Source organism: Eutrigla gurnardus (genome assembly GCF_963514095.1).
Source record: "Eutrigla gurnardus genome assembly, chromosome: 6".
In the NCBI taxonomy this organism is placed as follows: domain Eukaryota; kingdom Metazoa; phylum Chordata; class Actinopteri; order Perciformes; family Triglidae; genus Eutrigla; species Eutrigla gurnardus.
The window spans coordinates 12,402,333-12,473,000 of NC_139920.1; the positions used below are offsets into that span (position 1 = coordinate 12,402,333).

A 70,668-nucleotide genomic window follows, 5' to 3' on the forward strand; every position below is an offset into this window, starting at 1 on the left:
CGAATCAAGAGTCTGTCAGTCTAGTTCAGGTATTCTGGCTGCATCTATGCCATCTTTGTCACATCTTTCTGCTATGATCGATTACGTGATAGATACTCTCATTCCTTTCTCTTTTTATTTCAAGATCAAGTACTGACATTTGCATACAAACCATCAGCAACACATCCAATGCAATTCTTGTTATTTTGTCCATGATATCCATAAAAATAACATGTCTAACACAAGGAAGCACCAGGCTTCAGAAGTAATGGTTCCACCTTTGGGGTCAGGGACCCCCATGTGGACGCAAGATAAATCTGAGGGAGCGCTCTAAACTGTTGAAATGAACCAATCTGAAGTAGAGAGCACCACTGTTTGGTTGAGATGCTCACAGCTGAGAGACCTGTATGCATGGCCTGACCGTAAAGGGTCACAAGCCAAACAAGGCTGATGTTCCAACCACTAAAGTAAACTCATTAAATCATTTGTACTCTCTCAAATCAGAACGAAAATACTTTTTGCGTCTCTCTCCTCCCATTTCATTTCCATTGAAAAAAGCATCACATACTCGACATAACTAACATGTTGGATGATGGGGAAAAACTAGAACTACTGAAATGCTCCAGTAGGCTGGTGGCAGACCACTTGCAAAATGCTAGTCAGGAATAATAGCACTATCATTAACAAGACCACACAGGTCTTTGAGCAGGGAAACAATGGGTTAACAGTGTCACAGTGGCTGTCACTTTGAACATTGTTCACTCTAATTAGGTTCTGTTTAATAAGTAACATAGGTGGAGTTTTCAGAATTTCTGGTAACGGTTGAAAATGTGTTAGCTTTTCAGTGAGGGACATGGTACCAAGGTTTGTGGGAAATGTGGCCCTCATCTGAAGAATCTCTGAAGCTATACTGTTAGTAAACCAAACCGCAATCCTTCCTTGGTAAGTGACTGTTTGGGAAGTCCCTTCAGTTACCGTTGTCATGCTTCCATTTTTGCAAGGGACACATGCAGTTTACAATAAAACCCTCAAAATTCTGAGTAATTACAAAAAAAAAAGGTGTTTACCTTCTTTTCATGTTTTAAAACTGACAAACCACAATTATGGGAGCAGCAGAAGGTTTATGTAGGTTTGGCACTACGAATGACCCCTTTCATGTTGTCATTTGACAGGTTATCAAATCAGAATAATGAACGAGCAAACATTGTCAACCACGATTAACTAATTAATTAATTTTTAGGCCATGTGAAACAACACAGCCATTTAAAAAACTCATTGGACTAAAGATGTTGTGAATACTGAAGTAGTTTTGCATTCTCTGAACTTTCTCACGTCCCTGATGAAAGTACCATCCAGTCAAGCATGCGATATCAAGGGTGTTGTCCGCTGAAAAAACTCCCTGACCTTGCACGTGCATCTACTGCAGTTCTAGTGTGGAAAGTTTGATTAAAAACCCACTTCAGCATGTCTTTACCACAAACCCGATGATGTTTGTTTCCCTGAGGGAACCCTGAAGCACATCTAAACATATACCATAACATGTTTATGGTACATATAGAAACGTCCTGACTTCCCCTCTACTTTAATGCTACATGCACTGTCCTCACCTTAGTCAAAGCATGTTTGACTGATTTCTCTGTAAACCTGGTCAAAGCCCTGACCTCTGCAGACTTCTGCAAACTCATTTGAAACTAATTCATAATATGTCAACAGGCACATGTAATCCACGACAAAATGTGTTTCCCTCAAAACGTAATGCACAATGTAGTTTTGTTACGTGTTCTTGTTATTTCTAGACAACCAGGCTAACCTACATTCACGCCATGTTTTAGAGCCCCTGTCCATTTCCCCTGTCTATACAGTGTCTCTACACAAACCAGCAATCACACACTGGAATTTTACAGCTGTGAGTCAGTGTCAACAGTAAATGAAGAGGCTGCAGCCGCCTGTATGCTTATCCAAATGGCATTTAGATTCGTGTGCCAGCAAGCCCTCAGCGTCATTGGTACAACACCTTCCCTGCCAGGTTAAGGGGGGAGTGAAGGGAATGGTATCATACTGGTTAGAAACACCCCAACAGACTACTGTGACTCCTTACAGGACATCAACAGGGATGTTAAAATGCCCAAATTTTTACTTTCAAAGATTCGGTTCTATGAGATTAAGGATCTAATGCAAAATGCCAAGCAGCCCGGAAGGTAAGACAGACTAATGATGTTGCGTAATGGATTGAGTAAGGGGGACAGACTTTTTCTTTTTTTACATTAACTAACATACAGTTTAACTTCATTTGTTTTGCAGAATTGATATTGTTCTTAATCGAAGGCGGCATAAGAAGGACATCGAATGCATCATGGTCAAAAAAATAAATAATGACACATATCCTTCAAAACTCAGGTAGTGTGCGTGGCACTATTATAGCCCAGTGTTTTGGCTGTACATTTAGATGAAAATGAAATACTCAAATCTATTTTTATTATAGTTGGCAGACTGAAGATAAATCCCAACCATCCCTGGAAAAAATGCTAAAGAATAAAAGTAAGAGATGTTACTTAAAAAACAATAAAATACCACAAAATAGATACACATTAATATCTGTATTAAATCATTTTAAATGTGTATGTATGCACAGAATTTACCCTCATCATCGAATAATTTAAATATTTCCCTCTTTGCAGAATATTTAGCAGCGTTCCGCGGCTTCCTGCAGTCTGAGTTCAGTGAAGAAAACATTGAGTTCTGGCTCGCATGTGAAGATTTTAGGTCAACCACTTCACTTGATGACCGCCAGCGGAAAGCGGATGGGATCTACCAGGAGTTCATTCAGCCCACAGCCTCAAGAGAGGTCAGTTTGTCAATTTCACCTTTCGCATGTTAAAATATATGACGGTTTATTCAGGGCCACTGTAGGAAAAAGCGGAGCCAAGAGAGATATGCAATATTCAGGGCAAAAAGGCGCAAATTTGCTACTTTAAAACTAGCAAATATGCAACTTTATAAAGTCATTTAGTACTTCATTATGATGCTAACAACTGGCATTTATGCTAACTAAAATCCCATGAATGTCACATTTACTTTTCTAATTAATACATCACAATGTGTGACAACGCTTTGCTAAGGTCCTAAGGGTGATGGCTGTTGATGGTTATTGTTAGTTGATTTTAAATGGGCCAAATTGCCATCTTATGTGTGTTTATTGATCACGCTAAGATAGCGTAGCTTTCACTTGTTGTCATAGCAAATGAAGGTTTAAAGTAGCAAATTTGTCACTTTTTTATACAATAAAGAATCTTGACCCCCTCTCTCGTCTCTGTTTTCTTTTGGTATATATTCACAGATACATATAGCCGATATAAACAAGTTGCTTGGACCCGCTAACACCGAATGTTTGCCCTTCCTATGACAACAAGTGAAAGCTACTGCTAGCATTTACCCCATCTGCCCGATCAATAAACACCCATTAGATAACAATTTGGCCCACTTAAAATGAACCAACAATAAACATCAGCACCTATCACCGTGAGGACCTTAGCAAAGCATTGCCACACATTGTAATGTATTAATTAGAAAAATAAATGCCGGTTTTTAGCATCGTAATAAAGCCGCACATTTACGACTTTCAAAACTTTTTTTCTCTGAATATTGCTCACCTCTCTTGGCTCCGTTTTTACCCCCCTACAGTGGCCCTAATAAGTCGTCACAAAACTATGTTAAATGTAAAAAAAAAAGAAGCATACACTAGATTCACCCACATTGATATTACAAAACGGGGAAGTATTATTACATCAGTCCTAGACATGTCAGCTCATATCGGCAAGAAGAAAGATTGAAGTTACAAAGTGGATGAAGCAATACAGATGATTACTAAATGTTTTAACTTCCACTGCTGGTGGTGCTCTATGCTAAAGTTATTCCAGTGTTGGTGCGTCCTCTGACTCTGGGGTGGGGTCTGGCGAGTCCTTCAATCTATCACCATTTATGTTCCACTGACTTTGAGCATTTAAGGTCTAATGTTTGATAATATTGTTACATTATGGAGATGTGCAACTGTCCCCACTGTGTCCCTCAAAAACCGCGAGTCCAATGTGACTTTGTTATGAGATGTGTGTCCCCACATAACCGGTAAAACACACACACACACACAAACACACACACACACACACACACACACACACACACACACACTGTGTGTTAAATGGCACAGTCATTGCCTGTTTATGGTTTGATCACATTGAACACATCAATTATGTTGCCATATAGCATTTTTACATTTTTAATTTCCTGTTGGTATTGTTGCAATATAAAATGTCATCTTCATAATTTTTTTTATGTGTAGGGTTATCCTCTAACCGAAAGAGTATGCTAATCAGATAAGTGCTACAGTAGCTTTCATACTGCATCACAACTTTAATTTATTTTCTTTGGTGTTGATTATGATGGAAGAGGCTTCTTCCATCATTCTTCACCACCAAAAATGTTTTTATTAGACAGGTTTTACAATGTCTCTGACAGGAAATTCCAATTTCAGTTCTTGTCACATTAGAAACAGTATGAAGGACTTTTGCCTTAATAGCTCACTTAGCCTACTACATGTTGCCACATAAGTTAACTTTCTACAAACACAATAGATGTCCATAAACTCTTAATCTCTGATTATTGTTGACATACATACAGTAGGGAAGCAAAGTCAAATTTGGCAAACAATAAAACAAAACACACACATTGAGTGTCAAAGCTAGAAAGTGAAATAAAGGAATTTAAGAAAAGAAACAACTTAAAAGAAAGCATTCTTATCAGATGCCAAAACGTGTCCCCTTACAATTAATTCACATTTTTAGAAGCACAGAATTTTTTTTTTTCGGGGGATGTCACATTTTTCAACCCAATTCTCACAGTGTTTTCTTTTTTGTAGATCAATATTGACTATCATGTTAAAGAGAAGATCAAGAAGTGTTTGGAGAAGCCGAGCATCTCCTGCTTCGATGAGGCCCAGAAACAAATTTATCTGCTGATGGAAAGAGACTCTTGCCCCAGATTCCTGCACTCAGATGCCTACTTGAGTCTCAAGCACAAATCCAGGACTCTTTGGTACATTTAGCAAAAAAGACAGCGTCAAAACAGCGTTTGTATTCATTCTTGTTATATTTTTATATTTGACTGAAAGAAAAAGTTATTTCACACTAGAAGCTTGGATCAAAATGGTCCTTTTAATAGAAACCTCGTAAATGGTGGTAAGATGATGTGTTGATGAAATGTTGTGGAAAAAAACAGGAAAAGAGAAAAGTATTGCCAGTGGGAAAAAATGCAGAGAAAGAATGCTGTTGGTATGTGTCAGTACTTTAGAAGATTGTGCAGAGTTTGGAGTTGTTGAAAAAATGTAATGTGTATTTTACGAAAAGTCTTAGGAAGGTGCAGAGTGCAGTATGACGAATGATAACTAAAAGGAAGTGACGTAGAATAAAATGAACCAGTTTTCCATGAATGTGCATTAAATCTGGAGTTTTACTAAACCATGACTCCTTGACCATCTTTGGATATACTTAGCGAGAAGAGCAGTTCTCGCTCAATGTCTATAATTATTCTCACTGTGACTATGTTCCATATAGCCAACATTTTGAGACGAGAATATATTTATCTGACGGACAGTCTAATGACTCAAAAAAAAAAAAAAGAGAATAGTTTCCACAGCTCACCCCGCAAGGATATTCTGTCTTTGGTCACATGGCTGGTATATCCTCTAATTAGGTGCAGAGGAGACTCCACACACCAGTCGTAGGGTTTACCAAACTGGAAAAAAGTAACCCGGCGGTAACCCTTGATCTCACTCCGTTCTGTAAATGGCCTTATTCCTAAAACTTGTGCCTTAAAAAGGAGTACTGAGGCAGCTAATAATAACTCGGGGGTGCTTAAACGACAACACTGGAGTCATCAGACAACCTGATGCGTAACAGATCGGGATGAATGCGCTGCCTTGTTAGGGGAATAATCGCATCACCCACAGTCAATGATGGCAGAGATACACAAGTGCTTTATTTTGAGGAATAAGAAGTGTGCTTTGGGAAAGAGATCATATATCAAATAAAACTATTAAAAGTGGGGAAAAAGCGTTTTATATTTCACGTCAAGATTTATGTCTGGTGGGAGAAGCGTGTTTTGTTTCCTCCGAGCAGTCTGTCCAAATTTAATAAATGGCATAGGGCAACAAAAAAAGAAAAGAAATATGAAGTGAGATTAAATAGTTAAATAGTTATAATAGTTAAATAGTTATAATAGTCACTTATTTTGTGAAAAAGACTTACTGCACCACTCCAGACTTTGATGAAATAGGCATGCAGTGATATTTTAGGCATAAGTATGAATTATTATTAAAAAAGGTTATTTGAACCTGGAAGAGGAATAACTGTGTTACTACCATTCAATATCTTTTTGCTCTATACCATTACCATCTCGTCTGTGTTAACTTCAAACTAGAGCCCAAAGAATGTGCTGTATCTTATGACAATACTCTATATGCATTTAAGAATTTCATGAAGGATCCTGATTTTAATTTTCAAAAATTTGTGTGAAGTCCGAGGTCCACTTAATAGCTTTTCATCCATCAGCAATGGTTTTCATGAGTGAGTTAGTGTTGTATATGTATGATGTGAAAGACGATTGTAAGCATTTTTCCAGTTCAAGGATGGTCTTTGCTGTTTATGAAGCACGGACTATGCTTAAATCTGATCTATTATTTCCCCCTTATGTCGATGAAAAACATAATCCGGACATATATAGATTTGTTGTCCTATATTAGTGGCATTTTATTTTATCAGAACAAAATATTTTTGGATATCACATTAAACAGCAACATAACATGAGTTATTTCAATGTGAAGCGTCAGTAATTCGGAGTACACTGGGATGTCGGGGGTTGTTCCTGATAAATGACAAAGGTCTCACATCTCCTTCATCACATGGTGCACTATCCTTCACAAATATGTCACTGTCTTCTCATAGCCCAGCACTGTTACCATGGTAGCGAAAAGGAAGTGAGAACTGCCGATGGCACGGTGTTAGTCAAGACTGTCACACTTGGGGAACTTCACTAGCAGATCTGGCTGCTACGGGCCAACAATGTATTGCGTGGTGCTTTCTATACTCCCGTGTTCCTCCTTTTCAGTCACTGTAGACACAAACAATATGAAGGGTGAGCTTTCAGTTTTCACAGTGTTTGGTGATTGTTTGTAACGCCTCAGTACTTAGAACCATGTTTGGGCAAAAGCAGCATCAATGAGGCCAAGCCAAAGGGCAGATTTTAATAGAAAGGCCCGGGGCATGAGATGGCGAGGAGGAGCGACTGGCAGTAGGCTAAAACAGACACGTTCAGTCAGGTTTCTGATAGCACCAAACTCCTGTGAGGTATTTTTAATTACCGTCTGAATCCCATTTCTTTTATTTTCCTTTTAGAATCTTTCTTCTATTATAACTTGTACTGGCAGGGATGTTTGAAGGAATGTCATGGCACTCCTAGTAGAAAGAAACACAAAAAAGCTAAAAACACAGCTCTGGATTCTCGGGCATCAAGCGATCAGGCCAACAAAACTATAGAGATTTCCAGGGCCAGCATTTTTTACACAAGCTTTTGGACTATAATGGCTGACTTGCTGATCATCAGTAAAATGAATGATCAATCAATCGATTAATCCAAACAACATAAAACATACAATTTTGGGTGTACCAAGCAATACCACATTGTGTTTCCACAGCGGCACATTGTTTATTCTGACAGCACAACATAGCCTATGAAACATCCGGATGTGGAGGCCTGGGGCACTGGGTAGCTCTCCTGGTACAGCAGGTTTAACCATGTATTAAAAGGTGAGTTTTCACCACAGCGGTCTTGGTTCAAATCCAACCTTTGCTACGTGTCAAACTCTTTCGCCATCTCTCTCGCCCTTTCGCAATCATGCACCAATGAAAGAAAAGAAAAAAAACAGATAAAAAGGAACAGATCAGCAGGCCTAGACATATTATACACATTGAATATCGTGCCCATAATCTCTGTGTGTAGTGGTCATAGATGTGGTGGGCGCACTAGATGGGGGGATGGGTAGATTACCATGGAGGAAGTGGCTGTACTCCTAATGCATTCCAATGGCTTTTAGGCTGAAAGGAGAGTATACTATGAGACTCCTAAAAAGAGGTCAACTACAGCAGTTTAAGGAGTCAGTAAGCGGCAATGCAAGTCACAATTGGAGATACTAGGTCATACAACTTAGACAACAATTTGACATTCACACCCACTTAATGAAGCGATTGGCAAGCTGTGCAGAGGTGTTAAAGTATTTTTTGTTTTTTTTACTTTTTGTGTATAAAACCGAATTCAACGCAATAACGCCTTTGGGGAGAAACAGAAAGTGCGTGCTATAATAAAAATGTAGTCGATTATCACGTCTGGCTGCTCTACATGAGAGCTACGTATCAGAAATGCTACGTAGACACGGCTGGACGACACTTAGTACAAACTAGTTTGGTTCAAGCATGCCCTACCATTTAACATAAGACAGAAATACACATACACAGCTCGTTCTCCGGTTCCAATCATCTGCAGCAGCTTCTACTTCCAATGCCAGACAAAATTTGTAAAAAGAGCAGCACTGATTTGAGGGAGACATTAAATGTCAAGGGTCAGTGCTGTAACGATAATTTCAGCTAACATTGCGCACTCGCCAATAAACTGTCCACTTCACTACAAGTTCTCACACCACGACTCAATTTCTAGGAAAGGCCAGTTATTTGGGTTCCCAGTATCTTGAACGACTTGCAGACTCTGATGTAAAAGGCTGCGGTCCGTCAAGCGCTTGTGAGTCAGTGTTGATGTTGGCATTGGGATTCATATACCATATTGCCGTAGTCGACTTCATTGGTCGTCCCTCACTTAGGCCTATGTCACAACACAATTTCACAATTTCTTCAATTTCAGGTGGATTAGCCCGACAACCCTCACATCCCCATGGAAGATTTGAGGGTTGTCCTCCCTTTAGAGGGTTTCAAAGCCTTACCATACTTGAGTATTATTTATATATTACCAATCTATTATGAGAATAAAAATACAACACAGATACATGCATGATCTGCTCTCCCTGTGACGATTTCAGTCTACAGAAGTTTTCAACAGTAAAGTGACAGAACAAGAGAGTGGTCACGATGTGGATGTTCTGACAAATGTTCAGACTTCCTGTCGTCTTGTCGAGCCTCTCTGTTGCAACAAATGTGCAGTTTCCTCTTTCTCCCATACGCCTGTGTCCTCGTGTAGCACGAATTTACGTCACATTTTTTAGAAATTAACATTTTTTGTGGGATCAATGAATGTTAGGCTTGGATGGAAAGACAGGAATCCAAAAAATTCACAAGAAAGGCGATCCTTCCCCTTTGTCGTCAGCGGGCTACCAAAACACCATGTGTGGAGGTCACGATTTGCCTATCAAAAGTACACCGTTACTGTCATTTGCATCTGTGATGCCAGACTAAAAATAATGTGAACACAGCATGCTTTCAGCTCGGTCCAGTCGGGAGGAGGGAGGGATTTAGCAGCGGCAGAAGGAGAGGAAGCAGAGAGACATAATAGGGAGAGCGGCATCAAAACGGGGGAGGCATGTTCGGCAGCGTGATCATGTGTTGTTTCTAACAGTGAGGTAGGAGGAGAGGAGGAACAGGAGGAGGAGGAAGGGGTGCTTCCTCTTCAGTCTGGGCTGAGCTGCTGATGTATCCCAGCAGCCCCGGTCCGTAGCAACAGGAATCCTTGGTATAAAAGGCCGCATCGAAGGGGGAACCCTCCTAAGTGTCTCTCAGCCGCAGCATGACCAGGACCGAGAGCCAGAGACTGTGGACTTAACAAGACAATGCCCAGCCTAACTGTCGAACCACGCAACACACAATACTTCATCATGGACAGAGATGACAGGAAGAGAAACAAGAACATGTGAGTGAAAACGTTTACTCTAAATGCTGAGGTGGGGGGTTTCCAGTAGATATGCCGACTTTGTCCTCTGATGAAAACATAATTTATGTATCTATTGAATTATTGATGTATTTGCAAAAGTTGTCTCAAGCTGATACTTTGGGACACAGGAAATAGTATGGATGTTTCATGGTATCTCCTGAAAATAGCTTAAGTTAATAATGTCATCTAACTTTACTGCACCACATGCTCTCTTTTCTAATGACCAACATGCCCAACATGCTTTGACGCAGTCGCTGGAAACTAATTTGACTGCGGTTAAATCCAACAGGGATGTATTGATGTATTTCTTATCTCCACACAGCGGAAAGAACTTTATGTGCCGACTCCAGTGCATGTTCTCACACTCATCAAGCTCTGAGAGGTAAGGGGACTTATGTGGTGTTTTGCATACATTTCAGTTTGAAAATAGCCAGCCTGCCTGCTATCATTTCCATCTATGGCATCATGAAAAGGATTCAAATTAACTAGAGACAACGTGTTTGATTTGGCACGGCAAGCGCGCACGCCGACATATCCCATGGTTTGACATTTTTGGGATGAATATGATAAGCACATCTGCTATGCTTTCTTGATTAGTCTGCCTCCCGTGCCCCTTATAGCCCTCACAGTTCACTTCATTTCTTCATTCTACACAAACTTGATTCTGGTCTAGTGATCGTACTTTTCTTCTCTCCCAGCAGGCTAAGTTTAGAAGATACCCAACAATGGTCACAGTCACTGGAAAGGCTCCTCGAGTCTAAATGTAGGTTGCTTTCCCCTGGAGGACAAGAATACTGCTAGAACAGCCAATTATGTTTGTAAAAGTTGAAAGAAAGAGTTGGTTTGGTTTAAAAATATATAGAAAATAAGAGATGCTGAACAGGGTTTTTATCTGTGCTGCATGCTTGATGTGTTTCCTGGGTTCCCCTCAGATGGACTGGCCACTTTTCGCAACTTTCTCAAATCCGAATACAGCGATGAGAATATGGAGTTCTGGCTGATCTGTGAGGACTACAAGAAGATCAAGTCTTCATTCAGGATGTCTTCAAGAGCCAAGAAGATTTATGAGCAGTTCATCAAAGCGGAGTCTCCTAAAGAGGTAAACCCAAAATACTCTCACTTTATAAGCGCGTTTATATCAGATTGAAAAATTAAGACGCACATTGAGAGCGGACAGATTATCAAAAGAGAAAAGTGGCTGCAAGCAGTGCTAGCTGAAAATATCTAGTCCTTGGCTCATATCCCCTTTCCCCACTTATCTGCCTCATTCCAGATCAACATCGACTATCACACCAGAGAGCAGATAAAACGGAACGTGAAGACTCCCACCATGCACTGCTTTGACGACGCTCAGAAGATAGTTTACGGGCTGGTGGAAAGAGACTCGTACCCGCGGTTCCTCCGCTCAGACATTTATAGAACCCTCCTGGAGAACCTCGCCGCCGATGGCACTAAGGGATGAAAGCGCCGCCAAGGGGGGAGAGAGAAAGGACACGAAACCCATAACTGGAATGTTTGAGCTCCTTCAGGAGGAAGCGCCAACAGCAAAGAAGGAAAGAGGGTCGACCCACGCGCCACCCAACAATGCCACCCCCCCTACGCATCGGCGGCGTCACTAGACTCAGACGCAACACCCCGCCTCAGTCCCATCATGGGAGGATCGAAACACTGAGCGAGTCACACCCGAGGACTGTGTAACGAAGAAGAAGAATAAACAAGACCAGCCTTAAACGACAATGACCCTGTAGCGCGTGTTTGCACTGGATGGTTATCTGTGTACGCAGGCAAATTGACCACATTTGACAATGAATGAATCAGTGAGGCGGCCGACGCCCGCGCCAGCTGTGGAGCCGCGTAAGCAAACCATGAAACGGACTTCCTTTGGCCTTCTTTGAAGAGGTGTTTCCTGTGCAGATTAAGATAGAGGATGTAAGATGCAACGGTCACACTCGATTTGTTCATTTGTGTGTGTGTGTCTGAGAGAGTGAAAGTGAGTATTTAGATGTAGACACTGACATAGAATAAGCTGTCGCAAAACGAGTTAGCCAATTATCTAATGACAGCATGAGGGAAGACAACAAATCCATAGTGGACAGAGGACCCGATAGTGATGTCATCCCTATTGAAAGCGTTGCAGAAGTCCACTTAGCTCTGCAAGAGGCATTCTGGGACACCTTGAAAGGCGATTTTTCTTCTTTTTTATTTCATTTTTTTTAAGATTGGACTGATATGCAATTTCAAAAACTGATACTGATTTTTCTTTCTTTTTGATATTTTGTGTCAACATTCAATATCTTTATCATTTAAAAGAAAACGTATGGTGTTATTTCAGAATACATATATTTATTTTAATATCAGTACATAATCATGCACTTTTCTGCGTGTGGAATCTGAACCAAATTCCGCATTACAGCAAGAAGTTCCCTTTTTTTTTTTTTTTTTTTTTTTTTACAGCCGGTGGTGTGTAATTTAATCCCTCAGCACACCACACAACCACTGGCCGTTACCTTAGTCTAAGCAAAAATTCTTACAGCACCACAGTGTCAAGTGTTATGTTATAAACTACTTGAGTGGAATTGATATAGAGATAGGATATTTCACCTTGCATGATAGGATGTTAAAGCTCCTTGTATACCCTGAGATTATGCCTTATTCTTGCTTCCCAGCATGATGTTAAATAGTTAAGTTAACTTTAAACTTAAACAGTGTATTATTTATTGTTAATTATCACAATTTGAGTACAAAGTGTATTGCAGTGTTGGAGTGATTGTCAAAATGTTACTTTTTTGAGCGACATTAAATTATTTAAATTGCCTTCGTGGAACAAAGTGACATTTTTTTAAATAACACACTCACACACACTCACACTTCTCTTGCTCATTTTTCACATTGCAGCGTTTGATGCACTAAAATGTAATCTTGTGGTCTGTTTAAAGAAGACAGCAACACTCTCCCAGTGAAATAGATCTTCAAACATTGCATAAGAAAATTAATGGCATGTTTGCATAATGATTGTCTGTTATATGTTTAAAGCAATACTCCACCGCATAAGCATGGAAACATAAAGGCTGTGCCAAGTTCTGGTGGCCGAAGATTTATTTTCACTGTTGTAGAGCAGCAACTACACTACAGACTTCAAACTCCATCTCAGTGATAATGCATATGTCCACGTATACTGTATCTAAAGTGCTCCGTGGTTTCTGAAATTCAAACATTTTCAGCATTTTACTTTAGAGTAGCACTTTTAAAAAAGGAGAAAGCGAGTACAGATATAGGGTAAACAATTGTAATAATAATATTTAAAAGAAAATTCAGCATTAGCTCGCTTTGAATTTCAATGATTTATTTATTTTTATATTTTCATGGGACATTACATGTAAGTAAAAGTGATTATTGATATCCAACAAAGAAATAAGGTGCTTAGTTTGCTTTTTATTATCACTGAAAAGCATCATAAGTTTTACTGCATGAGTGATATGAAGCCGTTTTGGAAACAGGAAGGCCAGGACATCCAGTTTTCTTTTTTCACGTTTTTTCTGAAATGTGGACACTCATATTGTGAAACACTGTACTATTTAACATGAGTCAAGAAAACCCAGACCAAAAACTCTGGAAGACATTGAAATTGTACTTGTGTGCACGTGGCTACAAATTCAGGGTCTCAATCTACTCGGCATGACGAAAGCCCTGTTCCCACGGACAAAGAACCCACTAACAACCGGCCTTTGTCTTTAGGAAACATTACAACTAATATTTGGCATGAATGACTCTGTATTTATCGTATCCAGCTACAAGCAGCAGTGATGGTCACCAAGATGGACATGCTTATTAAAAGACACAAAATAAAACTCATCAAAACCATCTTTGTTTGTCTTGCCACTGCTCCATGAATCACTAACCCTGGTTTAGAGTTTAAAGTAACCCTGCTTCTGGCTCGTAAGTGTAAATGTAAAATATAAAATGTGTTATCCTCAACCACCAATTTTTAAAAAAGAAATTCTCTGTTGATTTTTCTTACAAATTTAAAGTGCAGGCTACCACCTGTTCAGAAACTGCTACTGAAAGGTTGCACAATTTATACATTTCACTTATCCCCAAAATGAGGAAGGTGAAGAGAAAACACACACATTAAGCTAGCAGCAAGTGAAGTTAGCATTGCATTTATCACAAACTGGCTCAGGGAAAAGTGACAAGTGAGTGCATGCAAGGTTACACTTCAACCACAAGAAATTTGTCTAAACTAAGGGTAACACAAACAAACAATGGAATGTGTAGACAGCCCATGTCAGCAATGACAACAGGACACGCATGTGTGGTTACTGTGCTACAGTATTACAGTACAGCAAAAGGAAGTACTGCAGCGTGGAGGCCAGCTACAGGAAGGCAGGCGCGGCAGGCGCGGAGTGAACACATGGGCCAGCTTTTATAGCCTAGCAGACCAGGTGAGCTCAATCAGCTGATGAACAGATTGCCTGCAGAGGTCAAATTCAAACAGCAATGCATTAATAAGCTGACACATATTGCGCTGCCATGACGTCATGTCTGTATGTGGGGGATGTAATGTTTTAAAATGTTTATTTAGTTACGTTGTGTGTTAAGTACAACGGCGTATTAGGGGCCACTGTAGGGGAAAAAAGGATGGGCAATATTCAGAGAAAAAATATTATATATATTAAATATTATAAGTAGCAAATTTGTCACTTTTTGTGATGTATTAATTAGAAAAATAAATGCGACATTCATGTTTTAGCTAGCATAAATGCCAGTTGTTAGCATCGTTATAAAGTAGCAAATTTGCGACTTTAAAACTAGCAAATTTGTTACTTTATAAAGTCGCAAATTAGTAAAATTTTTTCTCTGAATATTGCCCACCTCTCTCGGCTCCGTTTTTTTTTTTTTTTTCTTCTTCAGTGGCCCTACTACGCCGTCGTTAAGTGAGCCAGTTTGTGTTGGTAAAAAATTATGAGGCACGCTTTTTAGTGAAACATGTTATTCCAGACCATATCTAACCCTTTGAAACACCATTTTGAATACATGAATAAACCCATCAAGGCAGCGGTACTCTAATAACTCCCATAAAGCAAGGTCAAATTGCAGTAGTTGCCAGGAATTATGTTTCAGAAGTTATGGAGCTAAAATGCGCTACTAAATGTTTCTAATTCAAAAATATGTTTATGTTCTAACTATGTAGCTATCTTCCTTTTCAGTTCATTACATGAGATGTTTACTGTATACGGGCAAGATCTTTTTGTTTTAATCACCCACATGGGTGGGGAACTTTTACTTTGAGCTAATTTTCACTTGTACTCATTTTATTACTGAAGTATGTCTACTCGTTCTTGAGTTAGAATTCAACAAAAACAGTACATATACATACAGTACTATGTTGTCTGGGCTCTGGCGGCAAAGTTAGACGTAATAGGGACAACCAACATGTTCTCATCTTGTCACATACAGATGCTTGGTTGGAATACTTTGAAAACACTCCTGGTTGACAGTCCTGTGTTTGTTTGACCCTCCCACCATGTGTGTTTTTTGTTCTTATACCACACTGCCAGCGCATTCTCTTTTCTCAAGTTAAAGCCCTTTTGCATCAAAATCAGATGCCTCGTTATTTGACAGCCTGAAATGGGAACAGGCTGGGACAACATCTCAAAAAAATCTTGCAAAAGCATCTGTGTTATGTCCCATATTCGTATAATTGCTGGGTTTGTATTTGTGAGTGTACATTACAGATGGGGTGCAGCCTTCATCTACAGAACAGATCAACCTGCCTTTTACAGGTTTTGAATTCTTCAATGGCAGCTCCTGTTAAAAGTAGGTTCCTCAGTGGTTTATCTGTGTACTCTCTGTGCTGACTTCCACCTATAGTATACGCGCGCGCGCGCACACACACACACACACACACACACACACACACACACACACACACACACACACACACACACACACACACACACACACACACACACACACACACACACACACACACACACACACACACACACCTTTACAGGTTTGGATTTCATTATTGGGCAATTTTGGATCCACCATGCATTTCATACCAGAACTAGAACAGGCAGGCTGTTGCGGTTCATAAAAATAAGTAATTACAAGTTCAATGGAACTGGAACACTATTAAAAAGTAAGAGGACTGGTGTTTGTAATAGCAGGTGACAATTGAAAGTGAGTAGATGTAAGGTTTCCTTTATAATCTGCAGATCAATGCTTAAAAAAAAACATTGACTAGACAGAGGATGAGAATCCATGCGATTATTGTTTTTTTTTAGCTTTTTTCCATCTCTCTTGGAACACCAGCTCAACCTCAAGATAGCCATAGCTGTTAATTGATCCATGTGAATTAGCCTGCACAAATTTCCTCAAACAAATTCAATCACTTAGCATTGAAACTGCTAAAACTGTGAAACCTTACAATATACATTTTCAAACAGGCCATTATACAAAACATTTTAAGTGTCATTTGATCATTTAGTTGGCACACGTTTCCCTATCGGGATTCAGAATTCCCTTATAAGCACTATACAGCTCGGCTGTAAAATGCACAGTTTTGGCCATATTACTGGCCCTCTGAGAGAGGACCGGAAATTAAACCAATCAATCAATCAGGTTCGCCTCTGCCTCAAGTGGAGAAGAAAGGCAAAAGTATGAGCTCATTTTCAAAATGCCCATCCAATTATTATTAACTGTAGCAGCTGATGGTTTCTTATATGCAGGTTGGATAATTAACTGGAGCCACCAGGAGGGAAGCCAAAGTCAAGGTCACAAAGTGACTTTGTAGCACCGAGTGTTTTCAGCTAAATGCCTTGTGGCGAGACTTTTCTACTTCTTAATGTCCTTACTTGATTGTAATTAAGTCCCACATAATGACTGACAGCCTGCAATACTGATCCATCATTCCTGAAACTGACGAAAAAGACATTAATTTGGAATGTCTGCATGAAGCCAGAAGAGATTTATACAATCAAAAATAATCATTAACAGTACTTGCTTGAGGGTTTGGGTGTCTTCTTGTCCTCCTGGCCCTGCTATCTTTCTCATACGCTGTCTTCATACTGGTCACACCCATCACACAACCGTATGGACTCTAGTGGACAGTCACATACTCACAGATGTGAAAAGTATAATTTTCGTCTTTGAGTGTTTCTAAAGCTGTGGTGACAAAACATATGGTCCGCCATTGTTTTAAAAGTAATACATTGCACTGTAGGCTGATGTTGCACATCTTAGTTTTAACACGTCAACTAAAGATCACTTTCTTAACCTTTTGGCACAAAAACTAATATTTTACTATTGATGTTCTTCCTGATAATGACATTTTAACCTCCATTTACATCTGCATCATGCTCTTCTAAGTGGAATCTTAGGACCATGAACAGAAACCAATATTTTGCAGTTTATAGATTGACATTTCATTGTGATATTTTGAGAGAGTCTTTAAACCATGTCATTCATTTAAAGGAAGTTTAAGAAACAGATACAGGAATGTGTTTTGTAATATGTGGGCACACACCAATAAATACTTTAATGTCAAATGTTAAAGTGTTGCATAGTTGTTCATTTCTACAGTGTTTTCTAGTCTAGAACCACTGCATTACAATCAATGATAAAAATAAATGCTGCACAGAACAATAAGTCTTTTGTGCTTTGAGCTTACTTCACTGTGTGTGTGTGTGTGTGTGTGTGTGTGTGTGTTCGTGTTCACTGGACTGGCTATGGCTTGTGCTGTATTAACTTTCGGGAATGTTTCCGTGTTTATTGCTACTTCATTTTATCGGTGTCACACAGTGAACTTTTACTAGCCCTGTCTGGCCCTAGAGCAATATAATATCCGAATGCATTTCCTTTTCTGTAGATCTTTATGGGTGTGATATGTCCTTCATGTGTCGTTGACCGACCAGATTTCCCCACTGTGGATCAATAAAGTTTATGTTTTAACCCCTGTCAGTAGAATTATCATTTCCATCATCCCAAGAAGATGAAATGTACCAAATAAAATAAATAAATAATGATGTGTACAGTGTTTATGTACTGTGATGACAGGAAGGATCGCTTGTCTGCTGTAACACCACAATAAAACCAACAAAAATATCAGTCACTAGGAGACCGAGCATTGGCAACAGAAAGATAGTATCTATTGCTCCTGTCTTAACCTGCCCAACATTGTAAAGTACAGGAGAGGAAGATCACTCTCTAGTCACATAACCTTTCACTACTGCTGGTGTCAGGTGTAAACAAGAGGAAGAAATAGGTCAGCAAACTATCAACCTTTACAACACCAGAGGACTCAAAGGCCCTGTTTGTTTTCTGTCATCTTACTCTGGACCCTCTATTATAACTTCAAATGAGTTTTCATTCAATATTTCTGTGCATTGCAACATGAGACAACAGGGTCAATCAAAAATACAGATTGTGTGCACATAATGACATATCTGATTCTTCTCAAATCTGTCGCTATTAACATTTAAAACCTGCTCAGAATGCAAAAGTGAGACACACCTATAAGGTCACCCAGTTCCTCCTCTAACACAGTGATGCCTATATAAGTATCTATGTAAATAGGAGATATGGGACGTTCATGCAGCAGAAGATTGTGTAAATTAACTCAAAAGGTTAAAACAGCAAAACATGGCAAGTAAAAAGAGCAAACAAGAGACCGTAGAGGGATAATGGATAATGAAGAGAGGATAATGATTGTTACAGTGAGTTTAACTTTAATCATGAGTAGTTAGCATCCATTGCTTTTCTTTTATTTAACCCTGTTTTGGCCTTTTGATTTTTGCAGCAGCCATAGTGGTTGACGTGGGTGTTTTCCACAGTCGGTACTAGAAACACACACTAGCTGTGTTGCCTTCACCTCCATCGTGTGTGTGCACATCTTTCTGGGAGCACAAGAAGCTTCTTGCTAGTTTTAGGTACTTGGTTGTGGTGCAAAAAGCAAGAAGTCCAAAAGACAGGTTAAGAGTGCAGTCAGGCTTTAGAATCAACGAGTCCCAAACTCTGCTGGGAATCACCTTCTGTGTACAGCCCTCTGGACAGACCTCGTGCGCTTGTGGAAACTTGGCTCTGCTCTTCATCCACTTCTCAACAGAAAGGCTGCTTACACACAGTCTGCACAGCATAATAAACACACAAGGTGAACACTGTGTTTTCACCCGGCGGAGCTCCATACAGGCACAACAGAGCGAGAGAGAGGGGGAAGCCAGTGATAATCACAACACGATGCGGCAGGTGACGCAGATACGTTACGCCACAAATAATTGGGAACAGATTGTGATTATTCTTTAGATACTGACCGTTTGTCCTGTTCCTCAACAAAAATGCCCTTTTAGTGTTTCTGGGATATGATGTCGGTGGGATGAGGAGTTCACGGTGCTTCAATGGTAAGTGTCCTCAAACAGAGACCGATCCATCATGCATGCGTTCATCGTGTGTTGCAATTTAATTGATATTCTCACACTTCTGTTCCTGATAGTGGTGCTAAATTGCACATCATAACTATGACTGTATTTATTTATTAGAAACATTTTTGGATTTGTGTTTACTGTTCTACTAAAGTGCCATGCAGGCAGTTTGTAACATATAAAAAGTACACAATTGGACCGACAGGTCCTGACTTAACAACGATTACACATTTGATTAATTTGACACCCTGTGACATGTGTAAGAAATGGAAAGAACATTGCAACGTCACCCGTTGGCTTGTGGACTACGGTTTTGGACGGTTTGGCATTTTGGCTGCTTTATTTGACTCTAAATGGTACTAATCATGCTATTGAACAAGACTTGAAACCAGCGATAGAGACCATAAACTCATGTTTACAATATTTACTGAGATAATAAGTACAGTCATTTTCTCATAGACTTCTATGTGATCAGACTTCGTATTTGTTACCAGAGGAGTCGCCCCCTAAAGGTCAGAAGAGACAATGCAAGTTTAAGGCACTTCAGCATGGGCTTCACTTTTCTGAAACCTGGTGCACGATGGTAGTTGTAGTTCTCTTACTAACTGTATGTAGGCTACTATGCAGGTTCTACAATTGCTGGTGAAGAGAGTCGAACAGCTATCAGCTTAAGAGACCCAACGACCTAAAGACCAGCGACTACTTGACCTACATTCCTCAAATGTTGCTCTTTATGTAAGTCGAGCTTTATGTAAGAAGCTGGTTATTGAAGTTCTCCGGCCCTCACTGAAAGCAGACATTGACAGTTACATTTCTTAAATGCCTCGGTTACATAGAACCACCTCTCATCCTGTCATCGACTCCAGGATATCAGACGGAAGACTGACCTTGAACTTGTGTCAGCTGATGAGCATCAGTGGTTTCATTCATGCTTTCGGATCTGACTCATACAGGTGTACCTTGGTAGCCGGACACATCTCACCATGCCTGCTGATGATGCCACGGTGCCAACACAGCTCCCTCTAACCTCCTCCTATGGTGTTGAAGCTTTGGGTGTTGTTGACTTTAATAAGATCTCACGTTCACGCCTGTGTTTGTTGATGGGGGGATCAGTTCTCCTGGTAGCAACGGATTCTTTTGAGCACCCTCAAACAGCAAAGCTTTTTTCCCACCAAATCTAACTGTAAGGCCATTACTCTTTGCTATAAATGGTCAGCTCCTTGACTGAAGCATTGCTGACTGACTGGGGTTTTAGCTTACACTCTGGTGCTGTTGAAACAGGGCAAGCTCAATGTCTCAAAGAAATCCATTCAACTAATTCAACGCGGTTTTGTAAAAATGGAGAAATCGTTTGTTGTATAAATAGCCCGCAGGTTGAACGGCCAATGACAAACAACTGATCGCAGTTTTTTATAAATAGAAGTTAATATGAGAGGAATGTAAAACAATGCTTTCAGCAGTCAACACTTTTCTTTTTTTAAACACCCATGAGGATATTGCATCACAATTTTTATACCAACCTTATTTCCACATGCCGTCATGACAGAAGTAATGTTTCACATCTCCACGCCCTGTGTGAGTGTTATATTCCATGAACAGTGCAGGAAGTGTTGAAAGCAACAATTAATCAATTGTCCATCAGAGAGGGTGACATGTGACCGACAACAGCTCCTGGAAACAGGAAACAGTGTCTGTCTATGGTGGATTCTGGGTTTGTGTAGTTCTTCATTTAGGAGCAGAAACTCGACCCCAGTACTTGAGTAAGAGTACAAATACTACTGGTCAAAATTTACTCCGTTACAAGTAAAAGTAGCTCAGTCGACATGGTACTCGAGTAAGAGTAAAAAAGTACTTGCTTTTAAAAGGTACTTAAGTATCCAAAAGTACATGCTTTTAAATTTACTTTAAGTAAAAGTAAGAGTAAGAGTAAATTTCAAATAAAATGAATGGGATCACAGGACTACAGCAGATGTTGCAGATGCAGATGTTTATTAACAATCATTGAAATTGTAACCAAATGAACCTGCACCGTCCAACTCTCTATCATTGGGAACTGGAACCCCCTCAAAGACCAATGTTGTCCCCACACCACTGGTTGAGAATCACTGTTTTACAAAAAACTACATCTCTGCTTTCAATAACTCAATGTTGAGGTCACTTGTCTTTACAGGAAGGACAATATAGGAGCACAACAAACTCTGTCTCCCCATGTATCCTTATGGGGAGGGATTATGTATTTCCGCTTTTATGTAGATCCCAGTGGCGAGCATGCACTGTGATAGGTTTCCTTCTTTGACAAACACAGCCAATAGTACAATAGTACTTAAAAAAAAAGAAAAAGAAAAAAAGACCAGACCTGAAAGTAACAAGTACTTTTCAGCCTTTCTAGAAATTAACTTGAGTAAAAGTATTTGTCTTGGAAATGTATTCAAGTAAGAGTAATAAGTACCAAAGAAATCTAACACTCAAGTAAAGTACAAATCCTCTGGATATGTAATAAAGTACAGTACTTAAGTCAATTTACTCCGTTACTGTCCACCACTGTTTAGGAGAATGTTTTCACATGGTGACATAGGTTGAAATTTGTGTCAGAGCTGCAGCAATTTCTTCTAAAAGGCTCTCAAAATGTAAAAGAAAGAAGAAGAAAAAGATCCCACAAAACAAGTGAAAAAAAAGTACTGCCATGTACGTCACATCTTGACCTTACCCTTAAAAATGGAAGCCCACAGGCTTCTCAGGGAGGGAATGCTGAAGCAGTGACAGCCTACCAATGCCTGAGAGTCATACCACACCAAGTCAGTGTTTACACAGCGAGAGCCAATTGCGTTTGGGCCCCGCCTCCTGCCTGTCACGCTCCCAACTCGCGGCTGGAGGGAGAAACTATAAAGGTTGCCCGACAAGTCAAAAAGGGAGAAGGAGAATAGATTGAACAATGAGAGATAACCTTGATATCGTGTCATCCCAAAGCATGGCGTTACCTGACTGTATGAATCCCACTGACCTGTCCACAGAGAAGAAGGGGATCAAGTAAGTTGCTGTTTAATCGAGACGATTCTCATCCTGATGACCTTGTAAAATGCATTACTCAGGATTACACTGCCAGACAACACTGATGAATGATTTCCCTTTTTCCAGGAGGAAAAACTGGAGGAACAGAATAGGATTTCTCTTGAAGACGAACACTTCCCAGTCGATATTGCATCTAGTGAAGAACAGATCTTACAGGTAAGACCTTTCTTTTGTATGTCTTGTTTGCTGTTCATGCTGAAAGTTAATTTACTTTTTAAAGTATAGTTAAATTGTGTCTTTTTTTAACACAGCTCAAAACATAACACATATAAATGATACAATGAACCCAATAAAATAAGTTGCTGTTTTAGGAGTGTATTGCATTGTATTGCTTGCACCAACTTAAGGATCTGCCCTCTTCTCTAACTCACACGCTCCGTCTCCTCTGCCCTCAGGCCGACTGCTGATGACGTGCACCAGTGGGCGCAGTCACTTGACAAACTACTCGGTCATAAATGTAAGCATCATTCACTGCACTATTGCTGCACGATTACATAAGAGCGTCTCAAAAGGTCACACGGTGACTGTGTCCTGAACGAAGGCACTTTATTTGCCTCAATAAAAACAAAGGCTGTAATGGCCTTTTCACTAACGCTGCCTCACATTAACTTTCCTTGAACACCTCTTCTTCTCTCCCTCCCTCCCACAGACGGCAAAGCTGCGTTTTGCGTCTTCCTGAAGTCGGAGTTCTGCGAAGAGAACATTGAATTTTGGAACGCCTGCGAGGATTTCAAGAGCCTCTCGTCGCACAAAGAGCTGGCGTCCAAGGCTAACAGCATCTACGAGGAGTTCATTCAAAACGAAGCTCCCAAAGAGGTAACCACCACCATTCTAGCATTTCCCGTTAATCCAATTGAACGTCTTATTGGATTAAGTTAATCAAATTTTCCAAATAAAGAACTTAATTTAAGTTTTATAAATACGCAAGACATTCCTTATTTAGAAATGGATGTCCGAGGCTCATAATATCTGTTCCTTGTGTCACAGATAAACCTGGATTTCCACACAAAGAATGCCATCGTCCAGAGCCTCCATGAGCCCACTGTGACCAGCTTCCTGGCTGCTCAGAGGAAAGTCTACAGCCTGATGGAGAACAACTCCTACCCCAGATTTATCTACTCCGACCTCTACAAAGAACTGTGCGCCGGTGCCAGGGGAGAGGGCAAGCCCATTAAATCCTAGTCAAACTCGACACCTACTCCTGAAGCCATTTGTTTACCGCTGTGGCCGTGTGAATAGACCGCTGATGGTGCTCATTCCAGGCGCCGGCCTCGGGATAATGGAACCCGAATGCAAATCCTGAGCATAAACAATAACGTTTAAGTGCAGAAAAATGCAAAAGCTTAGTGGTTTTTAGGGCTCTGCACAGTAAAGTTGGGATGATGAGGCAGGATGCTGATATCATGCTCTTGGCAGTGCACAGAGTGTTTTTACCAGATGGGATTATGGTTACATTTTCTTCACTGGGCCATTACCTGCACGTTCTTTATATCACTCTATTCGAATTTTGTCTTTAGGGCAATGATGCGTTCAAGAAAATGCTGTCGAATTGCAAACGGCATTCAAAGCTGAGATGACTGTTGAAAACACTTTGCACTTAACTCCCTCTTACCGACAATGCTGTTAGAATGCATTTCCTCTTTGCTTGAAGACTTCACACAGCTGTCATTTACACAGATCCGTTTACACAAAGAGCACAATTAGAACTTATATAATAACGTACACAATTTCTACCGAAGACTGCATTTGGTCTGAAATGACTGTGACAATGTTATGTATTGTAAATATTGCATGTGGTGAATGTGAATGTGAGTTTGCAGGCAGCTGGACTGCTCGAGAAAAATAAAATGTGTTTTTCAGTTCTGAAATGTCTCCAATTTATTTTTCAACACACACACAAAAAAAAAGCCTACAGTGAATACCAAATTGGTCATTTACTCAGAAACCTGCAACCAAATGACTTTTTTTTGCCACTCAGCAGCAGCAGAAACTGATTGGGAATACAAAATCGACATCGTTACCTTGAAAGTTGACATAGTTACCATGGTAGCAGTTACAAACAGTTGCTTACTTACTCACCCAGCAGGTACAGGACAATTAACATTGCTTTGGAGTCATGGCTCCGGGCCAACTGGCAAACCTACTGTGCCTTTGCCAATCATGTCCACTGGATTTAATTAGAATTCAAGCACAGGTGTGGAAACAAAGGTGATCAAGGGAAAGAGAAGGCACCTGAGCTAAAAGTGTCATCGTTGTGGGTCTGAATTATTAAGAAGAGTTTATTCATTTGCATTAAAGCTGCCAAAATGTCCTGTTTTGGCTTTGTCATTATTCTGTGTAGATTAATGAGGGAAAATGCATTTAAACAATTTTAGCATCAGGCTGCAACATAAGAAATCTGAGCACTTTCTGAATGTGCTGTACTTATTTGATCTATGGACTAATATGTGGCTCAGGCAGTCCTGAAGTAATAAGTTTATTGTTAAAGCAAAGTGAAGCAACATTTTGCCACTCAGAAAGTTTTTCCACTGACTGTCACTTTATCATTCATCTTGAATATGAAAACATTGCAATGGTTGAATGTACATGTCATGCACGTCAGGTGTTTGTTTTAACAAAGGTCAGACACATCCACATAGCCCAACCACTGACATAATTTCCAAGACAATGTGCTGGATGTTCGGTCGCACGACAAAAACAACATTCCTCATCTTTTGGGAACATCTCATTCCTCTATCTCATTTCTCTGCAGCTGATGGGGGCCACGTCACTGCAGCCAAGTTCCCTTACTGTAAAAATATGTGTAACTGGCAGCAGAGAGTCCTCCCCCGCCGGCTGTGTGGGTCTACTCTCTGATTCCAGCCGGTGAACCCATAGTGGTGGCTGACAGCGGCCAGACAGCGGCTCCTGCCCTCCCCTTACACCTTTGGCCCACTGACATTGTTGATAGGTCACCTTTTACACCAGCAGCTCTCCACAACAGTATGCGTACATCTGTGATCTGAAACTCTTTCTTTAGTATGGGAATGATAATAATTCCACTTTAAGAAACACTGCCGGCCTTGGTAATGCCCTGACCCTCAGCACCATGAGGTTGACCCTTGTGGTTTTAAGTGACATGTCTCAACAGCTATGACTGAGCATCAAATCTAGAAGACAGACTTCCATGTTGTTATTATTCAGTGTGTCATCATCACATTGACATGTCACTGTCCAATACTTTGCTTTACAACCAGTTTAGCTGCAAAACTGATGACGTTGCCACTAGGCACAACTGTACTTTGAATTTAGTGCTAATGTTGGCATGCTAACATGCTAACCTACAATGGGAATGACGAAGGTAATTGTTACACCTGCTGAATATCAACATGTTGATTTAGCCCAAACACCACATAACCTCTCAGTTTTGTTTGTTTTATAAAGCCGTCATCAGCAGATCCTTACGAACTGTTCTCAAATTCCTGTTCCTGCAACACCTACTGCACGTCTGGCAGTCTAAAGAGGGGATTTCTCTTTAAATCGCCTCTCTCAGTGTTTATTCTCTTTTTACCTCTGTACTCGCTAATTATGAAAACCTATTAATCATCTCTATTAAAAAAAGGCAATTGCTGGCTCCAGCTCCTCAGCTTTGCTGCCTTTCTGTTTTATGTCATTGTAAAATGGAATAATGTTACGTTGTGGACCGTTGGTCCAACAAAAAGAAACCAAATAACTCCATCTTGGGTTATTTTCAGAAATTCTAACAGACTAAACAACTTATCAAACTGCAAAACAAATTATTAGCTGCAGCTTTAATGCTTTGTCAAGGAGTTTCCCCCAATTTTGTATGGGCCTCTGAAGCCCTTTGAGACACTGGATGTGATAATGAGCTATACAAATAAACTTCCCTTGACCTTCAAAGTAGGCCTACGCAGCACACATTCCATCACACTATTTATAAGACTCGATTCTTTTTGTTGCATTTGCATCTATGTCTGCGTGCCACGCCATACAGTCTTCATGTGACTCAACATCAAGGGTAAAATCGAGATGAAAAGACAATGGGATAATTGCTAAGTCAATAATGAAGCATGTCAAGTGAGGTATTCATGAACACCCTGCAGAACTGGAACGGTCACCATGAATACTTTGTTTGCTCATCCATGCGGCCTGACTTCAGACAGGCTAATAAAACAGACACTGTGTTCTCTCTCTCTGCCGGTAGTAAAACCTGTGGGTTTCCATTAGTTGCCATGAAGGATCTTAGCAACAGACTACTGGGAACAGATCCAAGGAGTACTTAAGGTGTGTATGTAAACACAGGAGCTAAAAATAGAAAAGGGCCACGTTCTACTTCGGTCGTCAGCCTGCAGATACGTCAGACTACGCAGGCCTGTAGACGTACGATGTGTTCAAGTGCGACCCGTAAGTCGGCGGTGTATGGTTCCTTTGTGCAGCAGACTCCCATGTTCAAAACATCAACATGCTGTTATGGGACTTTATCCAACAGAAACACGTGTCCCTAACCTCCACCAGCCGCTTCTTAATGATGCACTTATAAGGACTTGGCAGCGTATCAGTGTGCTCTCAATCAGGTCAAACGTTGGACACAGATTTGAATGCAGGATTGTTTTTAAAAAGGTTTCATATTACCGAATGCATACATTAATTCATTTACACTGGACAATAACAAAAGGTCGATCAGATGGCTTTTTCTAACATAGTCCAAGTACAATCCTTGTTTTGCCCCTTCTTTGCCAGTAGGTGGTGGCAAAGATCTGCAACAAAGTCTGACTAGGGAATGGGTTCATCTATGAGGAGCATTTAGATACAAGTCAATAATTGACAAAAAAAAAAAAAAGGTAAGAAATCAGTTTGAAAATCATATGAAAAGACCAATTCACAAACATCTAGACATTTTATTATGAAAATAAGACATAATTTGAGCACATCGTTCCTTCTATCATGCATTAGAGCTGATGAACACATGGAGAGTATTTTTTACCGTCGTTTACAGTCTCTCTGCTACACCTGCAGTGCCATTCTTAATGTCTGGATGGTTCAGAGGATGCCACAGTGAGGAAGTGCTGCAGACCATCCGTGGCCATTAATATGAATATGACAGATGATGAGCAGAATCTGCATGTGGCTCAGTGATGAAAGGGTGACTGTCGGCTTCTGGATGCGTGTGTTTAGAGGTTTCTCTGTTGAAGCGTGTGTTGCTCTTCATTTGGCCTCCTGGGCTTTTTTAGCACTCTGTTTCTCCTTCGCCTGGTGAGAAAAAGAACAACCATTTTGTTACTATACAGAATGTACACAGGTATAAGTAAAGAATACTGTTTTCATGACTCCAACCACCAAAGCTGGGCAAACAATCTGAAGACATTTCATTTGAACTACTGTTGCTTATTAAATCATACTGTATATAAAGCATTATAAAAAACAAATCAACTTCAGTGTATTGCTTGTGAGACATGTACATTAGCCCTCTAGTGGACACAGTGTGCAGTGAACCTGACATGCCGTGGCAATTTCATTATGTCTAGCGATTATTTTTCCTCCCTGACACCTTTGACATTGTATCCCTTTGAAAATAATGAGGAGGAATACCCAACGATCCTCAAAATGCCATGGTACTTAAGTCTTCCCAGAGACGCTGCATAAAAAGAAAAGAAAATACCTTCTCCACCAAGGGTATCAACTGTTGGTACTCTGCCAGTGTCTTCAGTAACTCCATGATGAAAGGAAGGTAGTTGTGCTTTCGCCGAATGTTTTCAATCTGTTAGAAAAACACATTAATCCAACAAGTGAAGCAAAACTGGGCAACGGCAATGTTGAAAAGACCTAGATTAGATTCGGGGGTTGCTGCAGTAAATACAGCCTCTATATTTATAATGTGCTGATGGTTTTCAAAAGGTATTTTTCCCAGGACAAATGCAATGTAGACTGACGGCCGTTTCCCTGCATTTGTATCACAGTGAACGTCACATAGAATTAGTAGGGAATGTGGCGTTCAGGAGAAACCCACCTTATATCTTTTAAGCTTCTGATTTTCCTCTTCAATAAGAAGCTGGTACTTGGCAATCTCGGATTGGATGGAGCTAAGAAACGTGCTGCTCTGGTCTGTGTCCATTGGTTCATCCTGGCAACAGAAGATAAAAAAGGTTTCTATAGCCAAGATGTATCTGGTAAGTATTGTTTGGGAAAAATAGCACTGATGATGGGACAGTTGGTGAGGTTTTTTTTAATGGATTAAATTCCAGCAACTTACATAATTGCAATACTGGTTTAACCGTTGCATTTGTTTCACCTGCACACGTTTTTCTTAAAGCCACTAAAAGACCTGTCCATAGTGTGATCACAGTGGTATGTGTAGTTTTATTATTTATAACTAAATAAGGCAATATAGAATATTAAGCAGCAAAACAATCCCACTCCTTAAATATGTTTGCATGAGGGTTTTCAGTAGTGATGTCCAAATGAAGCTTCGTGAAGCATTTTCTTTATTTTCTGAGCCCAATAGATGGCGCTCTCTGTTCAACAAAGGGTTGAAAGCAATGGAAATATATCGGCCTTCAACCCTTTGTTGTACAGAGAGCGCCAACTATTGGGCTCAGAAAATAAAGAAAATGCTTCACGAAGCTTCATTTGGACATCACTAGTTTTCACTGTTATGGTCAACCATAAACCTTGTCTTTGCTGCCCCCCAGTGGTTGAATGATTCACCTCGTTACTGTGATGCTGATGTGTAATCTGGGTGTGATCCGTTTATCTTGACATCACTGTTGGGTGTGGTGGGTTGCTGGTACAACAGGGCACATTTCCGACACCACCCAATAAAAGTTGGGTGCATGTGGGTTGGCACCACTAATTCCATGACGTCCTTGTCCATAATAAATGTCACTCCTTTTCATAATGAGATTGCCATGATCCATAGTAGGGTTATACCTCATTCACCTCCAACTCCTCCCATTTGGTCACATTTTCTAAATGTTGCAACACAGTAGGTAGATTGGATCATTACACTAGATTTAATCAAAACCAGTGCAGTTATATTCAATATTTGATATGACGTGACAAACATAACAATTATGGATGGAGTCCCAAGTAAAAAGCACAACATAGTTATGAAATCTAACTTATGAAATCTGACGCATTTCACATGTAGCCTCACAGGGAGTAAAATAATGTGTTATTCTTTTTCCATGTCTGCACTGGATTCAGCTGTGCAGCTGCCACTCACCTCAGTAAGCTGGGTCTGGAGCTCTGCAATTTTTCTCTCGTATATCATTTTTCTGTCTGACACAATGGCCATTAGGTTGAACCGGATCTCTCCTTCACTGTACCTGAAGAGGGAAAGAGTACAATTGTATTAAGTATCGAATGATACACTGTCAAGAAAGTCAAGGTAGTAGAGTATTTGGCAGAACGCGTCTGTACAGAAAGTACTCTTTGCTTTTTTAGATTATAAGATATAAAATATACAAATAAATCAAATGAGATGGATTAAAGAGATTGTTTGAAAAATACTTTCTGCACCACTGCTTCAAGTAAATTCTCGTTTTGGTGTCTTACTACACATTGTCTTTAAAGTATGAGGTTAACCTAGGTATCTAGAATTTAATATATGAAGAAGATATTCACTTCTGTATTCTTTTCTCTATCACTGGGCGAACGCTGCTGATCCAGTCATCCTGGTTGCAAGCACCTGGTGAAAAACAGACAGGAACAAACAATACTTCAAGGTGTACATATACACAGAAACTGCACTGTACATCATCATAAAACAGACAGTTTTAAGGGAAATGGGCCATGGCCAAAAGACAAAATGCAGCTGCCCACTGCAAGACCTCACACCGAGGGACCTCCCTGCCAATTTTAGCAATGAAACCATAAAGCAACGAGAGAAAAATAACAAATTACTGTTTTTCTGCTTACCCAGGTCAATTGGTCCCTCTCGAAGTCCATCCAGCTCGTATAGTCTGCCGTTTACAGGAACGTAGCTCACAAAGTGAAATGCGTCCTCGTCCTTTGCTGATGACTTTGCATCAAATTCAAACATTTGCTGTCTGCAAATACAAAAAAAAGATACAATTCTAAAAATCTCTATCAAAGATGACTATCATGCCTCACACAAACAAGTGTAGATACTATTGTTTCCTCTATTAAACAAAAAGGTGTACTAACACACTGTTCCAAAACAAACTCTCCAATCCAAGTCAATAAATCAATGTGTGTTAAGTAAAAATGTCTCCATTAAAAAGTTGATCACAAAGTAGAGTGTTAAGGTGCTTAATGTGATGTAATCTTAAATTATTATACATTCATTACATAAGAGAATTAGCACTGAAAAAGATTTGGGGTGGCCAACAAATGACCCAGCCCGTTTCAGACAAGCAGACAAGTGCATTAGCAAAAAAATGAGCCAATAACTTTTCACAGAGTTAGAACGAGGAGCTAAAAATAACATCAAGCCAATCAAACAGACTTCCTCCAGCTGGATATGATATGAGCAGGAGCTTACCTGGCAAAGCTGTTGTGAACTTGTCGGATCACTTCAGAGTTGCTCAGAGCCAAACCTTTCATCTGAGGAGAGCAGGAGGTGCAGGATTATATGCTGACTGTATAACCCTTGCCTTAAAGATTCAGCAGCATTATGAAGGGCTATGTGGGACATATTATACATTCCTTTTTCTGGTAACATGCCATGCATCCAAATAGTGTTTCAGTAATATAAAAAGAAAAGGTAGAAATTAAAATAAATGACCCGTTTGCTGCTTCTATATCATGCCTATGAATACACAAATTCTTCCAGTCCTGATTATTTTCCATCATGTTCAATTGTTGCTCTAAACTGGTTCAAAAAATAAATCTATTTAACACAACATATTTGTCAGACTGCAAAAAGTCTCTACTTTGAGCTTTTCCAAATCAAATGACAAAAAACAGCCTGGTTCAGTGTTGTTGGACGGAGTCACCACAGTATTAAAAGGTAAGAGGATAAAACTGTCAGAGTTAAAGAGAGGGGAAATTACAGCGAGTTGTGTAATAAATTGCTGCTCCCCGAGGGAAAGCAGATTCTTTTTTCGAATGCATGAATAATGAATTACATATTATTTCAGTTAGAAGCCAAATGCTAGTGTCACTTATGTTAAAACGAAAGGTTCATAGTTTTCAACAAATACCGCAGCAAAAACTATATTGTGAAAAGCGTTCACAAGTAAATCCCTGAACTAATACATGCAATTCAAATTCCACTGTTTTTTTGGAAACAAGAGAAAAATACCATGAACGTACTGCAGCGTCAAAACTCTGTGAAAACTCTCTGAACTCTGTCAGTGTGTCCCCAAGCAACATGTCAGAATGGGAGCAGTTGAGGAGAACGCTGACTATTGCCTGGGTGGCACAGGCGTTGTTAATGACCTGAAAACACACAGATAAAATACACAATCAACTGCACGGATAAAATATTCCCTTATAGATGCACATGTATTTTAGTGACGACATTACAGCCATTGTAATTTGAATCATTAATATTCAAGGGCACATTTTTTTTTGGAATAATTTCATTCAATTCTGTAAACCACAATTCGATTCAGTAATTTTTAACCAAAATTCTATATCCATGAAATAAACATGCAATAATGCGAATGAGACTATCTGTATTCTTCTAAAAGGTGAAAAAATAAGGAGACAACAGAATTACTTATAACACATATTTATTCTATAGTCCTGCATAATATTTTATGCCGAATACAGAAATGTAATTAATAATTCCTGTTATTTTGAACATTTTTCAATAGGCTACGTGCTGGCATGGGAGAGAGTGTCTTAAAAGTCTTAAAACAATCATAATTAAGAATCGCGATTCATAAGATTTAACGCATTTATATTGATCATTGGTTAAGCCAAAGTGACATCCTCGCACTTTGTTGTGGGCTGAGTGCTTAATGTGAAAGGCCCACTCAATTCAGAAGCACCGCAATTCATTATCCAGCCTAATGCATTAGTCTGAAGAACTCCTACACTATAGCCAATGTCATGAAATTATACTTGGGTTTCTCTTTTGTTCAGCTCAGTGCAATTACCATCAGATGCACCCTTTGTTGGCAGAATATGAAGAGTCGTTTTATTCTTTATTATTTTCCTTCTTTTGGAACTATACTTCAGCAGTTAGATGTTGAATCAAATGCATCTGTTGATATTACAACTGCAAAAAAACAGCATATATAAAAAGAGCAATGTGTAATTGTTGTTTTAATGACAAAGCTTAATATACCTGTTTTGCAAAGAAGATGTGGTCAAGCCTTGAATCCTGAACGATTGATCCTGCTGGCTCCTCACCTGGCTGCCACTTGAACAGGAAAATCAACCCATGAACTGGTCTGGAACAAAGCAGATTAATTTTAAAAGGCTGTCTAAAAAGGGAGCATTCAATATAACGAATCTGCAGGTCAGAACATACTTCAAGTTGTCAAAGTTCTCTGGCTCCATACTCCATATCTCTTCAACCTGGGCGCCTTTGGAACCTGACAAGGACAAGCAAAGCATCACATATTAATTCACAATTGTAGTACGTGCTTAAGTAAGGTCTACCAGACTGTTAGCAATCGTTAACGAAGGGAGGTGGCGCTTTGACAGCAGAGCAAAGCACAACTAATGTCATTCACGAGTGAGGATTTGTTTTCACCCGCCGTTGTTTTGAACGCTGAGTAATGCTAGCTAGTTAGCTCACCCAATTAAGTTAGCCGAGGCTAATTATTGCGTGCAGCCTTCTTATGCACTGTGTGGGCGGTTGTTGGGAATGCATAGATTCTAAAATATGTTTGTTTCACGCTCATAGCATTAGATTTTGTTGCTTAGGAAATCAACGGCAGCTAATTTAGAAGTCGACGCTAGGTTTAAAGAAGCTAGATAGCGCTGTCGCATAGCCACGTTACAGTGAATGAGCGGCTAGCGATCGTTAAGATACAAATCACTCACCGAAACCCTTTATCAGTTCTGTGAACACGCCGGGGTCACTCTCCATCAGACACCACTCTCCTGCGCTTCCAGCCATTATTTAAAGTGGGGGTTATTCAACCTACTGAGCACATATACAAAGAAGCTAATATCCTAGCTTAGCCGTACCCGCTAGTCAAGCTAATTTCACTGAACCACTGGAGTGACCTCACCGTGATGCGGTGCAATGTGGGCATTCTGGGTGCGCGCGTTTTGACTCACAGCTTGTACCGTTGGAAACGACACACATTTGACAAAAAAATATTTCAACATTAGTGACGAGCACAGTTTTCTCTTTATCGGTATATGCACGTATCAACACTCATAAAAAGAAAACTCAAAACTAACGACCCATTACTATAAAAGCGCCCCTCAAGTACTTGAACTAATACCCGCCCGCCTCAGACACGATGAGTATTAAATGAAACGCTCTTCGCAAAACGCAAAGCCACACATAGGAGGCTGATAGTGGTCTTTTCATTCAGTTTTATTAATAATCATAAACACACAGTCCAGGCATTAAAAAAACAGTTAAGAGTGGTTGTTAAGCATATGCACATTGATCCTTACAATCATAACACTGACCAGGACCATCGTTCATTAGCCTATTCATCCAATTTGTACAGCTTCTGCTCACATCTCAGATACACTGACATAGAAAATGCTTTGACAACAAAGTAAAAAAAAAAAAAAAAAAAAAAAATTGTTATATTTTCCATGGAGCAAATAATGTGGCTACATTTCTCAATATGTAATGTTCAAATAAATTAGCACAATAAAATGTGCTTTTCATACAATCTGTCATTCTTACAACATGCCAAGAATTATGTCAGATTACTCCGAAAATTGCGCAAACTGGCAATACTTCACAAACTAATGGCTGTTCACAGGTTGATGATCCTTGATGCTGAGAGTGATCAAGCTTTTATCAACATATTGTTCAATTAAGACAACCATGCAGAGGAGAAGTAGTTCCACAGAGTTTGATTAAAAGACAGCAGCTTTAATAAGAATACTGTACATCCCTGGATGAAAATGCATGTGGCAGAACATCAGGTATCTAATGCACTTTGATAAATAAATAACATTATGCTCAAGCAATGTTCAGCTTGTAGCACAAGACCCAGCAAACACTTAAAAAATACAGGATTGAACAAAATTACAACAACGGTTAGTCATTTAGCGGACTCGAACTGTCCACTGCCTGAGCCGTCGGAGCTGCTCGCAGCACAGCAGGGAGCACACTGTTCGATCAGGGGCAGCAACTTCCCCTGCTGATGGAGTTGTTTGGTATCAGAGCCACCTCCGATGCAGTTACCATTAATGAAGACTCTTGGCACCTGAACACACAAATTGGGTCATAACATTAGTTCTTGATGAAAGAAATTAGGTGTAGTGCTGAGTTCTAGCAATATCTGTTCTAATTGTTTTGGCCCTTATTAACATACACATTAAGTTAAACATCAACATGTTTCAAACAGAGATGTCCCGGGCTGGTCCTAATGATGTGCCTTGGGGTTGATTTGGGCATATTTATATAAAACAGAGAATCTGATCCTTTTCTCTATGGAACTCTCCTGTGTTTTGTCCAGCCGAGTCTGCTAATGTTGCAAGGCTGCTCTCCTTCACTACAGCCTCCACAGTGCAGCATTTCACTTGTGAAACCAGTGAAAATTAGAGTGTGTGAATGTGACCGACTCTGAATTCTGACAAGATGATGTTACACAGATTCAGTCACACCAACTCTGATCTCTCTGTCTTATTAGCAAAATGCATGTCGTCACAATTAACGTCTTCTATTTTAGTCTACTTATTTAACTAAATTAATATTACTCGCATTGCTCTTCTATTTTGACTGGCTTTATCATTACTTCTTACAAAATGTATATTTATATTTTATAGTTTTTTGCATGTTTATATACTTACTCTTACTCTAATATTTTCTCAATTTCTTCTGGTGTCAATTTTTTTATTATCAATATCTGGAATTGCCCACAGTATTAAAAATGGTCTGTCCTATCTTAGCTGAATGCTAAAATCAAAAGTCACATACTTTAAGTTTTTATCAGGACTTTTGAGTATTTGGATGAAAAATTAAGATGTCTCAGATTAGTAGTGCGCAAGTGTTATTTCAATGCATCAGACACAAGCCAGTGAAACGGAAGTCAGAGCAACTTTAGCTTCTGTACTGTGATGCATTTCCACATTAAACAGGATATTTGAGCTGTGTACACTTACAAGACAGATTTTAAATTAAATCATCCACATTGTCTGGACTGCTTAAAAGTGGGCAGGCTTAGAATGTAGCGATATGGGGCTGAGAGGACTGCTGTGGCTCACTGGTTGCAGATTGATTGATGTCATATTATTGGTTGAAAGTGGTCGGTCCTGGCTTTCGAAGCACATTTCATATTTTACTTCATAGAAAGAACAATGATTGGATTTCAATAACATAATAAAAAAATATATTTGTGGAGGGGTTTTTTTTGGCATATATTGTTAAATAGGTGCATACTATGACTGGGCATTTTATCTAAAATGGTTCATTTTTAGATTTTCTAATTTTATAATGAACTTAATCAACATTTAGGTAAATACAAGTTTGGGTTTGTACTCGGAATTAGTTGATGATACCCAATGGTTAAGGACTTGTCAGGGCCAAACATCATCAACATCTCTAGTTTCAAATACCTTACTAGAAATGTTTTGCGGCCCTGTGCTTGTGCTTAATTTTGGCAGTAGATTTAACATTGTGAAAAGTGAACTACAAAGAGTTATTTTACCTGATTTATTCATCATTTATTAACTTTTAAACAAAAAATATGCAACTTAATCAAAGAGATAAATCTGGAATCAGAGTTAAGCTATGAAAATTGACTATAATATAATATGACTGTTGTAACTTGTAAAACTCAAAACTCAAGCGTCAAATAAAAAAAGAGGAATGACGGTGAGCGAGTAGTGATATCAAATAAAATAGGTCTTGCTTTACAGATACTGACCATATAAATTAAAATCATTTTTTTTGTTATAAATCTCATTTTGATTTAAACACATATATAAAGCATATTATAACTTTCATTACTTTTATTACTATCAAAATGTTATTTTACAGTATATGTATATGCCTCCTATCATTAAAGACTTTAGCATAGATGCAGCTTTCTCTGGTTTTTATCTTAACTCAGATTCGGCTATTTTGAGTCAAGGTTCTGAGTCATGGCTGCAGTCCAAACAAAACACTAGTCAAGTCATCTAAATTTAACTTAAATGCCGAGTTGCCAGAATAAACAAGCTGTCAAATATGCACATGTTGCTTCTACTTGAAATAGATGCTGAAATAACAGGCCGCATCACGAGGCTCTTACCGTTCTGGCACCGGTCACCTGAGCTAAGGCCTCTTGCAGTCTCCTCCCGTCATTGTGCTCATCCAGTTCAATCACTTTATAGTTTGCGCCAATTTCATTGAACACATTCTTGGCCATTTTGCAATAAGGACAGGTGGTCTTGGAAAATATCACAACACAGTTCTGTGTCACCATCTCCTGAAAGTTAAAATAAGATTGAATTCCATAATCAGTAGAGGGCAGAAATAGACTGCACATAACAGGCCTGAAATTAGTTGCTGGGGAAAAGTGAGAGGGATATCAACTTCATATTTATATTCACTACTTCCATGGTTTAGTTAGTGAGTTTACTTCATTGCAGATTTCTCAGAAATGTACAGATACACAGGCTGTAGTATACCGGGAAAAAAAACGGACAAAAGATGCCAAGAGACACAATTTACCATGAAGCAAAGGAACTTTGGCAGCAAATACAATTTTGAGACAAGACTCCAGAAATGACGGAAATAAACAGATCTGTAACCATCCACTCACCTGAACATACTGTACACATGATGGGCTGGACAAAGATGTGGAGGATGTAAAATTCCCCATTCTGAAAAAGACAACATCACAATATTGTGAAAAAGGTTTTTGGTCTACCACCTATGAATCAACCCGGATCTAACTGGCACAAGGACACACCAACAGTAGGTTCATGCAACAACCTCCGAAACGTGAAGCTGTCACAGCAAAAGACGAGTTGACAGCTAATAATGGCCATCAACATCACATCTAACTGGAGGATAAATGCTGGTCTGAAAATACCCATATCCATTGTTATCGTCGTAGCTACTGATTTGACCACGTCTCAAATTATCTGTTTTACTCCGTATCACGCCTGGTCTACAACTAGCAAGGTTTATGCGCTAGATAATCCAGGATTAGGAGTACACATGCTCTTCACCGGTACTGGTAATTAGCTCGGATTTGAGGTGGACATGCGTCGTGCCAAACTCCATTTAAAATCTGGCAATATCAAGAAGACGCGCTAATCTGTAATCGAATAACACATACCGGTAATAAAGCGTGGCCATAAATGTTTGGTGAAAGGTGAACACCCAGCTGCAAATTCGTTACACTTGATTCGCCTCCCAGTACTAAGGTTTGTAATTGCTTCACTACGACAGGACAAGTGGAAGACACCAGCGAGGACGTTAGCATAGCGTTAACTAGCTCGAGTTGACAACAACAGTCATGCATATTGACCGTTTTTAATGAAATAGTAGATTGTTGATTACTCATACCCATGCCGAATTTACCAAAGGAATACACTGAATCGTAAAAGCCACAACAACTTTGTGGTTGGAACTTTTAAATATATTAAATTTACAACAGTATGCGGTCTTTATGAAACGTTTCTGTTCAGCGCGGTAAAGGTAACGTTACGTGAAACACGGCAGCAAATAGACCGAAAACGGTGTCCCACGATGTTACACTGCAACCAACAACGTTAGATTTTCTTAGGTGCAAGTATCAGGCTGTGTGGTTGTTTTTTTATTAAACTTAGGCTAGCTAGCTATAGTTTTCTGTTAAACCAGCGAGAATGACCTTCGGCAGCCGGTCCATGCCACCCTCGGAAGACATCCTGCTCGAACAAACATGGAGAAAAAAGAAAATACGGCCAGCATATGATCGCGCTGTTGCCCTGGATGAAACATGCGATGAGTGTACAACAGTTTTATAATCACACACTGTGCCTACACTGTGCCTAGTTGTTACTGTATGCTTGTTTTCGCCCCTTCTTTCCACTGTTTATGAAGCCTACCTTACGTGACTACCGGAAGTAGTTGCTGACGCAAGCCTCTGTTTGAACATGTGACGCCCACGACGCGAGCAGCATCTTAAAGGTGGCTCTGTATTGACAGCCCCTACAATCTTTCCAACTAAATAGCACCATTTAGCAACCGGCTGTGATTTTATAATTTATTTTAATTCATTTGATTGCCAAATATCAGCTGACCTATACTATAATGCAAGCTTTTTGTTGTTGGACTCATTGGAGCTGTGGTGTTTGTTTCCTGTTTTTTTTGTTTTTTACAGCTTTTGCGGCAATAAGATGATGAATTTAAAACAAACAAAAAAAAGGTTTCCTCTTTGGTACAATGGCCAAGTGAAACATACAGAAACAGCCATGACCTGCCAAATGCAGTGACAGAGTTTGTTTTATTGCTGTCTGTGAAGGTTCTTACTTATCCAGGGGACAATTGCACAAAACCTAGATAAGGGATTAAGCCAGGATTTCCCAGTCATCCCAGCTGAAGTTATCTGGGATCCGGTAGCACGAAAGTATGTTGCATATGTTATGGACTAAGTTACCATGGAGTTATTCTGTGGACCTAGCATGCTCCAGACCAGGCTAACAGGATATATCCATATTATCCTGTATCTCAGCCACTTTTTTTCATTACAGTTATTCCACTGTTCTTTACATATTGCCGTCCAGTGGAGTAGCATGCTGTCATTATTTAAACACTGTGACCATTATTTTACATTCAAATTTATTATTATTATATTATTTATTTAAATTCTAAAATCGTCATTGTCAGTTATAATTGTGTTCACGAAGCTGTTGTTTAAGACCGGTGGGAGCCCCCCTTGCTCCCTCTCTGTGATTCTGGGTGTTGATAAAGTTCTGGGAGCGCTATTGTAAAGTGTGAGTTTGCCTTATGTGTTCCTCCTCAGCCACCGTAAATGTCAAAGTTGTCGTCATGGTGAATTTGGGATCGGATTAATGAATCAGGATTACATGGATGTAAGGTGGAGGAAATGGAGAATGAATGTGCACCAAAACACTCGTATTTATTTAGCCAGAATTAGGAGTAGATTATAACAGGGTAATACAAATAGTAATGATAGTAGCATTGATAGGTTACATTCCAATGTCAAGGCTCAAGTAAAACATCACTTGTGAGACCAATTCCAGCAGAATGGAGATAACATTATTCTGTCATCACACAAGCAAAGCAAATTAAAGGTCACTTATTAACCACGCTATCCCAGAATAAGTTAAAAGGTTAGGCAATCAGTCAGAAATCTAAGATCTCTTATGAGGCAGCCCAGAAATGCTTCCCATCGGATCATTTTTTTCCTCAAAGCCAAGCGAGAATTGCATGATTTCTAAATGGATTTACACCATCAAAGGTATCTATAGTTTTACCCTGCAGGTTGGGTAATACCCAGTCCTGAAATGTTTATAAAGGCATGTGATAATGGTGTTAGGTTCAAATACATTCTCAGAGCAGCAGTACATGAGATAAAAGGCGGGGATGATAGGGTCAACTGATCCTTACAACCTCAGTTATTTAAGTCTGGCTGGATGGAACTTCAACATTGAGTGGGAATCTTCACCTCCCTGGCTAGATTTTAAGGTGTAAAACCTTTTCCTTCACATAAAAGGAAAGTGCTTCCGTGGGTTGGAAGGCTTCATCCATCATCTTGGTACAAGGGAGCATGTCTGTGTGTGTGTGTGTGTGTGTGTGTGTGTGTGTGTGTGTGTGTGTGTGTTTAGTATACACTTCAACATTTCAGAATCATCTCTGCTAAGTAGATCAAACCAACAAAAAACCCGTGCTGGCCAAATGGTTGCCATGGCAATGGTCACCCTCACTGGCAGGCATATCACCTCTGAATAGAGTCATGTCATACCATGAAATTCTGTGTTCCTGAGGAAGAAAAGGAGACAAAATCCTCCAATGTTGGTCATTGTGGAGGCAATTTTAAGTCCTGCTGGTTTATACATAGCTGCCCTGCAGTATCCTCTTATAGCAGTAGAAAGACAAACCTGAGGGACAAATACTGAATAAGCTTGGCCAGATAAAATGCAATGGGCTCAAACCCGTAAAAGTGACAAGAATTTTCAAAAAAGCACATTTCATGTACCGTTCCAAGTACAGTCAGGATAATGTGTGCGCTATCCCTCATGTAAAACAGGTTGGTAATGAGGCGGGGAAAAACATTTCAAGCTGCGATGAAATTCTGACACGTGGAACTGATATTGGTTGACAAATTGTGGGTGGACGTATTCGCACTAATGGGTGCCACAGAGCCACCTAATTTGTGATGCCACTATGTGCATACACAGTCTCTGGGTGTAGATGTGTGCACCCATGTAAACAGGATGACCTAATTTAAAAAACATATTTATTTAATATGCCCACCCATGTGCAAAATGTTACTCTATCATATAGATAACACAATTTGCCATACCTGACAGCCAAACATTAAGAATAGATTAGATTAGAAGACTGGGTCAGGACTATATCTGGAACTCTATTGAGAAAATGGACTCAGTGCCGTTTGCTGTGGATAATTTGTCTTCGCAAAAGACCGAGCAGCCATTAGCGTGATCTTTATCACACAAGTCATTGGCATGGGGACTCTTTGACAAATTAGAGCCAGCATGGGGTGAGTTGTTGACATTGCTTCTACTGGTTTCACATGTGTTTGGGATGCTAATCACAATGGGCATTTATTTATGTCATTTCATTTCCCCATCAGGGCCTGGAAACCTGTTCAATCGCAGTCACATTCATGCATATCAGCAATTATGTTCCTGATATGTATCTCCAGATTGGGTGAAGGAAACGCTGGCAAATGCCAGGCGAATGTCGAGAAATGAAAAGTGACAGTAATAGTTGTGTAGAGAATGAAGAATAAAAGAGGCTGGCTGAAGTGGCCCCGAGTATCAGATTGTTGGTTTTTGGACACAGCTGGCGTCAGAAAGGTGTGCAGTTTCAGGAGCTATTTCACCATCCGACAAGAAAAATGGAAATGTTTTAAGGAATATGCAAACACCTTTTGTACATGTGAAATGTGAGACTGACAGATTTCTCTCATCTTCGTTTTGTGGAGAAGAAAAAATATGCAATGGTGAAAAATCACACGCCACATGAACAAATCTTAAGGGGGGTGTGGCGATTTTACTCCATTAAGCATTTCCATTCACAATCAAACAGGCAATAATAAAAGACAGTGATGTTATGATTGATTTTGCATGCTTTTTTCAAAATAAATAGTACTCAGCTGTTACATTTTTAAATTTACATTTTTCAATTTTACATTTTTAAACATGAATCGTTTTATTTCTGTCAACTTTTGAGGACTGGAAGTTTGCTTTTAGTCTCTCTGCACATGATTTTATTCTCTTCACTGTTTATGTAGGCCAAGTCACCTGATCCTAAAGACAAATCTCAATTGTAGTCTCCATTGATCAAAGTGCAGCTCTCTTGGCCACAGCTTGATTGAGTGCTGTGGAATTTGTGCTTAACAGGCAATTGGCAAAGTGTGTAATAACTCATTTTTAGTCAGTTCATCAATAAGCTAACACTAAAATCTATAGTACTTATCATGCGGATAAGTAAAGCGTGTGTCACTGAGATTTTTCACTCCATGTGAGTTTCAGTCAGGGACGGAGCTGAGATCCAGCCAGACTCAATACTTATTTATATGTTGATAAAACCGTCAGTCAGGGCCGGCTGCAGTCAGGAAATCTGGTGTGATTTCACAGTTCAGGTCTAAAATGGAAAACAGGAAATATTTGAGGCCAAGATCTGTGATAAAACTGTGTAGTTTTTTTTTCCAAATGTAAAATATACTGTTCAGCTCTGCCTTAACTTATATTTTTGATAGAACCATTCAATCCTCTAACTCTACGGGGATTTTTAACTCCAACAGAAGTTAATGGAGGCTGAAACGGAGTTAAAATGCCTGGAAATGCTGGAGTCGGCTGTATGTTTTTTTCTGCTCTTGTGGCCAATAATAGATTAATTGAGATTTTAACATTTAAATACATTTTTACAGGTATTTTCCTTGGGGTAGCTTAAAGTCGTAAAGAAGAATCCCATCAAATACAATTAACTAGTCCATAATCGTCTAAAGGTAAACTAAAGAGTATTTCAAAGATCCTGTAATGTGTTCATTTGAAAAGGGAAACAAATATGTCTGGAAGGGGTTAATTTACACATTAATTCATACTATATATATACAGTGTATATATATACATATATTTACATATATATTCATACCATTATTTGAAATACCCTTGATTAACAAATAATGACTTTAGGGGTAAATTATGTTCCCTTTGATTTACTCATGCTGCCAATGATGGAATGTTTTCATTTATACATCAATTCTCATGCTGCCGGTGATGGAATTTATTAAAGTACATTTACCCAAGTACTGTAGCGGTCAGGGAAATACTGTCTGCAGCCGAAGACCAGGTCAAGGAAAATCACGTATTCGACTCGGCTTTGAGCAACGATTGAGACTGTGACAGGTTATGGTCAAATAAACACAAGTGTGTGACAAGTGAAAGAAGGTAGGAAATGGTCTGGGGACCAGCCTCCAGTCAGCTTAAAATACAGAGTCCTTTGTTCAGATGACAGCCAGTGTACAGGGTCAGCCGGATGAAATGAGATAACGCTGCCAGATTTCTGTCTGATTACTTTGGTCTCTGGGAGCTAAATGTTGCATCCAAGGGCTTAAGAAAAAAATCTGTGCATGGCAAGTGACAGTCACTTTTGATGGATCAAGCCAAGCTCTGTAGTAGGAGTAGGGGTGTATTTTGTTTTGTGTGTGTGTGTGTGTGTGTGTGGGGGGGGGGGGGGGGGGGGGGGGGGGGGGGGATCTGTACTCTGTTGTTGACTGCTTATCCAACCAATGCCCCTTAAAGGCAGAGTGGCATCCCAGTGCAAAACAACAGATACTATGGCAGCAATATATTTCTCAGACAGAACAATTTATGGGACCATCACTATTAATCATGGCCATGGAAAGGAGCGTTGCCTAACTCATCTGGAGCCCCCCACAGAAATGTAATTCTCCCACTGCCTAAAGTGCTTATAGGGCCGAGCTGAAGATGCATTCTGTCCTCGCTTGAGCTCGCTCCCACATTGGCATGGCAATAAGCTTGGGTTGATTTAATATCCGTTTGCCGCATGCATTTTCTCGGACATGTAATCAGTCCGCAAGGTTCTGCGGGAGGCTGTCATGAATCTCGTCGACTGTGCTGTTACCCCGTCTCCTGGCCCCTCCTCCTCCGGTAGACAATCACTAGCTCGCCAGCACGACACGGCAGATCCAGCAGCCACTCCTGATTACACTCATGACTCAGGTTGTCGATTGGCTGTCAGCGAGCGATCGCCCTCTCGCATTTGTTTTCTTTCTGGTCTTTCGTTTCTTTGGGGTTTCTTTGGCACAGCATTGTCTTTGGACGTGTTGCAGGCTGCAACTTTCCAGGTCTGAAAAGTGGAGCCGCTGTGGAAGCACCTTAAACTTGCATTCTTTTCAAGGGGACGACTTCTCTGGTTGCAAAAAGAAGTCTAAAAGAAAATGAGTCTATTCTCACTTGATTTATTACCTCAGGAAACACTGTAAACATGAGTTAATGGTCTCAGTTTCAAGTCTCCTTTAATCCAGCATGATGCATTTCGGAAATCTGGCTCCCACTTGAATAGACAATAAGTAGGGTGTGTTTGAGGGCGGGGCTACCCTGAGATTGACAGGTGGGATTGACCGTGGGATTTGTCAGTTTTCGTCTTAGAACATGAACCCTTTCACAGTGTGTTTTCAGTTCATGCAAGTTAATTGTAGCCTAAACAAATATTATTCTTTTCCTTATAGGTCTTATTCAGGATTCTGTTGTACTTGGCTCCACCCTCTTCTGTCACTTCCGGTTGCAAAAAGCCAAAATGACAACTCGATGAAAAAATAGAGAATGTGTTTTTTTTTCAAGATCAGGAGAAAGCATTGGCTATCAGCAGTAGTTTATACTGACATGGATTTAAAGTGACAGGCTCTGTCCAACGTGCGTGCTTGTGTTGAGCACAGAATTTACATAGTCAGCTCCAAGCATGCCATTATTTGATCTCGTCGCCATCATACTGGCACATGTCACAGAAGTGACGTGTTCACATGTGTCATTTGTCTTGTTCATGTCCAGTCAGCCTGTTATAAAGAATTAGGAGGCCAAGAACTACTGTGATTAACCTTTCCCTCAGCTGTACAGGCTTCGGTTTTAGTGGACATGTACATGAAGTTGAACCTTTCGTAACTCCCCTATGTCCCAACACTCGGCCTCTGAGTCTCTGAGTCATGTTGTCTTGTTTTTCAAGATTCAATTAGCAGCAAATGGCATCATAGTGTCTCCAGCCTTAGAGTCAGACCTGTACTGTATATAAATGTGAATGGGATTTACATTCTTGACAACCTGCCGTCAGCTCCCGACTCATGACATAAAGGACCATCCATCCATCCATCATCTACCACTTAACCTGTATTCAGGGTCGTGGGGGGGCTGGAGCTGATCTGACATTGGGCGAAGGCAGGGTACACCCTGGACAGATAGCCAGTCTATCGGAGGGCTGACATAGAGACAGACAACCATTCACACTCACATTCACACCTACTGACATCAATGAACCTATCCCCATCCTGCATGTCTTTGGACTGTTGGAGGAAGCCGGAGAACCTGGAGAGAACCCACGCTCACACGGGGAGAACATGCAAACTCCACACAGAAGGAAACCGAACCGGGAATCGAACCCGGGACCCTCTCCAGCCCCTGACAAAAAGGTATTTAGTATATATAATACCACTTATAAAATATTCAGTTTTGTCTCATTTATTCATTTTCTTTGCCTGAACTCAACTACAATGGCATAACGTGTCATCTTTTTTCATTGTTCATGAGGTCTTTGGCATGCAGGACTCAACACACAGTCCAGTCAAAAAAAGAAATGGAGCAGAAATGTTGAGTTGATTGGTCCAATAATAGAACTTCCATTGTCAAGCAGTTTTTGGACTATTGGTCAGAAGGGGGAAAAAAACAGCAAATTCCACTTCTTTGTCAAAATGTACCTTCAAAAAGGGGCAATTTGCAACAATATAATACATTCCTGCACCATCTGAATGACTCTTTCAAAACACTAACGACACACTGGTGCACATTGTACTGAACACTGCTGTCTTTAATACATTTTGTACAATTTAAATCTCTGCACGCAGGCTTCTGTGAAATATGTTTCCAGCACAGTAAAGCTATTCACATTTCAATGAACACAAAAACAGAACAGCGTCGGAGAAAATATATAAACAGCTTTTTTCACTCTTTGAGGAAAAAACAAAACAATCTAATCAATACTGAAACAAAAATAATTACAGTGAAAGTAGTGCACTTCAATCAGTGTGTAAGTGTTTTCATGTGTGGGTGTGTTCGTTGCCAAACTCAGGGATGTTTATGACTGTGCAGTTATGACATCATTTACATTTTATGTAAAAATCTGCAGATTTGTCTTCTCTTATCAGATTAATATGAATCTTAATGTCGTGACTGCTAAACCAAATATAAATATATCATCTTATTGCTTATGAAAAGGGACTTCATAACCTTGAAACTATGTGATTTTAGTCCAAATAGTTGCATCATGCCAGTATTTCTCGAAGGATAGTATAGTATATGTGTGATTTTTTTGGGGGGGATGGATTGTGTCTTCATGTGTATCTACTGGGACGGATGCAGTGGACTCTCAGTGACCTTGTGTTGGAAGCAGAGTTTTCAGGCAGAATGTTTTTCTTTAATTATGAGAAACAAAAATTCTGGAGCTGGACACGGACTGTTTATTTTTTCGTCTTATACATTATCAGGAAGCCTAAGCCCTCCGTTTTTGTTTACAATAACTGATCAAAATGTCAGCCGGCGCTAAAAGGAAACGTGGAGATAGGTCTGGTGCTGTGAACGCGGGGCGAAGAAAAATCCCATCGACAACTTGTCCAAGATAACAGCAGCAAAGTTCAATAACAACAAACAATGTTTCTCTTATTCCACAGGAATCCACCGAGTTGACTGAAGGATTGCGTCGAAGCAAATCAGAAACACGCGTCCACAATTCTATTTGCGGGAGTTTAAATGAATTCTGTGCTCCTCTCCCACTCATGTGTCATCTTTGGTTTTTAAATGCCTCCGTTGAAAGATTGGACATGGCTCACGTCAGCTCAGACGGGCCGCGCTATCAACGGTGACATTTGTTTTAGGCAAGGTTACGACAATGTGTCAAGTAAGTATTCTCCTGGCTGCTGTCAACATGAATTGACACAAATTGGATTGGTGGCATGTCAGGTTAGTGTTTGGAAGTCTAAAAGGGACAGGTTCCAATCCTTTTTGGACCACGTTTCTGCGTGTGTGCGTTCTCTCCTTGTTATTCAGGATGGACGCAGGCCACTGTGTGTTTCTGTGATAGGAGAGGCGGACACCAGTTGTTTCAGTGGCTCAAGGTGTCGGAAGAGATTTCACAGCTCCTTGAGCACAGTAATCCTGGAGCTCTTGATACAAGATGGCAAATAAAACGGCCCCCTGAACGATGCCGAAACACTTACTGAACCCTGCTCCCACTGATCTGTATCGCTCCGCGACGCCAAGGGCCCTTGTCCCCTTCCAAATAAGGTCAACATGCACCTTTGTTTTTACGCCACGTTATTTTCTCTGACTGATTAAATACATCCTTTTGTTTCATCACACACTCATCCAAGCTGCACATTAAGATGCTAATGCACGAACACATTCATTAAACGTTCAATTGGGCTTGAACATTTCCCACTTTGTTGCGTTTATATTTGATTGACATTTAAAGGGCCAGCGCTGAGTATCAAAAACATATTAGGATTTCAAAGTCTGAGAGTGGGGCCATTAAAATGTATCTTTTGTAATGTAATTTTTTGTCTTCTAACACTTGATTGATATTTTAATTATATAACGGCACACCAAAGTATGAATGTATTGGAAAAATGAAAATGGGTCAGTTAAATGTTTGACATTTTGATTAATTATTTTGAAATTTCACACATACTTTAATTGTGTGTGAATTACAATGTGTGAAGAAATGGCTGTCAAATGTGACACATCCAATCTGTGTAATTCTGCTTTTACACTGAAGAGGGCAGAGTTGCTTTGTTGTATCGCTCCACAGCCAGAGTGTAGAGACACTGAATAGGAAAGAATCTAATCAATTGAGGTGTGAAAAACTTTGTTTGAAGCATAAATAACTAACACTGTTGTGTTGGTATTCTCTTTGTTCTTGTAGTCAAAAAAGGATTTGCTTTGGTTTATTATACCAGCTACATGCATATTAGCACGTGCACAGTGGACTTAAAAAAGGCAATCACTAATACGGTGTTGTAGCAGTAGCACCACACATCAGGGGGGGTAGCATTTATCTCTAATAATCCTTGACCCCTGAGGCTCGGTAGGCTCAAGGTAGATAAGTAAACAGCCCGTCGCTGCCACTGTTCCTGTGTGGGTGGCCTGCAGCCATCACAGATGACTTCCTGTTGGCCGTGGAAGCTGGCGATCCATCTTCCCCCAACTCTCCCTTCTCCTTCTTCTTTTTCCCCCTTTCGCTCTCTCTTATCTTCTTCAGGGATCCTTTCCCCCAATGCAGCATTATCAGCAGGCTTCAGGGCCCCCAAGCAGAGCGCCAGGTCTCTATATGTGTTGCTTTATCTGGAGCAGGAATTACGTTGACCTTGCGGCAACTTAAACACTTTATCACAAGCACAATAATCTTCTTTGCGGGAAAGTGAATCAGCAGAAAAAACATAAATTAAACGAGATGCGGGGCCCGAAGACAGGGACAGCGATTTCAGCTTCACTGTCCTGATAAAAATGATGAATTCATTAATGAAAATGATCAATCAATAATTGGTTACAGCAGAAGAAAGACATTCATAACTAATGTTTTCCACATGTAAGAAAGTCCTCTGTCATTATTATTCATATTGTTTATTCCTTTTGAAGAGCATTTGTGACTGAATCCTTTCATGTTGCCACAGTATTGCGTGTTATTTTTATGTGTGGTTTGAGACAGGCTGATTTTCTGGAGGATTACATGCGTTTGATCAGAACGTCTGCAGTATCGGTTCCTGTATAGACTAATAATTGACAGATTTCCTTTCCCACCCACAGCTTTCTACAAAAACAAGATTTTGCGTTTGTTACGAGTCCTCTCTGATAATAAGCCGCTCCATGATGAATCTCGGAGACGATTCCTCTCCCAGGAATCCACATCTCAATAACTCCTTCATGGCTGATACTCTTATCTCGCTCGTTGTTCCATCCTGCCATTTTAAAAGTGTTGCGGCTCAGTTTTTACCTTCACGGGTGGCACACGTGCGATGTGGCAATGCTACGAATGTGCTGCATGAATAAAACAAAATGTGAAAAAGCAAATGACTGGATGAGCAGCATTTGCCTGTAGGACACAATATGAAAAAGACAAACATTGGGGACTATTGAAGAAACAATCAGTCGATGTAATTGATTAGCTTGCAACAGAAAATGAAAAAAATATACTTTCTTTTTAAAACAACCTCTTTTTCACCCACCAAGAGGATAATGGGTGCCGGGAACAAGCAGGAGCACTACTGTTATCATTCTTTTTTCCTTCAGGAAATGAATTAATTCCATGCTCCAACTAAACCGTTAACATGCTTTGAACAATGAAACATGGGCCATACAGTAGCTCTTTGTGTGCATAATCTCTGCTTCATGTTTCCTCCCACATCTTAAAGACATGCAGGTTAGGGGTTAACTGGTGGGTTTAAACATTTTCCTTGTGCGGTTTGCTCCTGGTTCCTCCCACAAAGGTTAATTGATGACTGCAAATGTCCTGGAGGCGTAAAGCTATAGTACATGTTTGACGCGTGGAGAGCTGCCAGCAAGCATCTCCCCTTCTGAGGTGGGATGGTCAGCAGCCCCTGAGACCCTGTGAGATTAATCATTCAGATTAGGCTCTGGTAGCGAATGTATTGGACCCGCCGTCAATAGTAGGGAAAGAGAATGCTTCACTAAAAATGGATGTGTTATCTAAGCGAATCAGCCTGTGTGTGTGGGACTGTATTCAATTATGGTTTTAGGCATGTTAATCAATATTACAATATAGTGTACCTCAATAAAATGTTAAGAAAGTAGTAATGATTCTCGCCCAACCGTCTGCAGCTTCATGGTAATGCAATAATCATTACCGTAATAACCGTCTGTGGCCGGAGGGGTATCTCTTTGATTTTGTGCCAGCTTTCTTAAAACATTATATTGTTTTTCAAAAGGGCCTCGATCGTAGACTGTACATAATCAGTGGACGTACTCACAGTGACCTCACCCAGTGGCTTATATGGTTTTAAAGTTTTGAATGTATTGAAGAAGACTATAGCAACTGTGACCATACGTTTATGTTTACAATGTTTAATTAGGCAATGAAGTGAGAGGAGGCTCATTTTCACATAGAATGTATTTTTTTGGAGTCTCCCCCTGCTGGCTTTTAGAAAGTTTAAGGTAGAAGATTCACTTTTAAGACCGGAGGATGCTGCCTGGCCTAGATTTAATTGGGAATAAGCTTTTCTAACAATGAACGATGTGTAAAAAAAATGGCCTTTTATTCTCTATATTAACAACTTCAGACTTGACAAACACCGAGCAAGCGGAGGCGTACGCCTTTCATGATGAGTGAACTGATCTTCATCTTCATTGTAAAATCTCTGTAGTGCCCCTTGAACAACAAAGCACGATGGATGGACGAGAGGAATTCATTTGCGGGTTTCTTTTTAGTCAGAACGTGCCTGCATGTGTCACAACCAACAGTTCATCCACACAATGAGCGGCGGTTTGAAATGGAGCATAAAAGCTCACAGTATGACAGTGTTGCCTCGCAGACACGTGCCAAAAAGGCAAATCTTTCTACACGCTGTTTTTCTTTTATCCCTCCCTCAGCATATTAGCGTGAGCCTCTGTGAGTATATTGACTGTTTACTCACCCACGATGCCGTCACTTTGCATCCTCCACCGCTTGCTTCTTCCCTTTCATTAATATTCCCCCTCTCGCTGCATAACTCAGGGGATCAATCACCGGTTGCCATGGCAATGAAACCAACCATGCAGGTGTATGTTTGTTGTGTGTGCTTGCTGTATACGCCGCATGTACCTGCTCCTCGGCGAGGCCTCCGCCGGTGGTGATGCTGCTCTCCTGCGCTGCCCTCGCATCCAGAGCGGCTTTGACAGCTGTCTCGTCGAGACGCTCTCACCAGCCACACTCGGCTTCCTCTCAGCTCTGTGTAGAATAACGACCGAATTCAAAGGCTGAGGGGGGAAAAAAACTCACACGGCGCTGTCAGGCTTGTTTTGCTTATCCAGTTAAAGACACTTTGTGGGAAGGCTATTCATTGAAATATCTCAGAGATGTTAGCAGGGCTTGAAGAAAAAGAAGCTGCACAGCCTGTCATCATAAAACAATGTTTGTCCCTCCGATGGTGCTTCTTTCAGTAGTGTAGTTTGGGTTGAACGTGGGGGGAAGAAAAAAAGCAGCTCGGAGGTTATAAATCTCTCTCCCGGAGGTGCGGAGCTGATAATCACACAGCTCCTGTGTAGCTGGGTTGTTTTGATCAGAGGATCTATTTCTCAGCAGAACTGATGCAGTTTAGGAGAAATTTGATTCTCAGCGTCATCGTCATCCCTTCCATCTCTTTCATCCCGTCTCTTAACTCATTCTCCACCCCCTTGCCATGTCCTCTGCCAGATTTCACACCTTTACTTATCCCCCCCCCCCCCCCCCCCCATGTTTTTCCTTCCTGCTTGCTTTGTCACTTCCTGCACTTTCTTACACTTTCTCCACCTCTCCTCTCTTTCTGTCCTTGATTTCTTCTGCTTTCCACTTCTCCAGCGACGACTGATCCGGTGTATTTATAGGAAGACGGATTGGATACACAGAATCAAACCGAGAATGATGGGGCCCCCGTATGCAAACAGTTGCCTTTATTATCTCTCCAGTGTGGGAATAGCGAACTGTAGTTACTGTTGTACATCCCATGCAAACGCTGACCTTGTGAAGCAAAAGGTGGCCATGCATGGTAATGAGAATGAGTGTACGATGAGAGAGAAAGGGGGGGCTGGCAGAGACACAGACTGCATCATATTCATCAGGCCTCAGGAAGCGCCATGCCAGCCAGGTTCCCAGTAAATTAATCATGTTTTGTAATTGCAGGGAGCGCCGGAGGAAGGTGGTCATTGAGCGGTCAGAGGGATGTCAGAGGAGGAAGGAGAGCAGCCTCCGACATACGAGCCAACACCAGGAACTAATGTCGCTGAAAACAAAGTGGAGAGCTGCGAGTCGAGATGGCAGAGTGACCCGAGATAATCTTTCAGATCTTGGGGTCAATTAACTAAATTTGAGAAAATGAACCGAGCGAAGCGTGTTGTTGGTAGATAAATCAGAGATTAAAATCACATTAATTCTCTTCTTGATGCCTGTGGCTCTGCGGTAATTTATTCATCATTCGCTGCATGTTTTAAGAGTTTGTGTCCAACAGAGGACTGAAAGAAGAATGAACTCCCCACAGCTTCCTCTCAAAATATATATAAAAAAAACAAGCAACATGACAGAAACAAAAAGGAGATTCTTTTTTCTATTTTGCTTTTGATGTTTTTTGATGTGATCTGGAACGTTGCAGAATCCTACTGAGTTCTTCAAAGTCAGAATGTCGGAGGAGGAGAAGGTTTGGGGAAAGGGAGGGAAAGTGAGAGGAAATATAAATAAATAAAAACCCTCCTGAAGACTCTGGCTTTTGTTCTTCCAGACAAGCACGATTGATGCCCCCTTCCTCAAGAGGTAATATCGGCGAGACCAGGAACCAGCCAAGCATGAATTTCTGCACCGCTTCTGAAAGTTGTGCCTTTGGTGTAGCGGCAGCAGCAGCTGCAGTTGCACTTCATAAAATGTTACAATGGATGGATAGCCAGTGAAGGATGTACTGAATAAAGAGTCTTAGGAGGTTTAAACAGGCTGTTCTGCTTCACATCAAAATATCTCAAAACACTCAGCCAATGAAAATAAAAGTGTGAGTTTGTTTCCTCTACGAGTCTTTTATTCCTGTAAATCAGGAATGTCTCTAAAAGGTGACAAATACGGCATTTAAACACCCATTAGAAAACAGTGCCAATGGACTAAACATCTGCCATCTGAGTAAAATATTTTTTCTCATGCTTTGGGACCTCTTTGGAGAATTCATGGAATAAGTGCTTGGGCAGCTCTCTGATATCAAGATAACAAGACTTGGTCAAGTCATGTTTAGATGACAATGCATCCGGGGCTTGAATGGACACCAAGTTTATAGAAAGAGGAGGAAGAGGCTGTGTAGAGTAATGTTTGTTTGTTTTTTATTCAGTCAGTGAAAAAAGACTCATCATTCATGGCATTTATTTTGACCTCTGAGAACAGAATATGTGCCAAATGAAGCAGAATCAACATTAGAACTGCAAGTCGCCACTGTACACATAAAAGCATCAGTTTGGTTTATTTTATTGGAATGCATTGCTTTTCAAGGTACAAGGCTCATTTATTTATCATTCTACAAAACTAGGATGAAATGCTACAGTTGTGTTCCCTTTGCTTCACAACGACAGTCACAAAGAAGGAACCTGAAACCTGAAACCTCCCACCATCAGACTCTTCTGTTGAGCAAGCTGGGGGACTTTAATAATATAGTGAAACAAAGTACAACCGAAAAACGTGTTAACACAGACAAGATAGATGGAAGGATTTTATTTACTATGTAACATTTTGAGCACCAGCTCTTCCTCAGACTTCTTATCAAAGTCCATAAGGTCCACTTTCAACATGCTTCTCATGGTCTTCATTCAGCAAAGTGGTTGTATGTGGTGGGGGTACTCCTGTCTTTAAGATTAAATGTAATGATTGAATTTCTATTATTACATTTAGCTAAACATGAAATGAGTACATTAAGAGAGAATGTTAATATTCATATTTTTCCTATTCCATTATTTTTTGATTCTTGATTAACAATTACAATTAAATAACACAAAATCTGGAACTGGAACTGCATCTGTGCAGTGATATCCAGAGAACAGTTGGGTGTTGATTAATAGCTTCAGTGACTCATCATTGTCCCAAAGCTACAACATCGTATCAGCGGCAAGAAGTCAATTGCCTTGACTCCATATATGGGTTTATAGTTACAGCGTGGATTCAGAGCCTATGCACATAGCTGCCAAACGCATCTCCTCAAAAATTGAACGAAATGTGGGTTGCTATGGCGACACAATGTGGAAACTGCTAAAACTGTGATTGGATGGCTTGCTTTCTCTGATGCCAGGAGATAACCAAGAAGACAGAGTTAAAGCCACCTAGATTAAGAATCCCAATATTTTATTCACATGGCCGAGCAAAGTTCAGTCAATATTTGTGAGCATTAAGTACTCAAAGCCAGAAACCAGAGAACAGAGTCTCAACCATGTCATCAAGTATAAAATCATAGACAATTAATGGTTAGATTAATTTATTTAGATTTTATTTAGCCACAGAATGTTTGTTTTATATTTTTATTTATACCAAAATGAGCTTTATTCTATTGTAGAGTTCTCTGTTCTATGACAGAAACTGTATCCACATACTCAAACGTTCCCCTGGGTGCCCTCAGTGTTATCTATCTTACCGATTCATGCAGACTTCAAACAAAGACATGTCATCAATAGAACCGATGGAACTCCTGTTCTGGAATGACAGTAGCCAGCCGTTGCCCTTCATCCCAAAGTAAATGAAAAAGAAAATGTAAACACTGCACTGCAGGGAATATAATTAAAGCATTGTTGCGGTGATCCTCTCAGTAGATGAAATGTGACGCTGAAGATAAAAATCTAGACGGCTCTGCTCTCTGCTCTACTGCTCTGGACTTAATCCCTTGCGTAAACTACAAACAAAGCTTGACTCCAGAAAAATGCAACACACTGAATGGTAGTTTGCAGTGTTTAATGAATTTAAATGCAGGAAAGACTCCAGAAGTGCTAGTTCCCTTGACAAAAAGCCAATGCGATTATCTCAGAATATAAACTCTGTGGCAAACAAACGTTCAGGATACTTTTGACAGGTTTATGACATGTTTATATTGACAAACGAACACCGCTTTTATGAATTTTGAAGCATGAATGCAATCGCCAGAAGTAGAAAACTAGTATTAGGCTACAAACGGACTTCACCCCGGTCGCATGACTTCACTGTCACCTTAAACTTCCTCACCACCATGAAGCTAAATGCAGAATAGTGTTTGCTGTGATTACATCTCCTACTTGAGTTTGACATGTACTGAAGTGTTTTATGTTTTTAGAATACAATCTTAAAGGTTGAGTAGGTCATTCTATTCAGAAACACTTTCTGTTATATTACTCTGAATCTTTGTAACATACTGATAGCAATAAATTAATTAAATGTTCTGACATAAAAAAAAAGTAAAAAAACTTAATCTGTGGCCTTGGCAGGACTGTAAAAACCCCGGCCAATCAAAAAAGTCGGGCTGGAGAAAATAACTGGACCTGCCTGTCTGTCTGTGCTTATTTCCTGATTCACTGCCGATCTCGAGCACTCGTTTGGCGTTCTGTGGGAGTGGCTTTGGACAGGGGGCGGGACTTGGTGATGAGTGGTTTTTCCAAAAGACCTACTCTGCCTCTTCTTTGCCATGTCTTAATATGTGTAAACCACAGACCTTATATCAGGCATCAAACCAAAATCACATAAAAAAAAAAATGACTTGACTTTGAGACGAGTAAAAAAAAAAAAAAATCCCATTCAGGACTCATTCCTGCAGCACTATTTAGCCAAACCAAGACATTTGCACGGCAAAATAGCATCGAGAAGGAAGCTGTTATGAGATGTTCTTCCTCATTACCCAGAAATGATGGGAGGTGATGTCAGTCACACAGCTGCTCCGTGATGCCTCATGATGAATGATAACATAAACATGATTACGGAAAGATTCAATGTTCTGAGTCCCACTTTCTTGGAATGGAGCAGTCCGTCATCACCATTGATGAATTGTTTCATTCTAGATGAGGCTTTCTCCTGCCATGACTGTGCAGAAGCTTCTAATTTAAATTGTCTAAATTACAGTCGTCAACATGGAGCAACCTCGCTTTGTGCAGTCTGCAGTAGGGATATCATTCGACCATGAGGGGGATGGGGGGGTTGTAACAAGCAGTTAGAACAGGTCTGGAGCCGGGGTGGAGTGATGTCGAGGCCACCGCAGGGAGGGGAGAGCTGCCAGTTATGACAGAAGGAAGAAGGCTGGTGTGTAAGGTTTGACTGGAAACTGGACAATACAAGGTTACACTTCCATTAGCAGCCGGGTTTTGAATTTGATCAGAGCAGCCACGGGGAAACGGCAGAAAGAGTGTGGGAAGGAATCACACAGTACAGGGAAGACCGAGGCTTGCACTGGGACTGGCTAAAGCCATGTTAAATCACTTTTTCTTAGTGGACTGGAAGTTCTAGTTTCACCTCAGCTCTTCACCCCCCCCATATTATGAAATCTGTTAGATACATACCATATGCTGGGAATATGTTATTGAAAATCCATTCAGATAAGCAAACTGTGTTTGTTGATAATCAGGATGGCTGATCAGCAAACAGAAAAGATAATTGCACAAATAATGAAAACACACTTACTGTTAAGTCTTTTGCAGCAAGTGATCGTGTGTGTGAATCAGCATGAAATGAGGCTGTTGAGAGTGAATTTGTATTTGTTTGCATGGAGAAAACAGGCTGGAAAGCTTCCTGCTGACCGGACAATGAGTCCTTGTTAAAGTCTATGAGGGTATTAATAACAATCACCAAATTCTCATATATCCTAAAGTCTTTTTGACGTCCCATCGTTTGATTCGTTGTGTTTTCATTGATTTGACCACTGATGCAAGCATAATAATTGTTGCAGAATCAATGAACACTTGCGTCTCAGCAATTGTTGCCTTTATTGTCATGGTTGCCATTTAAAAACTGGATGTCAAATTAATCTTTAATGGAGTACTGAGACTGTGAAGAACTATCAGTCCGCCATTCGTCTCTTCGATGTGGAATCTTTTATTGTGGCCATTAGAGAAAGTTCCAATTATCGGAGTTCTAACACATAAAGCAACACTGCCCGTTGGTCTGGAGGTTGTTTCTTTTTTACTTTGCCAATTTACTGCAACAGCATTGGAGAATGTTATATTTAGTGCTCACCTCCTCATTTGTAATGATCATTTTGGTGTTCAACATTTTCACTTGAGCGACACTGATCCCTGTGACTTTGCCTTTTCTTTTTTTTAACAGTTTCAACTCCTAAACAGAGAAAAAGGGAATGTTTAAGGCATGGATAATTTCTCAAGAACACCCATACCATGTGCAGGTGGGTTTGTTTTTTGGTGCAACATGCTTATCAAGGGACAGACAGAGGTTTTAGAAGTATGAGGCACGTTTTTTTGAGAGTCAGCAGCACATCGGGCTGAGCAACGCAATGGTAACTGGAGATTGGCCCCAGGCAATACTGTATGTTCAGTACAGATGCCCCTTCTTTATGTTTTGGATGTTTTGGAAAGAAAGCCCAGACTCATTCACATGTTTCCTTTTCTTATCAGCTCTGTGACAAGAGGGAGATGTGTCTGTGTGTGATTTCAGAAAAGGCAACAAAATAATAAAAACATCCAGTTTCTAATAATAAAAGGACAGAATACATTCGGTGGAAACCAAACAGCGCTGCCTTTCATAAAAGTAACAATGCCGAGAAATGATTTGTTTGTAGGCTTTTTTCCCATTTATCGACACATTTTCAGCTGGTTTTCCGTTCCGGTCTTTGTGGTACAACCTGTGTTTATCCATGTGTTTAAACCTTTTGAGTGCACACTTACCACTTCCTCTTCCCCAACAGGCCCCATGAGATCGACTAATCTAACAGCTTGTTCAAATATGTGTTTATTTACTGCATACACAACGGTCTAGTGGCTTAGTCGGGTTCCGCATTCATTTACATGCCACAGTCCCCAGACATTCTCTCAAAATTTTTGTTTGTGTATGTGTTTGACCTCAGTCTGCCCAAAGCCTGAGCCTAATCAAGCTTGATCATCTCCTGAGAATTTCTCCTCGCTGTCGTTAAAACTCGGATGAGAATACATTTTTAACTGTTTCTCTGCAGACGTTTTGATTTGTCAAACACAGGTGTAGCAAATTATGTTAAAAATGGCGCTGTGCTCTTTACTGAGCCTTGTCTGGAACCCAGTTTCCAACCAAACATCGTGTAAATGTGCACTTAAAGCTTGAGTAGGTGATCCTATTCAGAAACACTTTCTGTTAAATTACTTGAAATCCTCGTAACATACCGATAGCAATGAATACATTAAATCCTATGACAAACAATTTTAAAAATGTCATCCGTGGCCTTGGTAGGACTATAAATACCCTGTCCAATCAGAAATCCAGAGCAAATAATTGGATGGCTTGCCTGTCTGTCAATACTTACTTCCTGATTGCTTGTACTCTGCCAATCATTTGGCATTCTGAGGGAGTGACTTTGAACAGAGGTCTGAACAGAGGGGGCGGGACTTTGTCGGTTCTGCGATGCGTTCGAAGTCAAAGACTGTGGTTTTTTCCAAATTACTCTGCCTTTAGCTTCCTGTGTTTAAGTGCACTTTCTGCAAAAGAAAGTTCAAATGAACACGTTATCCATACACTTTTGTTGAATCAGGATTTTGGGAACATTGAGAAGCAGTTGGTGGCATTGGACCGATGGATGTATGAAGAATACTGGATACAGCGTTGGAAACAGGGCCCCGTTCATGCCTATGAAAGTTGCTCAGTGGCACCAAATTGGCTCCAGAGTAATAATATTGCTTGGATCTTCCGCATCCATGAGGCCTGTAAAGCACTAGCATTTCATTTAGCCTTCCTTTTTTGGGGGGAATTTTACAATATGGGATGTTGATGTCCATGCGAAAAATTGAAAAAGTGTTGCAAAAGAAGAGGGCACGACAACATGATATAATTTCAAAATGTGTCAGACATTGTAGGATGACAACATTTTGCAGCTTACTGTTGTACCTAAGTCCTTTATGCCAAGACAGAAAGGACATTGTTTTGCCTCTGTTTAGTTTAGTGTTTGGTGAGCGTTAGGTGTCTTTAATATATTATTGCTTCCTAGTCTGCTGCTGCTCCTCTTTTAATTGGGCCTCACATGACTCCTCAATGACAAATGCTTAATGGCATTATCCCCACGGTTGAACGCCCTTACTGGAAGTCACTTTGGATAAAAGCGTCAGCTAAATGAAATGTAATGTAACACGACAACAAGAATGGCAGTAGGGTGTTGTGCATGTATTTACCTTCGTTTACTCACTTCAAGGTTTAGTGTTAAGGTCCAAGGTCCACACAGATGTCACAAATGCTTGGACAAGTTCCAGCAGTGAAATTAACTATCATGCATCAGTCTGTATGTCTGATGGACTTTGTGCCTTTGTGAGTTTGCTTTTATTCATCCTACTGTGTCAATACAGATTCACAGATTAAAGATAAGCTTTGAAAAATGTAGCAGATTTTCATCACAATGATAATTTTGCAACCTCCACAGTTTCATCTTGAAACCCCATGGGGGGGGATCCTGAGCCCAAGCTAGGGAACCACAGGCCTCCGTGACAGCGTTGGTGGTTGGAGGTTTAAGATGAAACACACTTGGTTGATATGAGAAAGCAAAGTCATTCCATTCTTCAGCTAAAACTACTGACTGTGCTTCATTCCGATGGTTATGGTTGAATCCAATGCAACCCTGTATCTAACTCAAAGCAGTGTGGCCGTGATCGTGACTCCCACCTTTAAACTGTCACGGATGGAACCGGACTAATTAAAGGCAAATTGAGAAAAGCCTTGAATTTATTGTTTGTCTCAAAGTATCCATTTTAGAATTAAGTGAAAGCTGGGACTTATATCTGGTCCAATTTCAAGGCTGCCACTTTTATTTAGGTCCCCTGTGCCATTATCTTGATTCCTGCATTTTGTTTTAATGAAACTCTGGATGTTACAGGTTTGTGCACTGCATCAATCACCGCAATTAGGCAAGAGGGAGCTTCAGATATAATGTGTGCATCCTTTAATCCTCTGTTTGTGTGTGCGTGTGGGGGGGGGGGGATTGCTTCCACTATATTTCTTTTAAAATAAAATATGCCATCTTGCTGTCCCATATTCACACCTTGTCCATTGATTGGCTGCTTTATAGTTAATACACTTTCGCAAATGTTGGATATGCTCAATGTCACTGTCTGTATGTTGTCATTGTAATTTCTGTTGTAATTCTTCTCTCAGCACTCCACACGTCTTTTTCTGTTTTCTTCTCTTTCTCTTTCGCCGGCGTTAACCAAAGCCGTTTCCGCCGATAGGACGCATGAGCACAATGTGAGATTGTCAGACCTGTCTGCCGTGTGCAAAGAGCTTTGTCACAATCACTTCTCTCAGCCATATATCTGGCCCTCCTGCAAATGGCTGCGTGCTCTTCTTCGTTATATCCTGCCACCGGTATCCACCAACCAAGGTCTCCTGAAGGTCTTATGAAGGGGGCCAGGAGCAGTTGTCCGGTAGGGTTAGTGGATGAAACGTGAGAGAGAAGGAAGGACTGAGGCGTGTGTGTGTGTGTGTGTGTTTGTGTGTTGAAAGACGAAGGCACTGCTGCCAGGTTGATGTCAGCGTTATAGGACTTAATCTAGCAGCTACTGTATTGGCAGTGGTGGCTGCCAACACTTCTGATCACTGGATCATTTAACACAAATGATTGTATCGTGTCATGAACGTTACAGGTGACACATTTTTACTTCATGCCAGATTATATTCAACATTTTGGGGGATACACTCATTCTCTTCAGTTAGATGAGAAGATTGGCTACCATTCTTTTCTCGTCTGATAAATAGGAATCTGGAGCCACAATGCTTCTTCAAATACTTTTACTACAGATAATACTTGATTATATTCACTATAGGCCTACTGCAATTATGAAAATGGTTCTACTTTTTTCAGTCTCAATGCTTTTATCAGCATTGTTTTTAGCTGCAGGAAGCAGTTTTTTCCTGAGAAAAAAAAACATTGTACAATACTTGTTCTGCAACCAAATGGCAGAGACAAAGGGCCCTAGTTTCGTAGACTAGGCGTAGTCAGCTCGCAGTGCACGTGCGCCACGCCGACGGGGTGTGTCCGCCTGGACTTTGCAAGTTTCGTGCACCGCGCAGGCTCGCGCAGGCACACCTCCCGTCTCGCCCACCGGCGCAAGTGGGAAAGAGGGAGGAGAAGAAGGCGTGAGTGGGAGACGAGGAGGAGACGAGGCGTGGACTGGGATTAATACAGCCGATTCAGATCTTCACCAATCAAATGAGCTCCTCTCCTCTCCTTTAATGCGTTAGGGGAGGTTCAGTGCAAGTTCTGTCACTTGACAACCCGATGACAGAAGCAGCGTCGCCGCTCCCACCACGCACATCACGCGCTATGCGTGCGTATCATAATAATAACAATGCCGATATTATAAAGAACAGGAGAGAGAGAGGAAGATGTTTTGGTCCGAGAGGCTGAGTTTCTGTTACGCGTGCCATCCGCCTTTGATCTGACGTCAGATGTGACGGGACAATCTATATAGATATAAATTCACGTGTTGATTCAATTAGTTGCATTAAATAGTGTTTGTTGTGATTATGTATTGCATTTAAATGTGCCTGGAACTGTGGAAACCTGCCTGTGAGGTCTCGGTGACGTGTGCGCACTGTGCGCCGTCAGCCAAACTTCCACTCCGCCAGCTGTGATTCACCTTGAATGAATGGACTTTATTTGCGCCTTGCGCCTTACGCCAAGACTAGACTAGGTTGGAGCTGGCGGGCTTTCAGCGCAGTCTCGGCGAGGCTTTTTGCCACGAAACGTCCGCTACGCCAAGCTGAATCTGTGACGCCTCCCCCTGCTGCGCCGCCACACCCATCTTGGCGCAGGCGATCCACTAAACTGCCAAACTGACCGTGCGCAAGGCTGTGCGGGTCGAAACTTGCAAATGATGAATTGACCCGCTACAGCCGTAATACTTTTTTTGGACAATAGATCCCCCGGTGACACTACAGCTGTGTGTCCCAGTTCCATCCCATACAGGCTCCACTGTGTATTAATCTGCATAATACTGGCAGTTAAATCCTCGAGAAGAAACAAGTGCAGTTCTCCCACACTTGTAGATAATCATATTGGATGTGCCTCGTTGCATTGTTTGTTTCCTGAAATGTTCCTGGATACTACCCAACCATGACAACTGCATCATTATGACGCATTGTGTTGTTGAACAATTGTGTCCTTTAGAGCCGATAAATATTACAGCTAATTCAAGGAACGTAGTGAAATCTTGGAGTATTCATTCTAAACAGATTCTGAGTCTAAAGTTTATTTGGACACCGCTCTGGAGTTGTGGCCCTACACAGGAAAAAGAGTCTACATGCCACAGTTCACAAGCATGTATCACCACACATTTGCCTGCAGCGCTAAGTGGGATTGTTACACAGCAGGAGCACTGATTCCCACTTTGTGGAATGATGCCTCTGAGATTCTCTAGGAAAGAGCATTTTGTCAGTCTTGTATTTTACCGGCACATAACCCAATAACCCCACTAATGCACTCTTGGCCTGTGATTTGTTCTCGTTTGTCATCGCAGAAAAGTGCAAGGGTAAACACCGCGTTGAAACATGAGCCTGGCCGAGGTGGAGGAGCTGCATCGGCTGCTGCCCTCCACGACCTACCATCAGGGAGAGGGCGGACAGGCTGAGGAGCGATAATTACTACTCCCCTCATTGATTTGTGTAGATTAATGTACTTTAAAAAAAAAAAAACAGCCTGATTCTATTTTTTGCCTGCCGGTAATGGAACACAGTGGTTCAAGGATAAATGTCTGGTATCAAATAGTAAAAAGATGTACTTTCAAATGGCCGACAAACAGGATTTGCCGAATCGATATAATAAGGTGCCACATAATTTTTTTCAGATGTGTTTTTCAGCTCAGATACGTAAATTGATGAGTCTGTATGATCTTATGCTAATAGAATACTTGAGATGCTTTTTTTCCCCCTCTGCATCTGTGGTGCGAATCTCTCATTGCCGTGGTGTTTCCGTACCACTCCCGACAGTTAAGAAATCACCTGTCAATCAGTGTGGGTGCTAGTGATATCTTTTTGCTTGGATTTTCTCTTTTAAGGAAGACTTTCTCTCTCTTTTCCTGCTACACCGGCTGTTCATTCTACTCGGAAACAATGGGAATGGGAAACTAGTCACGGCTGCACTGCAGAATTATTCACAGAACTACGAGCCTTACCGTTTTCTATGGGGACCTACAAGATGGATGATGTCTGTATTATTCAGTGTGGTTAAGCACATAGATTTGTTTTAATCGTGGTGGCTCTGCACACTAGGACATTTGATCTAAAACAAAACAATGACTACGTGGTCAAATGGCTTTTATTTGAGCATGCTAACATCTTAATAAGAAACAACATAAAACACGTAGCTAGTTTGAACATAAACCCCCATGTCCCCCTGTCACACCTGAGGACATTGACATTGATGGGCTGAAATGAAGACTGGACCAGTTTTCACCATGAGTAGCTAATTTCTTTCTGAAACCAAGAAGGAATTAATAATAATTGAATAGCCAAATCAATATTCACGCGATCAAAAATCTTCAGTAATTTCAAATACATAATGTGGTTAAATGAAGTCATATTTTATAGTCAGATTATTTGCAGTATGTGACTGAAGTATACAACCTACAGACATCACTAGACAGTATCTCGCTGTAATAAAGTATAGCCATATTTGCATGCTGCCTGTTTCTGGGCACGTTGGCCTTCACTTGGATTGAGATCACGTGAAAAACTTGGCCACTGAAGACGTTTCCATTGGTTGGTCATAAACATAAACCTCTTTGGTAGCCTCTTCATATGCAGGGTTGTCCGATGCATTGTCCTGAAGTGTCTTTAAAGCTGAGCATCAGGCAAAACCAGTGGGAAATGTGTCACTGTCACCTCAGTGACACGTACTTGTGTGAAACTTTGTAGTTTATTGCCTTAATAATGAGCGGAAATCAAATTATCTGTATGTGCTTTCGTCCAATCAATAATGTATAAGTTTTAACTGACCATTAACTATTCTGCACCGAGTGACCCTTGCTGCCTGGGTTCTGGTTTTCCATTATATAACAACGGCTATCTTCCCTTGTAGCTGCTCTTTGTGGCTAATGGCCAGAGTGCCATAGAAACAGCTCCACACATCATCAGAAGGCCCTTCAAAGTGCTAACTGGGTTGGATTTGTTTGTGTGGGCTCTGGCAGGTTAGATGTCCAGCAGTTCTCCTGCAATGCAGAGTGTCACTGTCAAATTATATTTATAAATACATTTTGGCTCAGTGCTGGCACCACCCCATCATTGAGTCCTGGAGTCCTGGCTGGAATCTGCCATCTGTCTGAAAGCGTTAGGGACTTCTTCATCCGCTGATGGGATGCAGCGGATGCTGCCTGCTTCCGAGAGCAAAATGACTGTAAGGGATTTGTGTGAAGATTGTTTTAAATTGGCAGATTTGGGTAGTTTGCTCTACAGAAGAAAAGAGCAGTAAATTTAAGTTGAGGGAGAAAGTTGAGTTTAAGGCATGGCAGGCAAACTGTAACAGGTAATAGGTTATAGATTTTGATGATGTTACAGCGGAATTAAAACACACCTGTGTTTACCCTTCATGTTAAAATGGGTGCTGTGAAAAGGGCTACGTGCAGTTATTGTAGAGTAGCTTAGCATTTTGTAGACTTGTTACTACATGTTTTTTTCTCCTTAGACAATGTGTATGTTGTCTTAACTTCAACTATCCTACTCCAAATATATAGTTGGTGCTTTTTGGCTTTTGGAAATCACACGACGCAATTTAAAATGATTAGTTCCCTGTTGCAGAAATGAGAACATTTTCACTTGCGGTTGCAGCAGGTGACATTTATCATTTTCTTTGTCAAGTTCAGTTATTCCTCACCTCAAACTTCCATTAGGGTTTCATCAGTCATGCCCACAGTGAGGTAGGCCTATTAGTCAGGTTCCAGGCCTGGCTGTTATGGAAAGGTCAGGAGATTTGTCTCTTCCGCAAGTGTATTTTCTCTCCTCTGGTTTCTGAGGAACAGTGAGCTTTGATGTTAAAGCCAGGCCACAGCCTCCACTCCATCATGACAGACATCTCAATCCGTTTCCACTGTTAGCCTTTTAGACCACGTTTACAGCGGCACAGGTTTTCAATACTGATCAGTCACCGCTCCTTTCCCCTTCATTCATCATTCCCTACTTCCTGCTATTTTTCTCTTTCCTCCTCATCCTTTTCTCTTTTACTTGTACTTCCCCTAGAAGCAGGCCAGTCTATCTATCTCTGCCTCAGTTTTTCCTCTCTCCTCTTCTTGCCCTCCCTCTACTTGTCCTTCCCCCGCTCTCTCCCGTTTTCATCATTTGTTGAAGGGCTGAGTGCGGCCGGATGCTGGTAATCTGGGGCTCTGATTGCATAGGACATGCATGAATGATACCAAACCGTGTTCCCAATATCCTCTCGCCTTGAGTCATGACTTTAATCATTACTAATGGAGGGTGATGAATACCTGGGACCAGTTGAGTATTTCATGAATTGCCCTGCGCTGGAATGGCAAAGGCTTTGAGAAGGAAATTGGATGTCCTTGTTTTCCTGTGTGGTGACCACAAGGTCTGGTTTAATATGAGACCTAAAGGCTGGTCAGGGCATTGTTAGAGACACGAATATATTTTTGATTATGCTACTAATAGCTGATTTAAACCAGCAGACGAAACACCTCACTGTAAACACTTTAATCTTCCAGTTGATACCACAGACAGGTCAGTAAAGCAGCAAGAGGCACAGCTAAGAGCTTGCAGTTCGGTGAAGCTCCACCATTGCTGTGGCCAAAACAGGGGATAATCTCTCAGCTTTTGTGAGAGGCTATTGGTGAGTCAGGGGAGCCACATGGGTGAGAGAATTTTGCCCCAAAAAGCCATTTGTTTTTTTTTTATACCAATTATAACTAGACTATATTAAAATTACTTTTTAAAATTCAGGTACAAAGGATTGCATTGATTTTAAAAGTATTGGCCAGAATTGGGCTTAATCCATTCAATTTATTTGTATGATATTTTAAAATAAACATTTTAAATATACTATACTAGGTGGCAGCCTCCGGTTCAGAAAAGTGAAGCCAACACAGAAGTGCCTATAACTTGCATTCTGCATTTAACTTGCATTCTGTCTACTGGCCAGGCCGGTAGAGAGTCTATGAGAAAATGGCCCTATCTCAACTGATCTATTATGTCAGTAAACATTATAAGCATCTTAATAGCTAGTCTTCTTCATGGCTGTCCATTTTGCATATTATGGTCCCATTTTGAGAAAAATAGTCCTTAAAGAAGGCTGGCTACCTTGTGATTGACAGGTCACTACCATTGCATCGCTGCCATCACTACCCCGCTACCAATGCAATTACTTAGATTACTGTAATACATAGCTGTAAAGTTTACCTGGAATTATGGGAGGGTTGTTAACAGCATTGCACCAGAAGTGTGATGAGCCAGATGCAGTAAGGTTGCCACTCAGGGTGTCGCTTGTGTTTGTCGGATCCACCCGTCGCTCCTCTGCAGTCCAAATATTGTCACTTCGGTTCACCAGTTCCAAGATGGGGACGGCCAAAATGCAGAACTCGAGTCCACGGACCAAAGAGGAACTTTAGCTATATAGCATTGTTAGATTTCGCTGGTCAGTCTTTGGTAGGACATCATGTTCAGGTTGTTGTACGCAACCTCGTGCCCTGAAACAGGTGTGGCATAAAATATTTCCTAAATGATGGATTAGACTGTTCTGAATACAATCTGGCAGACTCTGTTATCTAAAATATTCCACATGATGTGGCTCTTTTTCCTTCTGAACAAACACTGCCATACATTAACGTTGCCAAGTTTGGAAACTCATCAATATCAAACCTGAAGGCTAGTTAGTTGCTACAATGTTAGCTACAAAGTGTGGCACTATGATATGACATACAATGTCTGTTGTTTGGATTGGATCGATGACATGTTTGCATCTTGTAACTGTGTTTCAAGATAGCGATGTGACGTCTCGCTTAACTGTAGATAACGGTTGAACTGAGGTTGGTACTGTGGCATAATCTCTCTCACAGCTGTGTACAAAGTAACAAATAAAGCTGTTGTTTCTTTGCCTGCAGTGGCTCCGGCATCAAATCATTCTTTGCACTGTGCAGTTTATCTGAGATGAGCATCTTGATATTCTCTCCCTCCGCTGTCTTTACCTTTCAGCCTCCTCCTCCCTAAGACCCTTCGGCTTAGTGATTAGTGACTTTAAATATACCATTGTGTGAACTTCACCCATTTTACAGCTCCCTTAACAGAATCGCTCAAACGTATAGGTGATTAAAATGAGACTGACAGACGTTAAGTGGAAAAAGTGCTCTCCATTAGTTTATTCAAATTACCTTATCTTATTATAGGCTATTTCAAGTCATTACCCAATTTTATATGCTTTGTTTGTTTGTGGCCCTGCAAACTGGAGTGTGTGTTCATTTATTTATTGCCCCCCCCCCCCCCCCACACACACACACTTGCGCAGGCAGTTTAATTTATAGTAACACTGGCAGCTGTTTGAAATCATATGCATTCATTTTTAATTAAAATCTTGGGTGTTTTACAGCCAAATATTTTATGTTCCCCAGGGAAGCCGAAGAGTTCAATGTTTAATTCATTTCTCATCATTCAGCCTGATTGTCTTCACCCTGTTTCTACCTGACCTGAACTTCTCTGAATGTTTTGCTTTGCTAAGTTAATGTGTTCCTCCAAGGTCCGTAATCGGTAGTTACGTTTGAAGAAAAATGCAGATTATTTGCCTGGTTCATTATTTTCTTTTATTTATTGGGTTCCTGGTTCAAGTTTTTTTTTTTTACGGCATGACTAACAATGCAAACACGGAAAGTAATAAAAGGGGAAACAAACAGGAAAAGAGGTGAGGAGAGAAGTCTGAGCACTTATAATGATGTGAGCATGAATTCTTTGGATCACACTTGCCCCCTAAATGCAAAGTAAAGGATCCTGGAATAAGGTGCACCAACTATAAGCTTGTCCGTTGTTTAAAACTGGTAATTCACTAAATCCCTTCTGTGACTTAATAAATATGTAAATGAATTGCTAGGAAACATATTTAGCACCATGAAATCAAAATCAATCAACTATGTAAATTGGAAATCACTGTAGCAACACAAGCTGTGTCATAACTGCCACAATAATGTAAGAAGGCCAAGAACTACATTAATTTAAACTGTATTTCGCAATTCAATTTAATTAATTACAATAAGTGAGAAATATACAATAAGGCTAAAGCCAATTGTTATTAAACAGCAAGTGTCAGGTCAGATATGTTGACCACTACTTACATTGTTTTTGCCCTTTAATCAAAACAAGTAAATCTTAGTTTCAGTTAATTACACAACAGTTACACCTGGCATCCACTAGGGGAGTAAAGACTAACCTCTGTGTAACTAGGTAGTTACTAGTAAACTGGATTGGAGTTTAGCAACTGGCTTCTGGTCTTCAAATTAGCCTTTATTGCTAAGGCTAGGAAAATTATTAAAATATGAAATTTATATCACAATAAAGGATAAAGTATTTGATGACTTTTGATTGTATGAGAAACTTGAATTGCACTGCATTAAAATCTAATCCCGCCACATCATTTCTTGAAATTGACCATGTGCACGTAAAAAAAAATACTTTTTTCTTTGTTTATGATGCAGAAAAATATTGATTTTGACAATAAAATTTAGTGATGTATCAATATCTCATACCATGAGTAAGATGAAAACTGATAATTGGTAAAATTGAAGTACGTTCCTGCCCTTTATTTGCAGGCCATGGCTTATATAGACAGTGATGATACCAACAGTGCTTGAATGTTTGAAATATTAACATATAAATCACACACACAACTGCAACACACAGTGAGTTCAGTACATTTAATTGTTAATTCATTAATTGCACATTTGCTCAAGTGCAGTCATACTCAATGTAAAGCTTTAAAAAATACAATCTCAGTCTCTGACGTGACGTGAGTTCTTCATGGTTTTTTTAAAATAAAATACAGTATATGACAGATAAACCTTTTCTTTAGAGATGTGTTTTTTAATAAATCTGTAAAGTAAACACTGAGAAACAGGGCAGCATTACTGGTCAACGTCAAAGGTACTTTCATTCATATTTAGGTAGTGTAACTGTCGACAAAATACATGTGCATTTCCCTTGGTCTGTGTAAACACAATTGTCTTAATTTCTTTTCTTTCTTTTTTAGATCTGCAGAGCGTGACATACTTTACTACCATTTAGAGGAGAGCCCTCACATTAACTGTAGCATGAATTTTCCGTTGGCACCTGATTTATAAACACCACTCTTGAGCAGCAGCACTTTCTTGTGCACTCTACAATACAGAGGTGTGTCCTTCAAGCTTCCTTTTTAAGAAATAGCTCAACAGGTTTACAATACATAACATTTTTTTTCTCAAATTAAAAAAATAGTTTGGATCATCGACTGTACACAATACCAAAAACAATGTGCTTTTCCCCATATAGTATATAGTGCTGAGTTCAATATGCCTTCCACCGGCTGTAGTTACAGTGTGCCCATCTCCCACTCTTGTGGCAGGTGGCGGTCACAGGATGCATCAAGGAGGCCTCTCTCCATGAAACTTTCGGTGTCTGTACCTGCCGTTCTTTTCCTTTGCCATGTTGATACAGGCGTTGTGCTTGTTGCTCTGCAAGTGGTTCCAGTATTTGATGAGCTCGTTGGGGTGAAACTGATGGGACGTGATCAGGTGGCTGTACTTGCAACTAGAGTACGACACCCGCCAATGGTTGAAGAGGAACTCGTTGGGAGGGGGCGCCGGGTCGATGCGCAGCTTGGCCAGGCAGATCCCCACGTAAACGTCCTCCAGGTGCAGCCGCCGTATGCTGAGGGAAGCCTGGTAGATCAGCTCGGCCATGTCCCCCGAGAAAACGTACCCGGTGCCTGAGCAGAATATCGGGTAGCGCTCGCTCGGGTACAGCTCCGGTGGCATGTACCACTTGCTGTCCTTGTTTCGGTTCGGTGCATAGCCCCTCATCAGGTATCCGGTGAAGTACCTCTGCTTGGGAGGCTGCTCGGGCTTCAGCAGCTTTTGGATGAGATACTCAGTGTTGACAAACATGTCGCTGTCTGTCTTCATCACATAGGAGGCGTGCGGGCAATGGGTGGCTACCCAGTTCATGCCCATCAGGGTTTTAATGGTCAAGTTGTAATAAGTGTCCTGATAGTCCTGTTGGATGATGTCGTGGTGAAGGCGGCTCTCCTCCTCGATGCTGTTCTGAAGGTAGGTGTCTGAGCTCTTTCCGGTGCCGAGCAGAAACAGACGGACAAACCCCAGGCCCATTGCGACGCTCTCGTTCCCCCATGTCTGGCGGATGGCGTTGCGGGCATCGGCCTGGCCGGGTTCTGCAGCGATGAGGAGGATGAGGAAGGGCGTGCCGTCCCTGCACTTGAAGGGCTCGTTCAGGATGTAGCGGTATGGCTGAGCACTGAGCCGCCCTCCCACACCCATCTCCTTTTGTAAACTGTTGTTGGTGCTCATGGAGTCCCCAAGCCCCATTACGCCCATCCTGGCTCCTCCTCCCCCTCCCCCTCCCCCTCCACCGCCTGCTGTCTCCCCCACTGCGGCATCCGCCTGTTGAGAGCTGAGGTTGAGCAGAGGCTTTGGCGCTACATACCCAGTCTCCCTCCACAGGCTCCTCAGGGAGCTGCTCTGGTTGGCTTCTCCCTTGGGGCTGCGGAAGCCTCTGACGGTGTATGCCAGCGGGTTTTCCCGGGGCCCACTGCGTCCCGGCAGCCAGTCCTGGTGGCTAAAGAATAAGAAGAGGGTGAAGAGCAGAGCCAGTGAA

General features: G+C 40.7%; 6 protein-coding genes across 8 annotated transcripts in view; 3 read left to right on the plus strand and 3 right to left on the minus strand.

Annotated features, from left to right (window-relative positions):
* The first annotated feature begins 2,012 nt into the window (after positions 1-2,012).
* On the plus strand, positions 2,013-5,489 carry LOC311014715 (regulator of G-protein signaling 21). Its single transcript, XM_084011481.1, has 5 exons — positions 2,013-2,177; positions 2,281-2,376; positions 2,462-2,517; positions 2,658-2,824; positions 4,892-5,489. The coding sequence occupies exons 1-5, from the start codon at positions 2,101-2,103 to the stop codon at positions 5,075-5,077; spliced, it is 582 nt and encodes a 193-aa protein (XP_083867607.1). The 5' UTR covers positions 2,013-2,100; the 3' UTR covers positions 5,078-5,489.
* Positions 5,490-9,454: 3,965 nt separating this feature from the next.
* On the plus strand, positions 9,455-12,774 carry LOC311014897 (regulator of G-protein signaling 21-like). Of its 2 annotated transcripts, none has more exons than XM_084011821.1 (5): positions 9,455-9,939; positions 10,283-10,342; positions 10,662-10,723; positions 10,893-11,059; positions 11,234-12,774. In XM_084011821.1, the coding sequence occupies exons 1-5, from the start codon at positions 9,860-9,862 to the stop codon at positions 11,420-11,422; spliced, it is 558 nt and encodes a 185-aa protein (XP_083867947.1). In that variant the 5' UTR covers positions 9,455-9,859; the 3' UTR covers positions 11,423-12,774. The 2 variants fall into 2 exon arrangements, with proteins under 2 accessions (XP_083867947.1, XP_083867946.1); XM_084011820.1 differs by having other exon boundaries at positions 9,588-9,939; positions 10,659-10,723.
* A 9,479-nt stretch (positions 12,775-22,253) lies between these two features.
* Positions 22,254-24,319, plus strand: LOC311014896 (regulator of G-protein signaling 21-like). The gene is made up of 5 exons (XM_084011819.1): positions 22,254-22,409; positions 22,518-22,607; positions 22,847-22,908; positions 23,101-23,267; positions 23,439-24,319. The coding sequence occupies exons 1-5, from the start codon at positions 22,315-22,317 to the stop codon at positions 23,631-23,633; spliced, it is 609 nt and encodes a 202-aa protein (XP_083867945.1). The 5' UTR covers positions 22,254-22,314; the 3' UTR covers positions 23,634-24,319.
* A 3,010-nt stretch (positions 24,320-27,329) lies between these two features.
* On the minus strand, positions 27,330-33,602 carry uchl5 (ubiquitin carboxyl-terminal hydrolase L5). The gene is made up of 11 exons (XM_084012251.1): positions 33,414-33,602; positions 32,896-32,959; positions 32,710-32,815; positions 31,728-31,853; positions 30,955-31,016; positions 30,369-30,499; positions 30,075-30,138; positions 29,674-29,776; positions 28,459-28,572; positions 28,111-28,209; positions 27,330-27,701 (listed from the first exon to the last, which is right to left on the minus strand). Exons 1-11 carry the CDS (start codon positions 33,487-33,489, stop codon positions 27,657-27,659), a joined length of 990 nt encoding a protein of 329 aa, XP_083868377.1. The 5' UTR covers positions 33,490-33,602; the 3' UTR covers positions 27,330-27,656.
* Positions 33,603-34,586: 984 nt separating this feature from the next.
* glrx2 (glutaredoxin 2) lies at positions 34,587-38,650 on the minus strand. Of its 2 annotated transcripts, none has more exons than XM_084012257.1 (4): positions 38,586-38,650; positions 37,313-37,373; positions 36,800-36,976; positions 34,587-34,771 (listed from the first exon to the last, which is right to left on the minus strand). In XM_084012257.1, exons 1-4 carry the CDS (start codon positions 38,633-38,635, stop codon positions 34,607-34,609), a joined length of 453 nt encoding a protein of 150 aa, XP_083868383.1. In that variant the 5' UTR covers positions 38,636-38,650; the 3' UTR covers positions 34,587-34,606. The 2 variants fall into 2 exon arrangements, with proteins under 2 accessions (XP_083868383.1, XP_083868382.1); XM_084012256.1 differs by lacking the exon at positions 38,586-38,650 and adding an exon at positions 38,369-38,569.
* A 30,741-nt stretch (positions 38,651-69,391) lies between these two features.
* The window catches only part of b3galt2 (UDP-Gal:betaGlcNAc beta 1,3-galactosyltransferase, polypeptide 2), an 11,442-nt gene continuing 10,165 nt past the window's right edge, over positions 69,392-70,668 (minus strand). The window contains exon 2 of the mRNA XM_084012338.1: positions 69,392-70,668. This exon is cut by the window's right edge and continues 432 nt beyond it. Within this exon, the coding sequence (XP_083868464.1) occupies positions 69,420-70,668 (1,249 nt within the window). The 3' untranslated portion in view covers positions 69,392-69,419.

What these genes read in the sequence shown, in the direction of transcription:
- LOC311014715 (XM_084011481.1), top strand. Translation starts at nt 2,101, where the DNA reads ATGCCCAAATTTTTACTTTCAAAGATTCGGTTCTATGAGATTAAGGAT. An exon ending in AAAAATGCTAAAGAATAAAA is followed by an intron (nt 2,518 to 2,657) that starts GTAAGAGATGTT and finishes CCCTCTTTGCAG; the next exon opens with AATATTTAGCAGCGTTCCGC. An exon ending in AGCCCACAGCCTCAAGAGAG is followed by an intron (nt 2,825 to 4,891) that starts GTCAGTTTGTCA and finishes TCTTTTTTGTAG; the next exon opens with ATCAATATTGACTATCATGT.
- LOC311014897 (XM_084011820.1), top strand. Translation starts at nt 9,860, where the DNA reads ATGCCCAGCCTAACTGTCGAACCACGCAACACACAATACTTCATCATG. An exon ending in AGGAAGAGAAACAAGAACAT is followed by an intron (nt 9,940 to 10,282) that starts GTGAGTGAAAAC and finishes ATCTCCACACAG; the next exon opens with CGGAAAGAACTTTATGTGCC. An exon ending in AAGCGGAGTCTCCTAAAGAG is followed by an intron (nt 11,060 to 11,233) that starts GTAAACCCAAAA and finishes GCCTCATTCCAG; the next exon opens with ATCAACATCGACTATCACAC.
- LOC311014896 (XM_084011819.1), top strand. Translation starts at nt 22,315, where the DNA reads ATGAGAGATAACCTTGATATCGTGTCATCCCAAAGCATGGCGTTACCT. An exon ending in CAAACTACTCGGTCATAAAT is followed by an intron (nt 22,909 to 23,100) that starts GTAAGCATCATT and finishes TCCCTCCCACAG; the next exon opens with ACGGCAAAGCTGCGTTTTGC. An exon ending in AAAACGAAGCTCCCAAAGAG is followed by an intron (nt 23,268 to 23,438) that starts GTAACCACCACC and finishes CTTGTGTCACAG; the next exon opens with ATAAACCTGGATTTCCACAC.
- uchl5 (XM_084012251.1), bottom strand. Translation starts at nt 33,489, where the DNA reads ATGGCTGGAAGCGCAGGAGAGTGGTGTCTGATGGAGAGTGACCCCGGC. An exon ending in AGAGGGACCAATTGACCTGG is followed by an intron (nt 30,139 to 30,368) that starts GTAAGCAGAAAA and finishes GTTTTTCACCAG; the next exon opens with GTGCTTGCAACCAGGATGAC. An exon ending in TGATACCCTTGGTGGAGAAG is followed by an intron (nt 27,702 to 28,110) that starts GTATTTTCTTTT and finishes TTTTCTCACCAG; the next exon opens with GCGAAGGAGAAACAGAGTGC.
- glrx2 (XM_084012256.1), bottom strand. Translation starts at nt 38,478, where the DNA reads ATGTTTCATCCAGGGCAACAGCGCGATCATATGCTGGCCGTATTTTCT. An exon ending in CATGTGTACAGTATGTTCAG is followed by an intron (nt 36,977 to 37,312) that starts GTGAGTGGATGG and finishes TTTAACTTTCAG; the next exon opens with GAGATGGTGACACAGAACTG. An exon ending in AGGTGACCGGTGCCAGAACG is followed by an intron (nt 34,772 to 36,799) that starts GTAAGAGCCTCG and finishes TTGTGTGTTCAG; the next exon opens with GTGCCAAGAGTCTTCATTAA.